At 35.9% G+C, this 72,089-nt stretch overlaps 4 protein-coding genes across 4 annotated transcripts in view; 2 read left to right on the top strand and 2 right to left on the bottom strand.

Annotated features, from left to right (window-relative positions):
- LOC121413845 (epithelial cell-transforming sequence 2 oncogene-like) overlaps positions 1 to 23,965 on the bottom strand; it is a 24,976-nt gene extending 1,011 nt beyond the window's left edge. Inside the window, exons 1-20 of the mRNA XM_041606816.1 lie at positions 23,485 to 23,965; positions 22,086 to 22,121; positions 20,687 to 20,926; positions 20,136 to 20,273; positions 19,144 to 19,246; positions 18,461 to 18,669; positions 17,769 to 17,905; positions 16,898 to 17,030; positions 15,549 to 15,664; positions 14,404 to 14,582; positions 13,998 to 14,090; positions 13,102 to 13,293; positions 10,923 to 11,029; positions 9,712 to 9,843; positions 8,824 to 9,015; positions 7,961 to 8,178; positions 7,097 to 7,244; positions 6,310 to 6,540; positions 5,500 to 5,660; positions 4,625 to 4,797 (exon numbers count right to left, since the gene is read on the bottom strand). Coding sequence (XP_041462750.1) covers positions 4,625 to 4,797; positions 5,500 to 5,660; positions 6,310 to 6,540; positions 7,097 to 7,244; positions 7,961 to 8,178; positions 8,824 to 9,015; positions 9,712 to 9,843; positions 10,923 to 11,029; positions 13,102 to 13,293; positions 13,998 to 14,090; positions 14,404 to 14,582; positions 15,549 to 15,664; positions 16,898 to 17,030; positions 17,769 to 17,905; positions 18,461 to 18,669; positions 19,144 to 19,246; positions 20,136 to 20,273; positions 20,687 to 20,926; positions 22,086 to 22,121; positions 23,485 to 23,772 — 3,226 coding nt within the window. The 5' untranslated portion in view covers positions 23,773 to 23,965. The remainder of the gene's footprint in view (positions 1 to 4,624; positions 4,798 to 5,499; positions 5,661 to 6,309; positions 6,541 to 7,096; positions 7,245 to 7,960; positions 8,179 to 8,823; positions 9,016 to 9,711; positions 9,844 to 10,922; positions 11,030 to 13,101; positions 13,294 to 13,997; positions 14,091 to 14,403; positions 14,583 to 15,548; positions 15,665 to 16,897; positions 17,031 to 17,768; positions 17,906 to 18,460; positions 18,670 to 19,143; positions 19,247 to 20,135; positions 20,274 to 20,686; positions 20,927 to 22,085; positions 22,122 to 23,484) is intronic.
- Positions 23,966 to 27,401: 3,436 nt separating this feature from the next.
- LOC121413844 (solute carrier family 35 member F2-like) lies at positions 27,402 to 44,520 on the bottom strand. The gene is made up of 6 exons (XM_041606814.1): positions 44,350 to 44,520; positions 35,332 to 35,638; positions 34,867 to 35,020; positions 33,228 to 33,393; positions 30,593 to 30,800; positions 27,402 to 30,123 (listed from the first exon to the last, which is right to left on the bottom strand). Exons 1-6 carry the CDS (start codon positions 44,466 to 44,468, stop codon positions 29,830 to 29,832), a joined length of 1,248 nt encoding a protein of 415 aa, XP_041462748.1. The 5' UTR covers positions 44,469 to 44,520; the 3' UTR covers positions 27,402 to 29,829.
- Positions 44,521 to 47,160: 2,640 nt separating this feature from the next.
- On the top strand, positions 47,161 to 49,785 carry LOC121413843 (ras-related protein Rab-39B-like). Its single transcript, XM_041606813.1, has 2 exons — positions 47,161 to 47,542; positions 48,021 to 49,785. Exons 1-2 carry the CDS (start codon positions 47,286 to 47,288, stop codon positions 48,451 to 48,453), a joined length of 690 nt encoding a protein of 229 aa, XP_041462747.1. The 5' UTR covers positions 47,161 to 47,285; the 3' UTR covers positions 48,454 to 49,785.
- A 10,367-nt stretch (positions 49,786 to 60,152) lies between these two features.
- On the top strand, positions 60,153 to 71,033 carry LOC121413842 (bifunctional peptidase and arginyl-hydroxylase JMJD5-like). The gene is made up of 7 exons (XM_041606812.1): positions 60,153 to 60,251; positions 62,085 to 62,215; positions 63,081 to 63,212; positions 65,624 to 65,702; positions 67,779 to 68,001; positions 68,911 to 69,022; positions 69,969 to 71,033. The coding sequence occupies exons 1-7, from the start codon at positions 60,173 to 60,175 to the stop codon at positions 70,245 to 70,247; spliced, it is 1,035 nt and encodes a 344-aa protein (XP_041462746.1). The 5' UTR covers positions 60,153 to 60,172; the 3' UTR covers positions 70,248 to 71,033.
- The last annotated feature ends 1,056 nt before the right edge of the window (positions 71,034 to 72,089 follow it).

Raw genomic sequence — 72,089 nt, 5'->3', positions numbered from 1 at the left:
TTCATCCTAGTATCCTGACTAGACATGAAAGACAGGCTTTGTTATACATCGCTCTTCCATGTTTCATCTGTGAGGTTTAAAGGAGACACCCGAAGAATCCAAAGTATTTTATAATGCCTTTTTGTGGTCATCATTGTAAAGGGGAAGTATTACTAATCAGATATATAACTTCACTTTTCAAAATAGTCATTAGAGTTTGCAGAAATCAGCTCTCAAAAATGATTTATTTTCATGCCATATTTCTGCCTTCCATCGGTCCTCTTGCGAGCTCCAGCTGAGTGACGTCACACAATGAGCGTGAGCAGCTGAGCTGACAGCAGCCCATTGAAGACGATCTTTCCAATCAGCGTTTTTTGCTCTTAGAATTGTTTATTCCTCACAAGATTGGTCTTGTTATATAGATAAAAGTTTGAATTTACTGAACAGTGAAATAAAGTGCACATTTAACGTATTTTGGTAACCGATATTTAGCTTAGAAAAAATGATTTTTTTTTCAAGAAATATATTTGAATAAACAAAGCATATTTTCACTTAGAAATCACACTTGCGACAAATTGATATTATAATCAATATAAAGCATAGACATTCTTCGTCACGACTGAAAAAAAATTATGAAATTTCATTACGTAACAAAGTCAGGAACCACAAAATAACATGGCAATATCCATCGCGAAATGATTGAAATTGCAGTTGAATTGCCGAAACATGATTAGCCCACAGCGGCGAGCGGACTTTGTTTCATATATCTTAAAAGCACACCATAATGTAGCGAATGGTCTGTGGCCAAACGTGTTGGCCATCGTTTTGTCGTGTGCAAGGACCCTGGTTCAAAACTCGGATTACCTTGGTTTTTTTTTATTCCTTCTCGTCCCTACCCAGCTTTTTTTTCTTGTGAAATCCCATTCAGACCTGTATTTATCAAATCTTATTTAATTGCTGCTTTTGATTTTCAAGTTTTTGATTAATTAGATTCTACTCTTATTTGGGATGGGAGGGGTACAGGATGAGTTAAAAGTCAAGTCCACATCAACTAAAAATTATTTGAATAGAGTAATTTCCCTTGCTTTTTTTACTCAAAACAGTCACAAAACAATATGCAAATTAGTGTTGTCACTCACATCACATTCGTTTCTAATTTTTTTGTGGCATTTTGTTTTTTAATTCTTTGCAGATTTGAGTATAGGAATTTCTTCATCCGAACACAATAGGTTACATTTACGGAACTGTAACTCTAAATGTTATTTGGAGGAATTAAAATCCCTCTGAAAATTTTTCAGAAAATAAATAGAAAATTAAATATCAAATCTACATGTCATGTAAATATATCAAACAACAAAATACAAAAGAACTTAGTGCGTGTGACATAACGGTTAGTGTAATTTGCACATCGACACAGATGAGCATATCATCGTTTTATAAATTAGGCAAAATTTCTCAATTTTAGAGTAGTAATTATATAAATTTGAATCAAAGTTTTTATGAAATTTCCTGCAATATCTTATTTTTCTTTAAATTCAAATGAATTTTTGATTGTGTGGACTTCTCCTTTACTCTTAATGTAGGGAATGCATAGCAATATTTATCCAGAAACAAAATTGTCTTAAAATATGCAAATCTGTAATTGGGCACATGTTCACTTTTCTTTCATCCAGGCCACTTCCTCACACCCACCAGGCTTACAGTCTTAGAACAAAAAAAAAATGATGAACCATCACACAACAGCACACAACATACAGTGCTTCACAATAAATATTTCACTTCTGTTCATACATGTACATGCAATAAATATTGTGGAAAACAAATAAAAGGCGTACCCATATTCAAATACCGTTTAAAAGGACAAATATATTATACCTTTCGAGAAAAATCAGCACGTTAGATATCTTAACACAAATATGGGGCACTGCAAGAAACTTATGTTCCATTGCAAATCAAGCGTAAGTCTTAAATTCAAATTCAAGCGTAATAAGGTCGAGTTGCAATAGCAGTTCAACTACATGTACATGTTTGTCTTTAATCAAAGGACTTACCCTTGATTTGGGATGTGTGATTGATTAGAAAATTTCTTGCAAAATGCCCTAATAACATTAAAATTGTTTTTTTCGTTTTAAGTTGTGTGTTCTTATTTTCGACAAGCTGTATTCCTGTCCAAGTCAATTTTTTTAGTTCTCTCCAAAACTGTGCTCAAAATCGTTTCCAAGATCGATAAAGATAAATTTTCTGTTGCATCATTATCAGTCCAAAACTTGCATCGTAGCTCCTGGAAAGAGTGAAGAAAAAAATGGCTATATCCAAATCAGTAAGAGGACACGATGGAATCTCCCAGATTGAAGTAGCGAGCAGAGACCAGAAGTCACCAGAGTCAGCAAGTGTGCAGATCTGTGTGTAGAAGAGAGAAAAAATAAAGAAATAATTTAAATAATCAAATCAAAGTATGAATTTCATTATCTTGATGATTGACGACGTGCGGTGGCATGTAATTCCCGGTCAACAACAAATAATAGTAGGTTTAGACACCTGAAAAATTCCACTCAGAACACTGGTGCTCTACCTCAACGCTCAAGTGATGTTTGTGTAGGCCCCACTCTACTTACCGCTTAGCGGTAGTGAATCACTTGAGGTACGGTACTCTGTGTCATTACAAAGAGTGCATTTATCTTCATTGTTTTATGTTGAAGGCACTACGCATTCATATGTAGAAGCACTCTAATCAGAAAGAAACACCAGACTCTAGTTTTGGCCAGGAATCAGCATGATCAGGGTAACCACTGCTGAAAATTTGTCTTGCTTCATGACATCGGCATTATGGTGATATAATTCTGTGTATCTGGATGTATACGATACAGGGCCCTCCTGAGCATAAACGCATTGGGTACTAGACCTGTGTATAATAAAAACTTAAACATTTGGCCTTATCGTGAAAACATTCGGCCTTATCGTGAAATTTGGTGTTTGTGCGCTCGTTGTGTACAAAGTCAATGGGAGTCGATCACCGCCGTTGACGAAATAAACGGCAGTGAATGGACTGGTGACAAAAACTACGATAATGCCAAACATTCCTCTGAAACAGCATATTTTCAGCCATGGTCCATGCCAGTGCTCCTAAATAATTTAATCGCCTGAGTCCTGACCAGTTTATTTAGAAATCTGACTGAAGTCTTTGTGAAGAAAAATCTGCTGGAATTGTGCAAAAACATTATTTCTAAAATAAAGACTTTTTAATTTTAATAGTAGTCATGCCAAAATGCATGATTCTAAAATTATATCAGATCTGTATCTGTCATCTGACCTGAATGCATCGTCAGAACAAGTACAGACTACAGTTTCCAAACATGCTTACCTTGACTTTTGACTGGATCAAACAGCGTAACCTGCATCGGCAGCAAGTGAATGGGACCGTACAGCTTGGAATCAGAGCAACACAACGAAGACTGTCGAGTGGACAAAATCGGTCTTTCCAGTTCATAATTCAATAAAAATGGACAAAGTAACACAGTTCTGGTTCTCTTATAGTCTGAAGATGTCGAAATCGGATATCACAACACATGAAGAAAACGGTAAATTCGAAGAAAAATGACCAGGAAGGTGTATCAGTGTATTATGCACAGAGAGATAGTGTGTAGTCGATCATGTGACGTCATTATTCTCGACTGTTTTCGATCGCGTGAATGTCTGCCTGGGGGCGGCTGGGGGGCTGAGAAGGGTCTCTATTAATTTCATTTCTTGCATTTCCACAACATCTGTAAGACTTTTTAGTGACATATTTGTGTATAAAAAGACAAGACCTTTCCATTCATATATAATTTGTCTATAATCATCACTTTCGTGAATTTTCTTTGTGTGTATCCTTTAAAGGGGAAGTTCACCCTGAAAAAAACTTTGTTGTAAAAATAGCAGAAAATTAGTAAAAAATATTGGTGAAGGTTTGAGGAAAATCCGTTAAAAAGTAAGAAAGTTATTAGAGTTCAAATTTTTGGATCTGTGACGTCATAAACGAGCAGCTGCCCCATGTGTTATTTAATATAAAATGCATGAATTTCAAATTTTTTATGGTTCCTGATTTCTTAATTTTGTTTTCTTTTCATGATCGGGTGTGAAATGATTTGTCTATAGATATACAAAAGGTACAGTGAAAAACATTTCCTATATTCTGAGAAAATGACATTTCTTTGATTTTTTACCATTCGCTATGTAGGAATGCTGCTCGCATATGACGTCACAACTCAAATAATTGTAATTCTAATTACTTTTTAATTATTTGATGAATTTTTCTCAAACCTTCGGCAATATTTTTTATTAATTTTTCTGCTATTTTTACAATAAACTTTTTGTCAGGGTGAACTTCCCCTTTAAGGTCAGTTCCAGATGAAGATAATCCAATCTAATTGATACATATCTGTAAAACCACTCAAACCCGGCACCCAAAATATGAACATGCACAAACTATATAAACATGTATCCAATTCTAAAATAATGTAAGAGCTAAGAGAGGAATGTGAGGGTTCTAATCATACTCACATTTAGGATCATGTCCACCTTCATAGATATAATAATCGCTTTATTCAATGCTGAAATCATGTAAGAAATTCAAAAGAGGAATAAGAGGCTGCTACAATATACTCACATTTAGAATCTGGTACGTCCTGAACCTGCAATCTAGTCAGACTCAGAGCCACAATGAACTTGTAGAAAGTCTCTGAACGGCGGGTGTAAGGCACGTGACGGGAGCCCTCGTGGGTGACGACAAGAGCATCGTTGAATAGAAACAAGCAAAGGTCATTCACATGCTTCATGGGCCTGCAAAGGAATTGAATGAACATCAAGACATCATGGCCCGAATTCACAAAGGTGGGTTTTTAAAACCATCGGTTGAACCCATGGTTTATGCAGATATCCTGTATAAATTACGCTTATTTACTACATATATTAAAAAGTGTCCAATGCTGATGCATGCTTTTGTCAGTGTGCCAAACTGACGCATGTTACCATGGTTATCCATGCTATTTCATTCATGAGTCCACTGTTTTGAATTAATAAGCCCACTGGTCAAACAGTGGACTTAAAGAATAAAATAGTGCATTTAAACATTGGTGTAATTTGGCGTAACTGTGACAAAAGCGCGCATCAGCATTGTAATTTTTTAATATGCTATAAATAAGCGTAATTTATACAAGAAATCTGGATAAACCATGGGTTCAACCGTTTATTTTTTTAAAAACGACTTATGTGAATTCGGGCCAATGAAACTCATTTCTGGAGATGTACTTCAATTCTATATTGGGTGGGTGACACCAGTCACTCTCTGTATATATTTGCCAATCTTCCCCCAGGCAAAGTACATGGGTACCAGGTTGAAAATAATTCCTTGAATGCTCTAGCACATCAGGGCGGCCATGCTAAAGATAGCGTAATAGCATGCTGTGCTTCGAAACATTGTATTAAGCAGTATATCGATGTTGCATATTATAATTACGGGTATTAAAATCATTTCCAACTCACCCTTTCATATTGTTGGTCTTGCTTGAGTTGGTGACTGACTCCATCAGAGCGACCGTCTCTTGACGGACGAGGAACCTGTTAGCCTCTAGGAGACTGGGACAACCTACGATGCGCTTCTGAAGACCTTTCAAGACACGCTCTCTTTCACCTCGCTGCTTGTTCTACACAACAGGTTTAGGATAAAAATGTAAAAATACAGAAGACAGAATCATATTAATATGATATGAAAATTGAAATCACTGTTAAGCAATGTTTAACCTGTGGGAGGTTACCACTGGTGCTTGTGTATAATTATTTCTTTTGTAAAAAGGGGCTTAAAGGCGGGGTCCTTGAAATTTGCTCCAGCGACAATTGGACATTCTGCACGTTCAGACAAACCTAAAACCTAACCTCCAAAACTAAATAAACCCCAATCCTCATCTTTACATTATTTTGAACCACAAACTCTATTACAATCCTAGCTCTAACCCTATGCCCTTTGAGAGGTTCCTGAGAAATTGTCGCAAGAGTGAATATGTCACCAAAAGGGGAGGTGGTTTATTCACTCACATCTGAAATAAATTCTAAAATGATGGATTAAAAAAATTCAGAGCAGTAGCATTTCGATATTTAAGATTCATCTTTAGTTCATGTTAATCATCAAAGAACTGCAAACCCATCCACTATGGTTTCTGCAATGCATACCTATCTGCCAGACCCATCTAAGAGTGGCTATTTCATATTTCAAATGCTGTATACATTCTTTGTGTGTCACTAATTTGACATACAGCGCGAGTGGATACAGGACAATTTAAAGCAACTAATCATTACCTGGTCAATGAGATCTTGGAGCTGCCTAAATGTCTGAATGGCCGTCATCAGGTCCTCTTTGTCCGGGTGATCGTCGGGTGTGGCATGATGAAAGGCCAAGAGGAGGCGATTGTAGTGGTGGATGTGGTGGGCCACGCCTAGCATCAGCTCATCCAAGGTCATCATCTCAGACGAAGCGGAGCTGTCGTGCTGCTTGAGGAAGGCGCGGAATGATGGCTCTTGCTCTCGACACTGGAGATGAGAAAGAAAGTCATTGGGTATATCAAACTGTTAGAATAAGGCACAGAATGCAAGCTCTTGCTTTTGAAATTAGAGACAAGAAAGAAAGTCATCAGGTGAATTCAAGTACAGTTTTGGTGTTGAGATTACAAAATAGGCTGCTGAAGCGAGATTCAATATCAAGCTGGATTAAAAAAAAAGAAAAAAAAAACCAATTGTGCCAACAATGGCTAAGATCAGGTGAAGTAATATCTCTAATTGATAGCTATATCGCTGGTTACAAGCTAGTACAAAAATGAGAATTTACAATTCTGCTGGATCCCCCTTAGGCAAAGCTATTTGTATCTATTATGTGCATTTTGCTGTTTTCGTTGGTGCTAAGTTGTTATAAAGACATTGCAATGTGTATGCATTTTTGTCTTCCATAACATTTATACTGTGTTATGGCATCATTCACATTAAGAATGCAAAAAAGGGTTCTAAATGTGGCAATATCTTTCACAGAACAATAGTGAAAATAATTATCAATTTCAGATTATTGCTGTAATGTTAATGGCATCATAATTACCTTATCAATTGTTGAGAGGATGATTGCGTAGTTGTTATGGAAGTTGGTATAGGCCTTGAGCTTTGATTGGAACTTAACAAAGCAGTCTCCCAAGCATTGCTGGGCACTCCAACTCTCTAATCGACCTTTCAATTCTTCATACAGACCCCTAAACAAAAGAAATGCAATCACAATTATTCAAATGCATGAAAGTGGGAAAATTTCTTACTATAATAACATAATAATATACAAAATTTATAAAGCACTTTATACAGATGTTTAAAAATGCCATAACATTTCTAATACTTCATCAGAATAATATTTAAGAGGAAGAAATAGCAGAAATTATGAGACTGAAATTTTTAATAATGATGGCCCCTATTAAAAGATATGAAACATTATCTATCATCAGAGTTAATAATGGTAATCATTTTTAATTTTCAAGAAAGCATATTCATAACGCTGTAAAAACATAGATTTTTTGGTCCATTCTTTTTCAAGAATTTCCTGCTCGGAGACAAAAGCATGAAAATTAAAAATAAAAATAGCAGTTTCTAAGCTCGAGTTGCAAAATTTGGGTAGATATGTTCAAACAACAGCAGCAGCATGAAACGGGCTACGGTCTGATTTCCAAGAAATATACACTAAATAAATGACTATACAAACTCTGTTTATCGTTTCCGGATAATCATAGCTCAAAGTGTGATTCCTTTATCCATTCATGAAAACTAGTTAAAAACACAGCAATGAATGGAAATAGCTCATAAATTCAACGATACTGAAGTGGAATGCAATTATCCAATGTCACTGTGTAATGTTTGGACAGAGGTTGCTCACCTAAACACAGAAGGAAGAGGGCGACCTAAAGCACAAGAAATAACATACCTAGTGACGTTGAGAATATTATTAGTATCCGTGAAGATGAGACTGATGTTTGTCTGCCCAATGATGGCATGATTCGATCGCAACGCTGCCGCCAGCCTCTCAAAGTAAACATTGTGAATGATGTTGAGTCTTCGGAGATACACCTTCTCCGCATCAAGAATCTCATTGGCTACGGCTCTCCTCCGCTCAGAGTGGGTCTTGCCAGGGGGTGTGGTCAACTGAAAATCAAGATAAAGTCATTCATGAATAATACTTAGGCAAATTTCAGCATAATCAATACAGCAATCGAATTCATCAATACAGAAACATTAATCACATTAATATTAACTAAAATCAAAACAATATTGGCATCAATTTTAATTTGTATGAGCATGAGATGCATAATGGTACTATTCTTATAGTTGCACAGAATACTCTAACATTTACACTTAGATGTGTGTACTTACTAGAGTTCAATGCTTCTTATCACCTTGACATCTTATCAAATGCATTTTGTGAAGTCTGTCTTCATTGCTATTTTGGGCTGAGGCCTAACAAAAAAATGTTGTTTGCTGTAACTGTAGTAAATTTAATGGGTCTGTCGTTTTTTTTTCCTTTGCCATGTCATGGATGATGTTCTACCATGCCATTCCCGGGGGGGGGGGGGGGGGGGGGGGGGGGGTCAAATTTGAATAAACAAGTGGAGCGCCTCTGGCAATCTCGCCTGCATTATGGGCAAAATTTGGCCCAAATCATGAAGTCTGTCTTTATTGCTAATTTTAACAGTTTTGTACCAATAACTACTAATATAACACCACTAATATCCTATTCATACATCATTACTAATTTAACTACATTACAACAATCACTGAAACTCAACTCACCTGCATAGATTGGAATGTCTGTTGCACAGTGCTGGGTTTGGAATGTGTGCGTAAGAATGTCTTTGAGTTGATGGGTTCAGGACGGGACTTGGCCGGTCTGATCAGCTCCTGCTCGCTCTCCTCTTCGTACTCCTCTTCAATCTCCTCCTCGATCTCTTCACCAATCGACATATCATCTTGGCTTTCACTGGCCTGACAGAAAATAATACAGGGGTAGGTCTCATGAAACGGTCACACAAGTAGAACTTCTTTGAAATCCCATAGAAACATGTTTACTATCAACACCCATTTGGATGTTGATTTATGACAGTTTTGTGAATCATGGTCCAGAAAAGGTCAATAATCAATATTCAATTTATATTGCAATAGAAGGATAAACCCATATAGTAAGATGAACTTTCTGACAAATGTAATAAATATCAACACATATATGGAATATATATAACATCAAAAGGAAAAGACCCTTTTCACAAATTTGAAGTGAAAAAAAAGAAGGTATAACTATAATGATGCTAAATATGAAAGAGTTATTTTAATGTATATCTTGACCTGTGACATTTGACCTATGACCTCATGACCCCAAGTCTGAACAGAACATCGACCTTCCACACTACATCAAAGTATGGCATTTTCCATTAACATTTTCAATTCCATAGAAACTGTTTGAAATCGATTTAAAAGACCTTTGACCTTGAATCTCTGACCTCACACAACTCGATCATAGGCTGCCCGTGTTGGACCTGGGGATGAAGTTTCATGACTACAATACATTTCCAGTTCTTCATATATTGCATTTGCAAGATAGTACGAATCGAAAGATAACTTGAAAGTACAATGCTTGTGGCATGCTCACATTGGGGGAGGAGGCATAAACAGGAATTCACTTACAAGTTTCAAGCCAGACATCTTATTAGATTGCCTTGGTGCCCCTGATATGCCATTGTTCATCCCTTGATGATGAGGTGCACCTTGTCCAGAAATCTTCAAAAGAGTCTCCCCAAGGAATGCTGCTGGATTTTCCTAAGAGAGAATAGAAAAATTATCATTACAAATAAATATGTCCAGGGGTCTGTAACACAAAGGTTTGCAATGAATTACAAATAAGAACCGCACTAATTGGTCTCTGGTCAGTATTTTAAATTCATGCGCATGTAGCATTGATATTGATTGGTTACTTTATTTAGCAATCGATTGCTAATCTTTGCATTACGGAGCCAAGGTGGGTGTTTTATAAAGCTCTTCTAGATTACAAGCAACTATATGAACGACTGGTTATCCCTTCTTGGGCGCTTAATCAACATCATTGACAATTTGGTGTATGTCGTTTACCACAAGAAAGGGTCGACAGTCGTTCGTAAAGTCACTTTAACAAACAAATGGCTTTATGAATCATCCCCCTGATATAAGGTTGAGTTTCGTATCGAGTATCTAGATTGTTCAATAAGAGCTTTTTGAAGTCCAGGGGGCCGTTTCATAAGGCTTTCCGTAAAGAACGACTGGTGATCCTTTCTTGCGCGCTAAACCATCACCAATGAGCATTTTTGGTGTATATCATTTACCACAAGAAAGGATCACAACTTATTCTTTAGGTTGTTCTTAACTTACAAATAGCTTTCTGAAACACCCATCTGGACCAGTAATCAGGAAATTATTATATCTAATTTTAGCCATCACATGTGAATTGAAATGACCATTGGCTCTTGACTTGGGCTCTGGTCCCTTAGTGAAAATCTGTGCACCTCACGCAATCAAAAGTACACCTTAAAATTTTTAAATGAAAATTAAAATAATGAAGACGAGACCAAAGTATTATACTTTTCTAAATACAAGCCAAGATAATCTACAACCATTTCATAATAGCTTTGAATTCTTGTGTTGATCAAGATGTACAATGTACTTGGTTAGTGTAACAGGCTGGTTTTCTCTATAAAAGCTGCTCATAGTATTTTGTCACATTTCATGATGCTAGCCAGTATCAAATAAACTATCAGCTGCAACAACTGTATTAGATGAAGTTTTAAACACAGAACTAAAAGCGAAGAAACATCCAAACAAATATTTTCATTGTGACATTTTTAGAAAGCTTTGGGGTGACTTACCTGATCAGGGTGTCTAGCTAGTTCCTCCAAAGCTTCCCTCAATGCTACCATGACCTGATCACAAACACCAAGACCATCTTCTCCTAGCTCCTCTAGAACCACATCACCTACGGATCACAGAGAGATTGAGAAAGAGGGGAACAGATTAAAGATGATATTGTATGATGATTATTCATATTCACATACATGTAGAAATTATCTATTCCAAGATGCACTATTAATTAGCTAGATCTCAATCTGCCATTACCAGTGCTGTGAATTAAGGAATTCATCCTGTCGAATACCCATTCACCTCACCTGGGTCGAGTCCCAGCCCCCCCCCCAGGCCGGGGTCAGAAGGACCGCATGAATGTTCCCAAAATGTCAGGTAAAGGGGTACATTTTCACGGGACAAGTCCGGCCCGTGAATTGTAAAAAAAGGGGGGTCTATCTGCATTTTTACCCGGAGATTTCTTTAAAAAGGGGGTGTTTTTTTTATCTCTCTCTTTGGACTTCTGAGAAATTTTAAAAGGGGGTTATAAAATATCTTGAATAGCATAGAAAAATTGTGATCATTGATTTCTTTTGGGAACATCTTGTACGTAATCGATTCAGTTCTAACCTCATGTGCAAGTGCCATAGACAACTTAGATTTTATCCTGTTATTAATGTTATCCTATTGTGATTCTGTTTACAAGTGATCACAGAAAGTAACAAAAGTTGAAGCTGCTATTGACAGGACTTATCATTAGCAAACATTTATGTCATGAGATTTTAATTTTTTCGTTGTTGTTTCTTATGACTGCATTGAGTTCTTAGATCTTATTTAGAACATCAAAAAAATCTTTCCTAAGGTAAAGATCTAGATGGTTCACATAAGGAGCCATAGTAGAAGACAAACAATAAACCTGTGCATCAGACTATGGAAAGTCATTGTTTTCATGGTTTTGCTATTGTTTGTCCTCCATCATGACATCAGGGAACTCTATTGCACCTGAGATGAAGGGGGGGGGGGTTGTCTGTCCTGAGATAGGGGGTACATTGAGCAGTGTTCCGGATTTAGAGGGGTCTCCAAGGCAGAAAAAGCCCTCGAAAGGGGGGGTTCGGAAATTTTGGCAGACCTTCGATAGGGGGTGCTTTAAATAGGAGGGAACGAGCATAGGCATACCCTAAATTACACCGAGGGGGGATGGGGGCTGGGGGTTGAGTGCAGCACAATACTCAAGTTTATCAATTTCTCTAGATATTCAGAATGAAACAAATCAAATAAAATATTCGAGCAGCTTTTTTATAAGTTACACACAATTTTTGTCTAATCAGATCACAATAAAGATTTCTATCGAACCGTATCTGATGATATAGATATGTGCCCCCATTAAGAGTGGCCTTGCCCTATAAACATCAAAATTTGACCCGTTGGAGACTTGAATGATTTTGCTATGACACAGGTTGTCCATAGATTCCAGGGAGGTCTTTGACAAAGATTTAAGTATGACTTAAGTCACACTTAAATATCGATGCGTACAAGATATGCAAAGCGCAATCTTATTGATCAATATGCAATAGTGCGCATCCTCTTTGCATGATCTAACCAATGCAGTGATGCATTTTATACCGCACGCAAATAGGCATTTAAGTGCAACTCTAAGGGGGTGTTGCAAGAAAATATTTGCGATCAATTGCAAATATTCTGTAGCAATTTTACAACTGATAGATCAATGTTAGCTGTAGCTAGTCAGATTAAGCTTCGTTTCAAGGAGCAGTTTAGCAATCAATCACTAATTTTCAATTAATTGCAAGACATATGATTGATTTAGGGACCAAAAACAGACTTCCGATTGATCGCAGGTTTCTTGCAACACCCCATAAATCATACTTAAATCTTTGTGAAACACCCCAAGGCCGCATATACATGCATGCAGACTCACTCTCCAAATGGTTAAAGCCTGGTATATTTACAGGTATGCATAACTTAAAAGCAGCCTTATGAAACAATACGGTGGCTACTTTTAGTGTCTCATTTCTCATGTTTTCTACATCTTATGTAATCAAGCTATTGATATTGTATATGTGTCTAAGATTTATTGCCAATTTAGTTCAGTTTTTATGTAAAAAAAAAATAAAGAAATTTGTATTGTAACCTTTAATTGTTTATTTGACACATGAGAAATAAATGCTTGAACCGAAATGAAAAAATTACCTGTTACTCTGTGCAGGAGTTGCTCCCTCCTCTGGACAAAGAACCCCCTGAGATCTTCGCTGCATCGTGTGGTTGCCTCGGCCACCCGACCAGCTAGGGCCTGCCACGCCTGCAAGGGTGCTGCTTGGAAGTATAGGGAGTGGGGTGGAGGGTTGGGTCGTGTATGAGCCGTGTCCTGCCATTCACCCGTCACTGTTGGGTAAAAGAAATAATTGTGAATTTCAGTTAGCAATATATTATGATCTAATAGTAGGTTGAAATATACCTCCTGTAATGTGTTTCAAGAAATGTCATAGAAATCACGTTCCTCTTGTAATTTGTCTTATTTTGTCTTACATAATTCCATCTAACAACTGTCTTTACCTTTTTATTTCAGACAGCTTTAGAAACAAGTTGTTCTTTTGGATGTTTCCATTTTAATTTTCATACATGGATCTTTATTTTGGTAACTTTATTTCTTGAATTAAAAGGAATTTGATGGTTTTGTTATACTAGACAGATTCACAACTGCATGCAGTCAAAATATATGCCTCTGTCATTCTAAGATCAAGAATATATTGCAAATATCACTTCTACAGTGTTCGAATAACGTCCTTTGACCTCATGACCCCAAATCTAAACGGATCATTGTCCCTCCAGTATACATACATGAACCAAGTTTGAAGTTGATCCCTAAAGCGATTCAATCATCACAAGAACAAGATATTTTTCAGGTATACAGTGACCTCTATGTCTTTTCACCTTGACATCCCTCAAACCAATCAGATCACTGATTATATATGTATACATGACTCCTATATGGATATTTGGGCCATGTTTGAAGTTGGATTGTCAAACAATTCTTTAGTTTGTGAGAATGAAATGGGACAGACAGAGAGACACATAAGAAAACTTACCATAATCAAACCTTGTGGGTGAGAGGGTGGCAGGGCTGGATAGTCGAAGACCAATCAGAGATGATAGACGTGACATCATCTCATGCCCACCAGCTGAAAGTAATGTTCAAATAGAAATCAAAAGTGAAAATCTGTATGTGTTTCATACATGGGTAGCACAATATTCAAAAGGAACTTCTACTTAACCAGATATAACTAGTTTAAATGAGAGAAGAAAATTTAGAGAAGAAAGTGTATACAAACAGTCCTGTCAACATTTGAATAAAGTCAGATAGGGAATTTTTTTTATAACTTTGTATTTCTTGACTATTATAGCATGAAACCGTAAGTTATCCAGTAAAGAGAAAATTTGAGAATTTATCATAAGACCATCTTGTCATACAGGTGGAGTGGTAAATGATGTTACCTGTTGCCTCGAGTGGAGCAAAGAAATCCAGGGATCCTCCCTCTTTGGCCGACTCGATGCACTGGGAGAAAGACTCCCAGAAGTTCTTGATGTCCGGGTGTTCTATCATCCGAGACGTGATGGCCGTTTCTCTGATGATCCGAACTGAGTCCTCGCCAAGGGTGAATAGACCAATACTCCTACAGGGAATTAAAAAACAAGAAGGAAATTAGTAACGAGGACAGTGATGATTCAAGATTGTTTTATTGGTCCATGAATGCAAAGCATACAAAGAAATTTAGTTTCCAGTGGCTTTAAACACATAATATATACACAAAAATGCAAAATAAAATATATCATAACAATCTAAGTCTACATAAACAATACAACTTAGTGATAACTTTTCTGTTGATAGGGAAGATGGCGGTTCTTATGACAATGATGATGGTGATGATATCTATGATGATAAAGGTGGCATGATGATGACAATGATGATAATGCAAAAAATGATGGTGATAATAATGATGATGAAAAGGATGATGGTGGTGACTACACGATGATTGCACTGGTGTTGATGATGAAGATGGTGATGATGACTATGATGATTGCAGTGGTATTGATAATGATGATGATGTTGATGATAATGATGGTGATGATGATGGTGATGATTACGATGATGGTGATGATAATAATAATAATATGTCCATTTATATAGCGCAGTTACTATGTGCATATCCTCAACTGTGCTTTGATACTTGGTATCATATTATTACCCAGGCTGTAGCTGAGACGCCATATTAATAGGCGCTAAAGCGTTCAAGGAAAAATCCTACCGGGTACCCATTCACCTCACCTGGGTGGAGTGCAGCACAATGTGGATAAATTTCTTGCTGAAGGAAATTACGTCATGGCTGGGATTCGAACCCACGACCCCCTGTATCAAAGTTCGAAGACTAATCCAATAGGCCACAACACTCCATGATGATGATGGTGATGATGATGGTGATTATGATGGTGAAAATGATGATGATGATGATGATGGCGGTGATGATAGTGATGATAATGATGATGGTATGGTGATGATGATGATGATAAAAAATTAAATAATGGAAATGGTGACATTCCTGCATGTGAACAAGGTTTATGAAAAAACCTGAATATCTTACCTGGCTTGATATGATCCTACTGTAGCTTGGAGCAAGGTAAGTAGAGATTCTATGGTGCTACCATTATACTCATATACAATGGGCAATACATCAGGTTTGGCTGCTGATACAAGGAGCTAAGAGAAATTAAATGAAAAATAGAATAGAAAAGGGGACTATAATCAAAAGAATGTTAGCTCAGAAAATAGAAGGGGAGGGGGAACAAGTGATGTTTACAAAACAATAACATGAAATTAAAGACATTTTGCGATTAGTTTTACACCAGCAAACTGTAATAAAACTTGGTTGTTTACATTGCTCACCATGTTTTTTTAAAGGGGTGGTCCAGGCTGAAAATATTTATGGCTTAATACACAGAGTAGAACTCACTGAGCAAAATGCTGAAAATTTCATCAAAATCGGATTACAAATATTAAAGTTATTAAAGTTTAGCAATATTTTGTGAAAACAGTTGTCATGAATATTCATTAGGCGAGCTGATGATGTCACATCTCCACTTTCCGTTTTCTTATGTTATTACATAAAATCATATTTTTTTCATTATTTCATACTTGTGTGAATAAAATGTCTCCCTTATAATGAAATAAGTTGCAGCGATAAATATCTAATGCACTAAATCAGTTGTCAATCCAATTTTTCTAGTTCTTGGAGGAAAAAATTTGAATAAACCTAATTTCATATAATAAAATACAAAAGAAAAAGTGGAGACATGACATCATCAGCCCACCTAATGAATATTCATGACAACTGTTTTTACAAAATATTACTAAACTTTAAAATTCTATAACTTTGCTATTTGTTGTCCGATTTTGACGAAATTTTCAGCATTTTGCTCAGTGAATTCTATTCTATTTATTAACCTATAAATACTTTCAGCCTGGACCACCCCTTTAAATTTTATAAGTTGAATGGCCAACTTAAATCTATCTATTCGAGCAAACTGTTCATTGCTTTCTAACAACAATGATAATGTGCTATAAAATTGAATTCATGTTTTCAAAATGTTGGTCTACATACTAATGTTTTAACCCACACAAATAAAAGGTTTAATTGAACCGAAATTAATCAAGCTTTAAACCTCAAATTGGCAAAAGAAATATCATCTCATTCTTCCCATAGTTCATGTCTAATTTTAACAAAGAGACATGAATATCAAATGGTTTCCTAGGGTAAATGGATAATCCTATTCATAGCATCGACCTCTTTGTGCACCTCTTGAAACATGGATGGTGGAATGAGAGTCACCCCACATAACCTTTTCCTTCTATATTACCTATAATATTGTTTTACTTTGTTCTTCTCAGTGAAGACTACATACAGTAGACCTTTTCCACCTTTTAAACACTTACTTGATAAGCTGGTACTTCACTAGATATAAGCAGAATCCTAAAAGGGGACTCCCCTCTGATGACCTTTGACCCTACATCATGTTTAGATGTTTTCTTGAAAGCCGAGTAGTCTCCCCCTCTTGAAAGATCTGGTCTGTGAAATAAAGGGTCACGGTGGCATCAAATAGCAAGAAGCACTCAATTCTTTTCTGAATTATATAAAAGCATCATTATCTATTTCATCAAGATGTAATGCAAGTAACTGCCAAACTTAACTGAACTTCCAACAAAACACTAAGGCCCGTATTCTGAAGTCAGGTTTAACTTTAACTCAGGTTTAAAGTTGTGGTTTAAGAATGGATAGTCATTTGTTACATAAATCACTAACAGTTAAAGATATCATATTTCAGCTCATTTGGCTCTCAAATCATTCATAACTGTCTAGGAAGTAAATAGATGATTGTCTTCATCATCGATAAATCAGGAAAGAGCACAGTAAACATAAGAGACATTCAACTTAATTAAAAATTTTGACACTTTTGGCTTCCCATAATTTTAGCATAGAATTGGTTTGAGTTAAACCTGACTTCAGAATGCGGGCCTAAGACTTGGTTAGGAGGTTCCATGGAAAAATAAAGCTGTTCCTGTTTGCTACTTTGTTTGCCACTTAATATGTTAATAATTAATATTTTAATAATAATAGTCAATAAATTTTTCTTCTAGCATTTTAGTATTCTTTCCAATCACCAATGGAATTAAATATTTTGTTTACTCTGAATTAAAATGGAAGGAACATTGATGCAGAGCATGGGCCAAACACAAGAAATAATGAAGAGCTGAGATCTTTACTTTTTATGCAACTCTGAATGTATGTATGTCATTATCATAGTACCTTCTAGAAACAGGCTGAACTTGGGGTTTAGCCCAGGACCTGTTGATCTTATCTGGATTCTCACTGAGCTCAACAGCAATACAGGCAGATAGAGAGGTGGCTAGACTCCTGTCATTGCCTATTGTCTCCTCGACGTCCTACAGTGAAGATGAAGAAACAAATAAGAAAACAAATCTAATTTTTCAATCTTGAATAATGCTACAAGTTTTGAGATCAAATTTGTGTGTGTGTGAAAGCAAGAACAAGTATCAATATTACAATTTTTAAAAAGGACATTATACAGGTATGTGATATTTCAGTCAAGCAAAGTTATATGATCGTGAAAGAAAAGAAAATAATCAAACAAGGGTATAGCAACTTGGTTCAGGTAAAGGATTTAAGATTAATTCAAATCTAAACCAAGCAGATGACTGAAATTTACTTTGATTCAGGCTAGTTGATAACAAATAACATTCCAAATGAGTTTCATCAAAGAGTAGAAATATATAAAATAAATAAATATATACATAAATGACCGACCAACCGACCAACCAACCAACCAACCAACCAACCAACCAACCAATCAATCAGAGAATATACAAATACATACATGTAGATAAACGAATAGATGAATAAACAGAAATTGATAAATAGCAATACAAACAGATGAAAAAAAAAACTTTTAATCTCATGGAAAACACCAAGCAGTCTACCTGATTCACTCTGTGCTGTTGTTTTCTATTGCCAGACTCCAGACCATATTCAAAGTTACGGGCGGGTTCCGTCCACGATCTCTGGTGTACCTTGGGAAGGGGCTGGCCAAAGGTCGGGTTGGCAGTGTCGGCCATACTCTTGAAAGCCTTCTCTGTGTCCTGGGGGCGAGGATCAGGGTCAAGCCATGGCCCCCTCTCAGCATAGGGATCTAGGAGAGAAATCATCAATTTAAAAGGCTGGGACATATTGAATGAATTTACAAAACCAATCAAGCACTTATGTTTAAGAAGTGTAATGACATCTTAAACAAATTGCAAAAGAGATTTATAAGTGGCCAATTCAAAGAACACTTCTTGAATGATTGTTAACCAAATGAAGGTTAACAAATCAAATTCCAATAAAAGTCTGATCTAAAACTACCTATTTTCTTATTTTCAACTTGATACTTAAGATTCAGTATGCCCATGCCAAGAGTTAAGGCAAGGTAAAAAATTCTTTATGCAATATAGTCAACTCTCCAGAACAGCCCTTCCTTTTCTATTCATTTCTTTTTCTGTACTGTCAATACGTCTTCAGTTGTTCTAACGTTTCTTTCTATGTTGAAACCTGTCAGTCTGAGTGTCACACACAGTTCTAATCATCAACAGATGATCAGGTGATTAAGGAAAGCGGAATAACTCACGTGGATTTAGAGGTGGTTCCTTGATCCGGCCTGCCTTCAGTTTCCTGAGATATTCTTTCTCTGCTAGTGTTGATCCATCCCCTAGCTTGCCATACCTATCAGACTGGAGGGAAATAGTATAAAAATAAATAAGATATCATTGGGTGCATTAGTAAAAATAAGCACAAGGTACCTTTGAAACAGTTCTAAAGCACCCGCTCCACTATGCCAATGTTGCTACGATTTAACAAACCTTTGGATCTGGTAAGATCAGGGAAAAATGAACCACTTTACTGGAAGTGAAAAATAATTTGCAGTTATACAAACTATCTACAGGAACAAGGGATTAATTACAACCATGTGTCACTTTTAGTATGTCAGGAAAGACCCGATTATGCTCATCCCAAGACTGCACGCTATGTCGTCTACGCTTTTCCTGCTTCCCCCACAATTCAAAATCGACGTTTTCTGATCGGAGATCGACATGAAATTTTGAAACATGTTCACAATTTCTAGCCGGTCACGACAATCTGAATATTAGGCCCACTGTTACCCTGTCTTCACGTTGTTATTATGCTGCCCACTATATCAACCGATTCCTATCCTGCTCTCCGCCGATCTAATGGTCGGGATGGATCGGGGTTTCAGATCGTGATAGTGGAATGGCCCCATAGCACATCTGGAAACGAGTGTGGTTTATCACTCCATTGCCTGAGCAACATCATGTGCATTATGTTTTATAAGATATTGATGTGGATCCTTGATATTTTACAAACTTTCGCCATCTCACTGGTTACTATAATGTACTCATAACGGCTCTCCACCAGTCAATGGTACATCGTAAGTCTATACTTTAGGAGAAATAAAGGACCAGTCGCATGTGCTTTCAACCATTTCCACAAGACTGAACAACTATTACGTGCCATTCAATCTTGGTAGAAAATGAATCACATTCACTAAGCAAATTATTTTTTTCCAATATTGTATCTCAGTAGCTAAAGCGATTCCTTTACCTTCTCATTTGGTTGAGTAACATCAAGCGACTTAAAACATTTGATGTAGTGTTTCTTCCAAGCTCCAAATTCATTCTCTCTTGGCACATAAGGCAACAGCCAGCCATGTCGGAGGCACTTGTGAACCCACAGCTCATCCTGCAATCAACGTAGGAAGGAACAAAATGGAAGCTTTATGAAAAAAAATTTGCATTCACATCATAAATGCAATAATTAAGTTGTCAAAATAAGAAAAACAAAAGGGGAAATACCTTTATGAAAAATCGTGACAAAAAATTAAGCAGCACGAAGAACTATTTCAGTAACTTTCAGGTACATAATTCTGTTTCTAGGATTTTGTCTTGTGGTATTGATATGCTCGTGATCAAAAAGTTTGTATCTCTCGAAAACTTGCATTCAAAATGGTTTTAATCTTCACTCCCAGTCCATTAAAAGGGACTTGCAATTATCATCCCACTGGTTGCATCCTAAAAAAATTAATTACTTCTTATAAATAAAGTAAGATTACAATAATCCATTCTCTTTTCTAACCACCCGCAACAGTAACCTACCTGTTCTGTGACAAACTTCCAGTGCCAGCAGACCATGGAGGCACGGCTAAGGCTGCGGGGATCCAGGAACGAGAAGATATAGAGGCAGAGGAAGCGAGGTAGGATCTTGGTGAAGTCCACATGGGTGAGGGGAATCTTACTGTCAAAGAACTGCTGCAGGAAGACAAGCTGGCTACGCTTGCAGTGCACCAGAAGGAACTGCAGGAATCGCTTCCGCTGGGAGTCCGTCCACAGGTCAAACTGAAAAAATATGTTTGAGTCTCTATCAGTTCACAATATATGCAGATCAATGGATTGGGTGATATAGAAAATATAGTGATGAACTGGAGTTAGTCTTGGTGGTGGAGGTAAATATATAAAAAATGATGATGACCATACTTTTGATGATGGTGAAAATATAGATGGAGATGATGGATGATGCAAATTTAAAGCAAATGTAAATAAGTTCTGAATAAGAAAAAGAACAAACAAACAAACAACCCCCTTCACGCTCATAAAATTATGATGAAAATAACCAATGAATACTACCAAAAAAAGAATGCAATATGAATAATTCCCATAATCCATTGCCATCTTGCACAATTGCAAATAACTAGTATTCAATGGTTATTTTACTTCCAGGGTAAGGATTTTGAGTTTATTTTTTTACATGCAGATGCAGCAGAAGGCCTAGATGTAAATTTTAAGATTCCATTAAATCTTCAATCTCAATTCAATCCATAGACTTAAAGCCTGTGTATAGCTTTGGTAAAGGGTCAATAATGTGATTGATAATCGAATATCATCTAATATGACAGTCTTACTGAAGCGTAGAGACCGTTAGATATTTTTCCAACTGCAATTCTCTGAGAAAATTTCAAATATTCAAATCTTGGATATATAGCGCCCTCTCTCGGCGGTGCTTGTTTTAAATTAAAAAAAATGGGCATTCAAGCACTTATCTTATAAATTGAGTGATTAGATATCCAAAAGTTACAGACAAAGAACATATCTTGAAAGTTTCAGCCCATTCCATGATTTGGAATAGGATTTAATTGAAAGACAAAAACACACAGATATTTTAATTTGATCGGGTGACCCGATCAAGTTAAATTTCCATGTAAAATTGCAAAATTTATCCTGTAAAACACATTTTCATTTCATATCCTCCACATCATAACTGTTATAGGGCATATCCATTCATATTAGCTAGCAATGAATTGGAATAGTGATAGGTGCTATTTGGTGGATTTACCAAAACTATACACAAGCTTTAAGAGGGAAAGTCACATTCATTTCCTCTGAATTCCAATTTTTAATTAATTAGAAACAGAGAACAAATAAAGAATGTGACCCAGAATCTGCTACTACTTCACTGTTCACATTGTTCAATAATTTGTCTTACAATTTCAAAACTTACCCAGTGTGCGGTTAAATCTCTCCTTTCTAAATATAGCTGAAATCCAAACAAACATGAAATAAAATTATCATTCAAATATGTAAAATTCAACCTGAATTAGTCTTTTCACGCATAATGCACGAGACTTGGTAGCTCTGCCAATTAAGACTAGAATTCATCAGTAAAAAAAGGGAGAACATACTGGTGTGGTGTACCGGGTAGTTCTTGATCCTTACTGAGTTTAACTTCAATTGCAATCTAACACTTTTATAATTTAAATTCAATTTAAGAGAATAACAAGATTAAGAATTAGACTATGTTAGAGATATGACTATGACAGTATGACGACTATGAGAGACTGCTTCAACTCTGTGAACTGATCAATGAAGTTTGAGCCTGAGAGAGATGATCTAGACTAAGTAAAGGTTAGACTGAAAAAAACTTCTGCAAAATGTCTAACATTGTCTAGCAATTAACTGGTTATATTCTTATTGGTCCAAAGCTATGGAATTGTTTAGATTCTGATATAAAAAATTGCCCTACACTGTCTAGATTTAAAAACGCATCACTCATGTGATCGAGTCGTATACCCCCTGTCCCTGACTCTATTGTAATTTATGAACAACTTTTTTTTGTGTTTGTTTATGATTAGACCGCAAGCTTCGGTCTCTGTTATGTTGGTTGTTCAGCTGAACTCTGTTTGCTTCACTCACCAAATACAGAGACCGAAGTTCTAGCGCAATCTGTACAGGGGACTCGATGGCCATATGTTTATGCACTAATTTTGGATAAAACAGGGAGGTGAAGTTGTGCGACAGCCGAGGTAAGTCATTGTTTTTTGTTCCTTTAAAATTGATTTCTTCCCCGTTTTTTAGCAATTAATGCCAAGAGTTTGCGTTAATTTTCAAAAGTTTGATTCATTAAAGACAAAAATTGAAGAGCCCTGACGGGGGGATTTTGCATTGTAAGTCCCCTAATCGTGGCTGCACGATATGTATACCAGGAAAAATATAAAAAAAACTCCTCGAAACACTACGGCTGCCAGCTGTCTAGTTTATGATCAGTTAGTGTTAAATGATAACTTCATATGTTGGGGACAAGCCATTGTAAAGCCTCAGGCCTTTGTTTGTCCAATTTTTGTAGGCATTATTCTATTCATCGTTTCAATTATTGACTGATGATTGTGCAATTTTGGTGTGATTTTTAATGTGGAAAATAAATAATTGAAATGAAATAAGATTAGGCCTTAAAAGATCTATCCTCGTCATCATCATCGACGTTGTACGGAAGAAGTAGATGATCCTGTAACAAAAGTTAGTGCTTCCGATCATTCCTTTGAAGTTCGAGTTGACATTCATGACATCACTTAACAGTTAACTGGACTAAATAGTTTAAAAACAACTGACTAATAATACGGTACCTGTTCATTTGATGGTTTGTGCAATATTGGTGTCCATGTACTGTGTTTTGTCTGCAATTTGTTGGTCTTGAAAGTTGTTCCAGTGCGCATTGAGGGTGTACTCATTTGAAGAGGAGAGACCTGCGCCGTTTTCCTCAATGAACGATCACCTGCATGTTCCGCCCTGTAATGAAGCACCCTATCAACAGGTGCTGTCCCCGAAGCTCCGGCGGTCGAAGCCGGCAGCGACCTGCTTAACGGGTTGTTTGTCCTCGGACGCGGAATTGATTTTGTTGGAGAGTTCGACATTTTCACAAAGTTTCAGTAGATTAAATATTTCCGTGAAAATACTCTTTAAGTCATGCGTAAAGTGGTAATTGATATTTCAGGTCTAAATCAGAGCAAACAAAACTTGAAAATCCTGTTGTCACCATGGCCACACGACGCTACTTAATTCCAGTGTTGATTAACGGTTAACAAATATTGTATATCCGAAGTATATTCCGATCCGATGTATGACAGTAAATTTGCGGGTATCCGAAAAAGACTCGAATGCATTGCGCAAAATTTTATTCTCCCTTTGATTTTTTTAGGGGGGGGGTCCTTCCCCTTTATCACGGAAAACATGAAGGGTGATTTCCTTTTCTCCCTCTGTTTTTTTTAAATAATTTTATTTCTGTCTATGTTTTCAATTCTCACTATTCTCTTTCTATTTTCAACCCTTCACTAAATGACACTAGTTATCAAATTCCTGTCTGTATTTTCTTCCCTCACATTCATTTTACACTTTGTTTCCTCTCTTATTCTTTCTCTTTCATACAGTGTTTGATCCTCATAAGTTTTCTCTACTCCAATCTCTCCTCTCTCTCTCCGTCCCAATGTCCATCCCCACCTCCAATATAAACTCAATCTTTGCCCCTCTCTCCTCCTTCCTTCTATCTTTCTCCCCTTGTATCTCGAACAGACGCATTGATAATGCAATTAAACTGCAAAACAGAACATTACATGTTTAGGTGCAAATTAACAAAGTTTAAGTAACCAAACCCTGGAACATAAGAAAACTTGAAAATTTGACTTGCTTGAGGAAATTGACTTGAAAACTTGATTTAATGATGAAATAGTACAAACCATAACAATGATTGCTTTGATATCACTTAAATTGAATCTGAAAGCACACCTGGATAAGAACATGGTGGGTAAAAATGAAAGTAACGAAGGTATTTCATTTATTTCCTTAGCATACAATGTGCATACGAATGACCATGTACAATAATGACAAATATTATGATCAAATTAACTGAATAATGCGAGGCAAACATGCAAAGCATTTTACGACCAACTACTTCTCGCTGCTGTTATTGCGAATGTTAGAAGTTTGAGGATGGCAACCTTGTAAAAAAAGCAATTTTTTGAGGGATGGACTTTTCTGCAAATTGATTCTTTAACCCTAACTCTATGCAATAGTTTTTTTAAGCTTATTTACAAAAACCTTTGGTTTGATTGTCATGGTGGATAAAACAGTGTTTTCGGAGGTTAATTCATATTTTCGCACGTTTTTTAATACATGTAATCCCAATCATGGCTTGCACAGAGTAAAGACAGCATACATGATCAGAAGCCCATTGTAGAAAGAAAGCTTCTGATTTGTTGAAAATCAAGTTTTGTTTAATTTTTTAAGACTGGTAATTGATTGCAACTCCTTTTTGCACTGGGTGCCTGGAGCGTACTGAAAACAATCTTTAAGTCTGTTGGATTTTGACCCGACATCTACTGCCTCCTGAAAGGAGACTCTATACCAAATTAACTGTACATAAATATTGAATAATTCCTGTATTTCAGGTTAGAGTACATTCAATATTCCGTCTTTTGTGTCGCCCATTTATTATGATGCGCCATGTGAAATGCATTTTAAACAAATTACCTGCAAACATATTTTATTTATCCGTTAAAGAAAACAAAATCTTTGTATATAAAATGATGTGATATATCACGAAATTGCATACAAATTGGTTTAAATGCTAGCTAACAAATTTTATTTGGTCATCATACATTTCAGAAATATCCCGCATAAAGCGCATCAAAAAAGATGGGCGACACGAAAGACGGTCCATGGAAAGACCCTTTCGTGCAATCGGCCCCATGGTTCTCCATGAACAATATGTGTAGTAAAATAGCCTCTTGTTAGACAAGAAAAGGGCACATTCTCTTTCATAAATCAGGCAGTGCTTGCAGACATTACAATGACTTATTATATGTTCAGTACTTTAAATGTATCAAAAAATGCAGAGTAATACTTCACAGAAGCAATGGGGACTGTATAATTTTTTTCCAAAATTTCATAAATGCAGGTGTGTTTTTTTAAATAGGGGGATCTTGGAATTTGATGATAAATGCAACAAGTTTAATAAGGATCCTACCATTTGAATATTATAAAGAAAATAGTACGGTAATCTTTTCTCATAAATAATGTACATTTTTTGTGGACATGCAAATGATAAATGAAGAGGACTTTACAACATTTATTTCAATTGCTAGCACTGTTATCATACTTTACTAAAGTATGTTCAATTGTATAGTGGACAAGGTTGGTACAAAAACAAACTGTTTAAGGATTTACCATATTTTAAAGGTCAAGTCTACCTCAGAGAAAAATCAGACAAGCACAATGCTGAAAATTTCATCAAAATCGGATGTAAAATAAGAAAGTTATGACATTTTAAAGTTTTGCTTGTTTTTAACAAATAGTTATATGAACGAGCCAGTTACATCCAAATGAGAGAGTCAATGATGTCACTCACTCACTACTTCTTTTGTTTTTTATTGTTTGAATTATACAATATTTCAATTTTTACGAATTTCCTGAAGCACAAAATGTTAGAATAATGGAATTCCATGTGTTCAGGGAGGAATGAAACTTCAATTCTCATGACAATGACAAGAAAATAAAAATATTTCATATCTCATATGATAGAATACAAAAGAAATAGTGAGTGATGTCATCAGTTCCTCATTTGCATACCGACCGAGATGTGCATATAACTGTTTTGTGAAATGAAGCGAAACTTTAAAATGCCACAACTTTCTTATTTTACATCCGATTTTGATGAAATTTTCAGTTTTATGCTTGTTGAATTTTTCTCTTTTTATTCAAATCAAGTTTTTGTTGGGGTGGACTTGTCCTTTAAGTTTGGTGGGATTTTCTTGTTTTCTTGCAAAATTTCTATCAAACAGCTTGGGAGCAATTGACAGATCCACCAGAATATTTAGCAAATTCCAGAATTTTCAACTTAAATGTTGCCCTTTGGGTCAGTGAACAGGGCCCGTGATGATTATCCACTTTGTGCAAACCTTTTCTTTCATTCTCTCATGAAACTTTGAACCTGAATAACACTGAAAAGAAGCAAGATAAAAGAATAAGTTAATGTACTATGAAGCATGAGACAAACAGACTCTTAGTGGTTTGATGATAAATTATTACTAATAATGCCACCTTTAACATGTATGTAGTATGCACATGTTCATTATGTAATTTCAGGGCCCAATCTTACAGAGTTGTGATTGATACGATAAATCACATCTATGGACGGCCAGCAAGGTCAACATCTATTAAGCATGTTTGTTCAAAACATTTTCTAATAATGATGTGTATACATGCATTGTTTTCTTGAAGATTCATTAAGCTATTCTTCAAATTTTCTGAAGAAAAAATCATGACACTGATGGATTTCCATAGAGTTATCGTAATTTTTTGTAAGACGGGGCCCTGTTGTATCAGTGATTGGCTGAACATGAATATTACTCAAATAAAAACTAAGACCTAAAACAATTGGTAATATGAGGGTGGCAACATAAAATACTTGTACTTCTCTTGTACATTCACAGAACATTTCAGTGCCTTGAATTATGAGAATGTGCCAATTTTATTTTGGTATGTGTGAAATCTTCTGGCATGATGTTTTATAATAAAGCATTAACTGATCAAACTTGAATTTGAATACAGAAATTGAGAAAAAAAAGAGAATACACGTTTCAAGTTTTTGCACTTTGAAATATTTTGCAAAATCACATTGCATTAATGACCAACAGCTAATACATGAATCATGTAATACTTGAACTATTTCTGTACAATCAGAGCAACATTCCAGTGTAAAAAATAAGTATACCAATTTTAACAAAACTCATGTACTAGTTTTAATGATTGCCTACAGGTATCTGTGCGAGATGGCTGCATGATTTGTTTAAGTTAGAATCTTTGATTCTTTTTATAATTCTCTGTAAATTGAACTTGAATTAGAATACTGCATATAATTTAAAAAAAAAGCAAGAAAAGATAATAAGAAAGAGATAAGAAAAAGATAGCTGTAAACGAGAAGATAAGTGAAATATGCAAACTACCATGAATAAATGATACATTGCTAATAATATTTGCGCTGTGAATAATACTTGTACTGTTCCAGTATAATTATATACAATCATATATCAAATCAAATGATTAAGAACAATCATGTACAATGAAATTATGTACAATAAATGACAGCTTAATGTCAAAGTAGAAAAAGGCATCTCTGTACAGGCAACCATATCTATTCACCTTTTTAACACAGTGGACGTAAAGCACAAGATTTATGTTTAACATACAAGTATATCAGATGACTATAAAAAGCTTCTGTTTGTACATCAGTGGTACTTTTAGGTTTGCCAAGACTACATCTGGATCCACTCTGTGCCTCCAAGTAGCTAAGGAAAAAAATGCTTAAAAATCCAGAAAATAAAACACATATTCCTATCTATAGTAACCAGGAGGGTGTTTCACAAAGATTTAAGTACGACTTAGAGTCCGCCTCGTTGTGTGCAGTATATAAAGCAAGACCGCATTGGTCAGAACATGCCAAAAGGACACGCACTAATGCGTATTGATCAATAAGATATTGCATGTAGCATATCATGTACGCGTCGGCATTAAGTGCGACTCTTAAGTCATACTTAAATCTTTGTGTAACACCCCCAGGTTACTAAAACATGATTGCGAATTTACGAGAAATCCATATCTATTTTGAGCAATTACTTTGAAAGCATGGGAAGTGTATCAATCAGCTCACTGCTTTGCCCCCCTCCCCCTGACTTTTATGTCATAGAATGTACTTGACCACATATTGTTCCCATTGAGAACAAATGACGCAAGAACTCTTCTTCGTATCTGCTGCAGGAAGTCAAGATACCATTCTCAATTAATTATTCAAACTGTGCAATTAACATAGGAGGTATATCAATATGGTTACAGCATGATATCAATGTGTAAAGTAATTTCTCCCAAAACGAAGTAAGATTTTTCTCAACATGATTTACCTCTTTAAAACAGTGTCGTACATTTTCATGTACATGTACATTTAAATCTCAATGGAAATTTCATAAAATTATGAACCATTTTACTTTCATTTTACTTCTAATAACTCCATTAACTCTTCAAGGCACGATAGTTTGAGAGCATTACATCCTTTTATATGTATATGAACTAGAAAACAGAGACAATCCATTATGAGAAGGTCAACTGACAACTGACGAGGGGGGGGGGAGGTCGAATGTATATACTTTATAGAATTGCCCTCAATGTCGTTTTCAAGGTCAATTTCAATGAGGAGCTCTCCCAGCAGTTAGTAGAAAATAGAACTTCCTACATTGCTTTATAGTGCACTGGGTTTGTACAGTCATCGTAAGTGATATCAATACGCTTTGATTATTGATTATGACTTTTCAAATGAATCCTTTCGGCAGAAAAGATGTGAAAGAAGTTGTATGGAGCAAATACATGTATCATTCAAGCAAATAGATAAGGTAACATGATTAGTGTTGTGAAGTAATCTATAACTACAGTTGTACCACAGTGAATAAAATTGAACTCAAGTGGTAAAAGGGACCCATATGCTTTTAATATAGCATTGCTGCCTTTTGGCCCAACAGTCCGGCATTTCCAATCACTGAAGCAAGCAAATGAAATATTATTTTGCTGTCTTTAAGTCTTTGTCCCACCAATGGAAATTTTGTATCAGGTAGATGATCACATGTAGATACATAGAGAGAATGTTTCTCCTGCAAAGAACTGATTTCTTATTACATCGGCACTTCCACAGATTTCCCTTCAGTGGATGATGTATACACAGCTTATGGATTCATTGCAGATCTTGCTTTGACAGCCGAGTTCATTCCAATTAAATTTCCATGAAACCTTGCACCTTTCCATAGTCCAAATCCAGCCGCGCCGGCCAAAGCAGAGACGGAATAATTTTCTTACAAATTCAATAATAACTTACAAAAAGAATACAATAAAAAAAAAGGGCAACCTCTAAGCGAGTGAGGTTACCTTCTCCTTCAGTTCGAATCACCATTGAGACTCTTGCTAAATTCTTTATGTAATTGCTCGGTATCGTCATCCCTCGGCGCTGCACCTTCAATGTCAACACCATCCGTCAAGGTCGTCGTCGTCCCTTCGGCGGTATCGTCATCATCGCGGATGCTGATGCGGGTGATGTTTTCCGATGACTGATTGTTGTGGAACAGACTGTATGACCTTGGTCCCGAAGGAGCATCCTTTGTTGGTTTGAGAGAGTAGATGATCACTCCAGTGAAGATGAGGCCAAAGCCAAAGAGATACAGCCCAGAAAACTGGAAGAGGAAAATATAAGATAAGAGAGACTTTAAGACTACATGTTGAGGAAGGTAAACATAGCTCTAATCAAGAGGAAAGATTTTCTGTTTTGTGAACCCACATCCGCATGCCACAATAAGCAATCTATTTCTTTTTTATATGTATATACATGAAATGTATGTTTTCATTTCTTTGGGTAACTGAATAAAATAATGATAATAATGCTTTTTCTTAATTCTCAAATGCATATTTTTTAAAGATGTTGAATTGAAGCTTTCAAGAAACCATGTATTCAAGAAGTGCTTATATGAAACACATTTTGGGAAGGATTTTCAGTTCATCTATATCCGTATTGTAGAAAAATAGATAAAAGGATGCAACTACGTTTTTAATACATGATTAAAAATGCCTAATATGCTTTGGCAAATTGAGCATAATCACATCTAAGGTCGGGTCTCCACTTGGCGACTACCCAAAATATCTTACCACAAAATGGAACACGAAGAGCCCGATGAACAAGGTGTACATATCAGCTGTCAAGATGGACAGGTTGACCACTGTGGCACTACTCCACTTGATGACCACAGGGAAGAGAGAATAGAGACAGAACATACACGCTGCAAAGGCTAGGAGCAACAGGATCGCCTCAATGTTCCAGGAGAAGGTGGCGAGTTCTTGACGCTCCAGGGCCACCCTGAAATGACAGAGAAAAATGAACAAGAATAGAAAGGAATTCGCTTTAAAGTTTATGGCTGGATGTTCGTAAACATGTATTGTGGATACAAGTGTTTGCGTCTGGATCTTTATTTAAGCAGATGCTCAAGCACTTCTACATTGATTTCGACCTGATTTGCGATCTCTCCTGGACAAGAAAGTCTTACAAAGACTTGTAATTGATCCCATTAATCTTGGCCAGCAATAGCATCATTAGAATTCTCAAACATTCTCTATATTATTATGTGAAACATTCTTGTGCACACACCATTTTTTTGCAAGAACATCTACATGTAGCTCTCTCTTTAATTCAAAAGGGGAAAGTGAACACATTTTCAACTAAAAATGAATGATAACATGTACAGTACTTTGAGCATTGTTCTATTGAATCGTTAAAAAAGTATATCTCTTCATCCTGAAATGAACTTTGATTGGACAGCTCATATTGTTTACTTTAATTCTTCATATATGTTTATGTTAATATGTTATCATAACTTTGTAACTACTTATTTCAAGCGCTTACAGATTAAAGCACTGTAAGCTTAAGGCATTATTGTTATTTACACTCTGCTCTTAAAAAAAATAATAATTTCTAGGCAAAGCCAAATACCCTCTATTGTTTACTGGCATTGACACTACAGTATACAGGGAATGAGAATGAAAAAAAAAGAAAACAAGTGGGAGGGCATTACCATGAAGGGTCATGCATAAAAGGATGTTAATGATACCATCACTGAGCATAAACTGCAGAACAATTCTCTTTGGTTTATTGATCCCCTCACAATGACACGCATTGCTTGGGAATCTCCTATCTTCAAGAATGCAAGTTTTCTCACTACACTCCAATTAAGCCACTAATATTATTCCATTCAAAATGATAACAATGAGAATTGAGACTGCCATACAGGGTGATATTCAGCACCAATTAGTGGGGAGTCTGAGTCACCTAAAAGAATTGAATTTCTGTCAAGGTTCTCCATTAGAAGTCACTCAAGCATACAATGAAACCCAAATTGCCTCCTATACAAACAACACAAAAGACTCTAGTCATCAATGCAAACTCTTATAAAGTCTTATTTCCTTGTTTTTCTCATTGTCACCTATCCCTCCCTCCTACTTATTCAGTGTATACATGCACATTGTAACATCATTAACATATACAATAGCATACATGTACATGTTAGCAGGAGCAGATGAGATGTTGCAGTAACTAAGTTCAATCGCAAACCAAGCGCAAGTTCAATAATCAAGTATGATGGGCTGTTGCAAGAAAATTGAGTTCAAATGCATCAATGAATCTGCCTTGTAAAAATGCCTTGAACTGATATTAATGAAGTACTACTGATTAGATTATTTGTTGGAACTAATCATACAGTGTAAAGTTCCCTGCAATGTCCCATTCATTTATCAAACTCTATTATGCCCATGTTAAGAGTGTTATGTGGAATAGGATGGAGGAGGCAGGTTGGTGTGCAAAGGACATTATAACGTGGTTCCATAACTATCATCTTCATATAGTCCTACATGTAGCATAACCTAAAATTTTAGTATGCTTTACAACATATATTTACTGGACATGAGTCTTGTGTGTGAGTGATATAAGGGGAATTTCATTGGGATAGGATTGAATTTCTCAATTTCTGTCATACATGTATTTCTATAAATCCATGTACTATTGAAGACAAGATTTTTATAGAGACAGACTATTCAATCTGCAACAATGAAACCATAACAGAAATTTACATTCAAAACCTGATCTATGTTACGAATTCTAACGCTCCCCTAATCTAACCTTTACCTTTAAAATAAAGGTTATAAAACATGTAATAGAATCGAGTACAATGAACCTTCTCTAACTCAAACATTTTATAGCTGACTAAATGATAAGATACAGCAATAAAGATTATAAAAAGGATTTTATGATTTGGGTAAATGGTAGTTCACAAATGACAAAGTCACAAAGTACACATTTTAGGAAAATTGTGTAAAATCACAAGCTGTGGAATTTCAGTAAAGAACATTACACTTCAAAATAAACTGAATTAATCCTTCAACTTAAAATGCCAATCCCAACTTTACCTTCTATATTGCCATACAGAATAGTGAAACATAAACAGAAGTTATGGAAAGTGAGAAGACTTTGTCAACAGATGGTCTCAAACTCATGAGGAAAGAGAGAAAAAGAGCAAAAGGAAAGTGGTCACAGATCAGTGAAAAAGGAGGGGACGAGAGAGGCAGGGAAAGGAAGGGGAGGAAATATCATCTACGTTTATTCAAATATAAAAACAGAGTGATCAATAACAATGAAAATAACACAAAACACCATCAAAAATGTTCGACTGCCCAAATAAAAAAAATTGAACAGCCAAAAATGATTTTGAAATCATGAACAATTCATCCTACTCACAGTTGTATTCCAGATACAAATGTCCCAAAGAGTCCGACCATGCCCAAGAATTCTGTCCGTGTGTACTGACGGACCACATACTCCTGTGCTACATTGGAGACACCATAAAGACTTGCTCCAAGCAAACAAAAAATGTCACCCAATAGCTTGTTCTGGGCTGTGCCATCTGCAAATTAAAAAAAAATCAAGTAAAAAGAGATGGATTTAATAAAATTGAAACCTACGATTCACCTAAAAAAGATACAATTTAAAAAACATATGCGAAGAAAATGTACTATAATCAACTCATACTAATTTCCCTTGCTATTTCATTTTTCGAGCTTGATTTCTTTCATGGCTAAAGCAAAATCACTTGACTTCATCACTATCTCAAGTGAGTTCACCAGGAAAAATCCTAAAATTCTGTTATTATATATTAGCAAAGTTGAGAGGGATCTGTGACTTATGGGGTCAACACACTTGCAATTTCTAACCCCACCCTCTCTCTCTCTCCCAACCTCCCTATATAAAAAGATAAATTGTGGTTAAATTTATGTCAAAAAATGTATCGTAAATACAGCTTTACACACTTCTAATCACATCCCATGGTTAGGAACTCCTATTCTTTGATGAAAACAACAAATACAAGATCTGTGACCTACATGTAGTTGCAAATGTCAAGATCACTGTTGCAAGCACATCTTTTTTTTTCAACTAGGGCATGACCAGAAACCAATCCACAATGTGTGGGGTAAAAATTTATTGCATATATTTATTTGGGCCCTAAAAACAGGACAGTTGCCTGTGCAGCTGAAGCATTTAAATGGATACCAATGCATATACTGTGTTCCATTTTATTGCTTTGTCCAGGAATTCTACGAATGGCCACCTGTCTGTCCTGTCATCTTTAATATCTCCCTCTGGAAATATTAAAATATTCTTGAACCTGGAATAACTGTAACATGCAGTCAGTTTCATAAATCATTTTGCTTGTACTTTCATTCATGACTTTGCTATCAGCAAATCAGATGCAAGAATTTCAGTAGTTTACAACAGCTGTCAGTGAAAGTCACTTACAAGCTGCTTCATGAAATCCCTCTAGATATTCTCTGCTAAGATACCCTATTTTATTTCTCCCAGATGCCATTCCAGAGATTTATCAGCATAAAGATGAATTCTCATCATAATACATTTTCTACACATAATTTTCTGGAAAATTTGATCAAGTATCAACTCATCTTAGACACTAGCAGAGGTTCATAGCCAAAGAATGTTGAATAACCAAATTGATTTTTAGAATTTATTACCCTGTGTGACCCTTAATTGACTATTAAAGAAAAGCAAAAAATCATTTACTTTAAAATGTAATGAAATCAGTGGACATTGTAAATGAAAAACACAATGACCAAGTCCGGTTTAACTTAGACCGAGGTAAGTCAATGCCAAAATTATGAGAAGCCAAACAGTCATGATTTTGTGAAGATTATATATTTCTTATATTTACTATGGTCTTTATCCAAACACTTATCAAAAAGAAAAGTATATTTACTCATTATTACTCCCAAACAAGTACAGTATTAATGAATTGAGCACCAAATGCGAAGTCAAATTTTTACACGATTGGCTATCCAAGCCGTTGTGTTAATGAAAATTGGCTTACCACCAGCTCTGCCTGACAGTACATCAGCTCCAATGAGAGCCCCAAGGCCAGCAATGCATGTTACCACACCAGCAATGTGAATGATGCGATAGCGAGTACGCAGGATGAGGAACGACAGTAAGATTACCACAGGTATGGTGATACAATCCAACAGCTAAAAGAGGAATATAAACAGAGTAATAAAAATAATTGATATAAATTGTCTGCAAGTAAAGCATCATCCTTCCCTTTATCTTTGCAATGGAGGTGCCAAAGCAGTAACCTGCATCAGGTATAAAATCAGAGCCTGGTTTTAATTTTGCTAATCAATATCAAATGCTGAATTATGGTGAGATGAATGGAGAAAAAGATAAACTTAAAATTATCTAAATAGCTAGACAAATATAGCACACTGCTGCTCTTAATAATCCATATATTTTACTTCTTTTATTTTCATGACATCACAATGAAAAGGTGTATTTCTACCTGTACACTCGTAAGAGTTGTATACTGGTACGCCTTCACCACCAAGTAGTTTGCTTCCACATCTACGAGTGCTATCAGAATGTACTTCCACCATCGCTTGGTGAAGATGTGGTAAAAGTTCTTCTCCCTGGTCTTGCGCAGGCACAAGAGGGTGCAGTACACCAGCGCCAGGAGAAGATAGTTTGCAAAGCTCTGGGTAGTGGGGGCGTTGATTCCATGATTGTCGTTCAGGAGCTGGCTGGTGACCCCTGTGCCACAGATGAGCAAGGACAATGCTTGGCCTCCAAGGAAAACCTTCAGGAAAGATCTGCCATGAACAAACAGAAAGATTTTATAGTAAAATGAGATGTGAGTAACTTGCAATTCACAAACGTAAGTGTTAAAGCGACCTTTCATTGACAAATCATGGGGAAATCAAGGCTTATCTCAGAACAGAGAAGGGATTCCACTCGGCTGCATGCCTGGGGGTGTTATGTAATAGACGCCGGCATGTCTGGGAGGTCTTGAGAGCAATAGACTAACCGACCAGATGTAAACTGCGTGTTTTCACTTTGAATCATGTAACTTCACAGTGGTGATTTATTTTGGTTTTGCAATCAAGAGACCTGCCATGAGTCTATGAATTGGGATTGTTGGAAACTGGAACAGCGATGATCCGAAGTAAATAACCATCACAAGTTCGGTCAAATTCGTGCTGTCCGAACTTTTATCGCATTAGTCCGACGGGCGCTCATGACGGACGGATTATATTATGCAAGTCAATTGGCCTTTTGCAAGTTTCGTATTTCCCCATGATTTGTCAGTTTCTGGGCCCTTTAAGTAACAGGGTAATAAAGATAACTAGTGCTAAATAAAGAAGAATAGAATAAGCAGGTGAAAATAAAATGATAAAAATAAACTTTCTGTGTCTGAGTTAGTTTGTTTTAGCAAACCAGCTAAAATGTGCTACACTACCTATTCACTACCTATGTGAATTCTAGTGGTGGCCTTAAAAATTATGAATCATCATGGCTACTCTCTCTCGTGTTCTTCCTCCACTAAGATCGGAGATCTTGGTGGAGCAAAGAAAGCATAGAGGACTGTACTCAACGGAAGAAGATCCTTGGCACAGTAACTTCAGTGAAGTAAGCAAAGCTGTGCATAATGGACAAAATATGTGTTTCATGGTTTTGAAACAGTTTCATTTAAAGCTACTGGACAAAACTAACTGGTCAAAGTTTGCTGGGTTTTATTTAGCAGTTTTTTGAAAGGACTATTAAAATGTCTCTAAAAAAGGAGAAAAAGATGGGAAATTGCTCACTGTGATGCACTCTGTCCATCGTTCAAAGTTTGCTGGGTTTTATTTAGCAGTTTTTTGAAAGGACTATTAAAATGTCTCTAAAAAGGAGAAAAAGATGGGAAATTGCTCACTGTGATGCACTCTGTCCATCGTTCAATTACCTAGTCTACTACAATATATGTTAGAAGCCACAAGCTTTTTAAACAAGATAGACTTAACTCACAAAGTTAGAGAATAACATGACATGAATTCTTCCTTAATTGGGACTTTTTGGATAGACTACTTTTCCAATTCCAAGCCTGGGAAAGTGAATTAAATTACACTACTAACTAGTTTACTTTAGTTTTTTGGCTTTCTGTTGTCCGAGTTCAAGTTCAAATTTATTTGTCTTTTTCTCTTAACATGCACAATAGAATATACAAAACTTCGAAATTGATAACAATTAAAAAAGCAGAGTAAGTAAGAAAAGAAAACAAATGAAGGCATGTAAATGAACATTATAAGAACAACATAACTTAATTAATGAGAAACATGAGGAGACTATATTCTATAAGAAAGCATAGGTGGTAAAATAAGCCCCCTCAGGCCTCAACAATGAATGACATACAAAAAATAACAGTAAACTATGGGGATGCATAGAACTAACATTAAATATATAGGCCTAATACTTAATAGGTAAAAAAATAAAAAAGAAAGAAAGTGTCCAAAGAGACAAAAGAAAAAAAGGAGGGGGAGTTAGATGTAGTTATTAAACTAATTAGACGTAGACCTACAAGAGGTTTGTACAAAAAGACAAGGATATAGATCCAACTCCTGCATTGGGATGAGAAAAATCTTGTTCTTGATTTGACTCGATAAGCATGATGATAAGACATCGATAAAGAAAAAAGAGATGGGACATAAGTTACAGAGACTGGGGTGGGGTAAATATGTAGCCTGGCTATATTGGCGGGTCTTTATATTGATGGAAATATTAAACAATATGCACAAATATACAAAGGGAATATTTCTTTTGAAACAGTAAAACTGAAAAATACTTTTTTCACAGTCACGTCATACAGGAATGCATTTGTAGCATGTGATGTGCTGCAAGCAGCCGACATCACACACGACATCCAAGTGAATTAACAGCCTGTACAATCAGGGTACTAATGGATAATTCGTTTTTCATACCCGTTCAGCGTACAGCGAAAACGGAAAATCAGTACGTGGTTCGGTCTTTGAAAACAAAAAACGAAATCACAGCGTGAAAACCCGTGCTGTGATTTCGTTTTTGTTGCTCAAAAACAGAATATTGAAATCAGAAATGTTTTCGGCTCTCTCTGATTTCTCATTTTATATTTGTGTTTTTATGTATCAAAAACGAAACCAGAACACGATTTTCGCTCTGTGACTTGTGTTTTCATGCATCAAAAACAAAACCAGAACACGCTCTCCGCTCCGTGATTCCGTTTGTAAAAACGAAAACAGCGAAGACGAGATCAGAGACTCCCTTTTCCAGTCCCTGCAACGTGATTTCGTTTTTCGTACAACCTCCAACCTACAGGCATATTAAAGAGCGCCCTCCAGGAGGTGAGGCAAGTTTCAATGGAGGTTTTAATAAACTGTACCACACATATTATGTTGAAGCCAGTTTAAAAGGAGGTGAGGCAAGTTTCAATGGAGGTTTTTATAACTGTACTCTAAATTATGTTGAAGCCAATTTAAATGGAGGTGAGGCAGGTTTCAATGGAGCTCAGTTTTTTAAAAAGAATAAACTGTACCACACATTATGGTGAAGCCACTTTAAAAGGAGGTGAGGCAAGTTTCAATGGAGATTTTTATAACTGTACTCTAAATTATGGTGAAACCAATTTTAAAGGTGAGGCAAGTTTTAAAGGAAGTTCTTTCTAACCGTACTCCAAATTATGGTGTAGCCAAGTTAAAAGGAGCTAGGTGAAGCAAGTTCCAATGGAGTTTGTTATAACTGTACTACAAATGATGGTGAAGCCAATTTAAAAGGAGGTGAGGCAAGTTTCAATGGAGGTTTTTAAAAAGAATATATTGTACTGCACATGATGGTGAATCCAGTTTAAATGGAGGTGAGGCAGGTTTCAATGGAGGTTTTTTAAAAAGAATAAACTGTACCACACATTATGGTGGTCGAAGCCAGTTTAAAAGGAGGTGAGGCTAGTTTCAATGGAGTTTTTTTTTTTTAAAGAATAAACTGTACCACACATGTTATGTTGAAGCCAGTTTAAAAGGAAGTGAGGCAAGTTTCAATGGAGGTTTTGAAAAAGAATGAATTGTACTACACATGATGGTGAAGCCAGTTTAAATGGAGGTGAGGCAGGTTTCAATGGAGGTTTTTTAAAAAGAACAAATTATGGTGTAGCCAATTTAAAAGGAGGTGAGGCAAGTTTCAATGGAGGTTTTTATAACTGTACTCTAAATTATGTTGAAGCCAATTTAAAAGGAGGTGAGGCAATTTCAATGGAGGTTTTCTTTTAATAGAATTAAATGTATTACACATTATGGTGAAGCCAGTTTAAATGAAGGCGAGGCAAGTTTCAATTAATGGAGGTTTTTTAAAAAGAATAAACTGTACCGGTATTATGGTGAAACCAATTTTAAAGGAGGTGAGGCAAGTTTTAAAGGAAGTTTTTTATAACCTTACTACAAATGATGGTGAAGCCAATTGAAAAGGAGGTGAGGCAAGTTTCAATGTAGGTTTTTGAAAAGAATAATTTATGGTGAAGCCAGTTTGAAAGGAGGTGAGGCAAGTTTCAATGGAGATTTTTAAAAAGAAAAAACTGTACTGGTATTATTTAAAGGAGGTGAGGCAAGTTTTAAAGGAAGTTCTTTATAACCGTACTCCAAATTATGGTGAAGCCAATTTAAAAGGAGGTGAGGCAAGTTTCAATGGACACACTTGAAAAAGCCATCTTGTAGCTTCTTGTCAACTTCTTGATTCACAATCACGCACGTGGTAGTATAAAAAAATGCCTGCACTGTATGTACTGACTCGATGCAAGCGCTGCGTTCACGTGTATAATTATCGTGAAGGGTGCTCTTTAATATTGCCTGTAGCTCATACAAAAAAAACAAATCATGGTGCAGAAAGTGGAACCTCCATTGAAACTTGCCTCACCTCCTTTTAAACTGTCTGCACCATAATGTGTGGTACAGTTTATTCCTTTTAAGAAACGTACATTGAAACTTTCCTCACCTCCTTTTCAATTGGCTTCACACTCATGTGTAGTACAGTTATAAAAAAAACTCCATTGGCACTTGCCTCACCTCCTTTTAAATTGGCTACACCATAATTTGGAGTACGGTTATAAAAAACTTCCTTTAAAACTTGCCTCACCTCCATTCGAATTGGCTTCACCATAATTTAGAGTATGTTATAAAAACCTCCATTGAAACTTGCCTCGCCTCCATTTAAACTGGTGCCGCTTCACCATAATGTGTAGTACAGTTTATTCGAAAAAACCTCCATTGAAACTTGCCTCACCTCCATTCAAACTGGCTTCACCATAATGTGTGGTACAGTTTATTCTTTTTAAAAACCTCCATTGAAACTTTCCTCACCTCTTTTCAAACTGGCTTTACCATAATGTGTGGTACAGTTTATTTTATTCTTTTTAGAAAACCTCCATTGAAACTTGCCTTACCTCCATTCAAATTGGCTTCACCATAGTTTAGAGTACAGTTAACCTCAATTGAAACTTGCCTAGCTCGCCTCCTTTTAAACTGGCTTCACTATAATGTGTAGTACAGTTTATTCTTTTGAAAAAAACTCCATTGAAACTTGCCTCACCTCCTTTTAAAGTGGCTTCACCATAATGTGTGGTACAGCCTATTCTTTTTGAAAAACTGAGCTCCATTGAAACCTGCCTCACCTCCATTTAAATCGGCTTCACCATAATTTAGAGTACAATTATAAAAACCTCCATTGAAACTTGCCTCACCTCCTTTAAAACTGGGTTAAACATAATATGTGTGGTACAGTTTATTCTTTTTAAAAAAACCTCCATTGAAACTTGCCTCACCTCCTTTAAAACTGGCTTCACTATAATGTGTGGTATAGTTTATTCTTTAAAAAAAACCCTCCATTGAAACCTGCCTCACCTTCATTTAAACTGGCTTCAACATAATATGTGTGGTACAGTTTATTCTTTTTAAAAAACCTCCATTGAAACTTGCCTCACCTCCTTTCAAACTGGCTTCACCATAATGTGCAGTTTATTCTATTTAAAAAACCTCGATCCATTGAAACTTGCCTTAGCTGCATTTAAACTGGCTTCACCATAATGTGTACAGTTTATTCTTTTGAAAAAACCTCCATTGAAACTAATTGCCTCAATTCCTTTTATGGCTTCATCATAATGTGTGATACAGTTTATTCTTTAAAAAAAAACTCCATTGAAACTTGCCTCACCTCCTTTTAAACTGGCTTCACCATAATGTGTGGTACAGTTTATTCTTTTTAAAAAACCTCCATTGAAACTTGCCTCACCTCCTTTTAAACTGGCTTCACCATAATGTGTGGTACAGTTTATTCTTTTTAAAAAACCTCCATTGAAACTTGCCTCACCTCCTTTCAAACTGGCTTCACCATAATGTGTGGTACAGTTTATTCTTTTTAAAAAACCTCCATTGAAACTTGCCTCACCTCCTTTCAAACTGGCTTCACCATAATGTGTGGTACATGCAGTTTATTCTTTTTAAAAAACCTCCATTGAAACTTGCCTCACCTCCATTCAAATTGGCTTCACCATAATTTAGAGTATGTTATAAAAACCTCCATTGAAACTTGCCTCGCCTCCATTTAAACTGGTGCCGCTTCACCATAATGTGTAGTACAGTTTATTCGAAAAAACCTCCATTGAAACTTGCCTCACCTCCATTCAAACTGGCTTCACCACAATGTGTGGTACAGTTTATTCTTTTTAAAAACCTCCATTGAAACTTTCCTCACCTCTTTTCAAACTGGCTTTACCATAATGTGTGGTACAGTTTATTTTATTCTTTTTAGAAAACCTCCATTGAAACTTGCCTTACCTCCATTCAAATTGGCTTCACCATAATTTAGAGTACAGTTAACCTCCATTGAAACTTGCCTAGCTCGCCTCCTTTTAAACTGGCTTCACTATAATGTGTAGTACAGTTTATTCTTTTGAAAAAAACTCCATTGAAACTTGCCTCACCTCCTTTTAAAGTGGCTTCACCATAATGTGTGGTACAGCTTATTCTTTTTGAAAAACTGAGCTCCATTGAAACCTGCCTCACCTCCATTTAAATCGGCTTCACCATAATTTAGAGTACAATTATAAAAACCTCCATTGAAACTTGCCTCACCTCCTTTAAAACTGGGTTAAACATAATATGTGTGGTACAGTTTATTCTTTTTAAAAAAACCTCCATTGAAACTTGCCTCACCTCCTTTAAAACTGGCTTCACTATAATGTGTGGTATAGTTTATTCTTTAAAAAAAAACCCTCCATTGAAACCTGCCTCACCTTCATTTAAATTGGCTTCACCATAATTTGTGGTACATGCAGTTTATTCTTTTTAAAAAACCTCCATTGAAACTTGCCTCACCTCCTTTCAAACTGGCTTCACCATAATTTAGAGTACAGTAATAAAAACCTCCATTAAAACTTGCCTCAATTCCTTTTAAACTGGCTTCAACATAATATGTGTGGTACAGTTTATTCTTTTTAAAAAACCTCCATTGAAACTTGCCTCACCTCCTTTCAAACTGGCTTCACCATAATGTGCAGTTTATTCTATTTAAAAAACCTCGATCCATTGAAACTTGCCTTAGCTGCATTTAAACTGGCTTCACAATAATGTGTACAGTTTATTCTTTTGAAAAAACCTCCATTGAAACTAATTGCCTCAATTACTTTTATGGCTTCATCATAATGTGTGATACAGTTTATTCTTTTTAAAAAAACTCCATTGAAACTTGCCTCATCTCCTTTTAAACTGGCTTCACCATAATGTGTGGTACAGTTTATTCTTTTTAAAAAACCTCCATTGAAACTTGCCTCACCTCCTTTTAAACTGGCTTCACCATAATGTGTGGTACAGTTTATTCTTTTTAAAAAAACCTCCATTGAAACTTGCCTCACCTCCTTTCAAACTGGCTTCACCATAATGTGTGGTACAGTTTATTCTTTTTAAAAAACCTCCATTGAAACTTGCCTCACCTCCTTTCAAACTGGCTTCACCATAATGTGTGGTACATGCAGTTTATTCTTTTTAAAAAACCTCCATTGAAACTTGCCTCACCTCCTTTCAAACTGGCTTCACCATAATTTGTGGTACATGCAGTTTATTCTTTTTAAAAAACCTCCATTGAAACTTGCCTCACCTCCTTTTAAACTGGCTTCACCATAATGTGTGGTACAGTTTATTCTTTTTAAAAAACCTCCATTGAAACTTGCCTCACCTCCTTTCAAACTGGCTTCACCATAATGTGTGGTACAGTTTATTCTTTTTAAAAAACCTCCATTGAAACTTGCCTCACCTCCTTTCAAACTGGCTTCACCATAATGTGTGGTACATGCAGTTTATTCTTTTTAAAAAACCTCCATTGAAACTTGCCTCACCTCCATTCAAATTGGCTTCACCATAATTTAGAGTATGTTATAAAAACCTCCATTGAAACTTGCCTCGCCTCCATTTAAACTGGTGCCGCTTCACCATAATGTGTAGTACAGTTTATTCGAAAAAACCTCCATTGAAACCTGCCTCACCTCCATTTAAATTGGCTTTACCATAATTTAGAGTACAGTTATAAAAACCTCCATTGAAACTTGCCTAGCTCACCATCTTTTAAACTAGCTGGCTTCACTATAATGTGTAGTAGGCCTACATAGTTTATTTTGAAAAAAACCTCCATTGAAACTTGCCTCACCTCCTTTTAAACTGGCTTCACCATAATGTGTGGTACAGTTGATTCTTTTTAAATAACTGAGCTTCATTGAAACCTGCATGCCTCACCTCCATTTAAATTGGCTTCAACATAATTTAGAGTACAGTTATAAAAACCTCCATTGAAACTTGCCTCACCTCCTTTTAAACTGGCTTCAACATAATATGTGTGGTACAGTTTATTAAAATCTCCATTGAAACTTGCCTCACCTCCTGGAGGGCGCTCTTTAATATGCCTGTAGGTTGTACGAAAAACGAAATCACGTTGCAGGGACTGGAAAAGGGAGTCTACGTCTCTGATCTCGTCTTCGCTGCTTTCGTTTTTACAAACGGAATCACGGAGCGGAGAGCGTGTTCTGGTTTTGTTTTTGATACATAAAAACACAAATATAAAATGAGAAATCAGAGAGAGCCCAAAACATTTCTGATTTCCTATTCTGTTTTTGATCAACAAAAACGAAATCACAGCACGGGTTTTCACGCTGTGATTTCGTTTTTTGTTTTCAAAGACCGAACCACGTACTGATTTTCCGTTTTCGCTGTACGCTGAACGGGTATGAAAAACGAATTATCCATTAGTACCCTGATTCTGTACCCCGAATTACACACATTCTCTTCAGCACGTACGCAAGGCCCCTAAAGCCACGGCCAGGCAACTATGGACAGCAGTAGCACAACACTCACAGGCACAGCGCATGCCCTTGCTGCCCTGAAGAGTGAGGATGCGAACTCGTGCACCGCGGCTTGCGCTTGATGATGGTTCAATGATAGTCCGGTAAATCTGAAATTAAAATTTTCATGGTTTTACTTACATCGTAAATAAAGGTGAAAATATTTTTCTTGTTTTAGTCCAACAGCTGGAATGAATTTCTTCAGTAGTACTAACGTACGGAACATCGTTTCCGAGAGCCATGGCTGGTGTCGCAACCATAGAGAACAACACTGCTGTGAAATTACCACATGCACATTTAATTTGTGCACAGTTAATTTAATAAACTACATACACCGTACCTAGGTCATATTTACGCGACAAGAGTGACTGGCGATGAGTCTATACACTTTATTGTGAAGTCGACGGGGGGGGGGGGGCACTGATAAGGGAGAGATCAGGGGGGGGGGTACGGGGACAAGAGCCTTGAGGAAAAAATTAAGTCAACTTTGGCATATCCTCCCATTCTTTTCCTGCACCCCTGGGAAATTACCCCATTAAATTATTGCATGTTCGCTTGTTTAATGGATTATTTGTCATGAAAAAAAACCCCAACCAATTATGCAGGCGCGAATCAGCAATGTAAAATGCAAATGAGGGGGGGGGGGGGGGAGGGCGGAGGGCGGATGTCCTGTAATTATATTTCTTAATCTTTCTTTCGGTGAAATAGAAGTATGCTAATAAATGGACGAGTTGAAGTGATATAGGCCTATATGAATACTTTATGATTTAATTTGTACCGGAATTTGCACTTGCAGGAAGGAAGCAGACCCGGGGATCAGCAGAGCTGCCTAAAGAAAGAAACCGGGCGCTGATGATCGGCATGAAAAAGAGTGTTTTTTTTTCGGACATCTTATCTGATATGAAGAATTACAGGCACATATGGGAAGGCAGAGGGTCATTCGTTAACACATAAAACAAGGCCTTCTCAGGTGAACAGAACACGTTCGTGTGAGTGGGCACTTTTCTTAGGTAAAAAGGGGCACTGATACGAGAAAGGGCACCTCATGGCAAAAAGGCACTTGCTAATGTTATAAGACGGATCATTCTCAGGTGAAAGGGGCACATGGAAGGCCCAGGGGAACTGAGTCGAGACAGGGCGCCAAAGGAGCACTTGCTCAGAAATAAAATGGGTCCTTCTCAGGTGAAAGGGGCATAGAACATGTTCGTGAGGGACACTTTTCTTGGGTAAAAAGGGCACTGATAGAAAGGGCACCACCTATAAGATGGCAAAATAGGGCACTTGCTAACGGAATTTTTACATTATAAATTTCAATTGTGCCTCAGGGGGGGGGGGCACGGGCTGGCTTTGCCCCCCGCCCTTCCCTGGATCCGCTACTGCCTGAAAGTTTCGCTTTTTGGTTGTTCCCCTTCCTTAGTTTCTTCACCTGAAATTCCTTATTTTCTTCACTTTTTTCCTTTTTGTTTGCTTAAAGGACAAGTCCACCCCAACAAAAACTTGATTTGAATAAAAAGAGAAAAATTCAAGAACTATAACATTGAAAATTTCATCAAAATCGGATGTAAACTAAGAAAGTTATGACATTTTAAATTTTCGCTTATTTTTAACAAAACAGTTATATGAACGAGCCAGTTACAGCCAAATGAGAGAGTCGATGATGTCACTCACTATTTCTTTTGTTTTTTATTATTTGAAATATGAAATATTTTTATTTTCTCTTCATTGTCATGTGAAATGAAGTTTCATTCCTCCCTGAACACGTGGAATTCCACTTATTTTAACATTTTGTGCTTCAGGCAAGGAGGTCCTAATCATCAAATTCGTAAAAATTGAAATAATGTACAATTCAAACAATAAAAAACAAAAGAAATAGTGAGTGAGTGACATCATCGACTCTCTCATTTGGATGTAACTGGCTCGTTCATGTAACTATTTTGTTCAAAATAAGCGAAACTTTGAAATGTCATAACTTTCTTATTTTACATCCGATTTTGATGAAATCTTCAGCATTGTGCTTGTCTGATTTTTCTCTATTGATTCAAATCAACATTTTTCTGAGGTGGACTTGACCTTTAAATATCCTTTTGAATTTTTATCACTGTTTCATCTCTTTCTCCTTCCCTCCTTTTATTTCTAAGTCTTATCTTATTGCATCTCCTTTCTCCCTTTACTTATTTTCTTTACTGCCAATATTTTTTTTTCATTTTTTTTTTTTGGGGGGGAGGACCGTTGATTCCCACAATTTTGTTGCTTTTTAGCAGACTCATATTTTTGTCCCATTTTTTCTTCATTTTACATTCTCCTGTCCTCTAGCTCTATTGCTATCCGATTGCTACTCCCCGAGAAGGGTGTGACATACTCTAGAGCTGACGGTGCAGAGATCGGCCCGCAGCCCCACGGGAGCCCAACATGGGGGGGGGAATCCCAGGGGGACGTGTCCCCCCTACTCAAAACAGTCGGGGGGGTGACACAATATCAAATGTCCCCCTACTATGTAAGAAATACATCATTCAAAATCGAAATAAAACATGTATTTTAGGAGAGATGACCTTACTTTTGGGATGATAACCTTTTTTCTTTTTTTTTGCCTGTCAAATTTATTTCCGTCGAATTGACCTTAAATTTGGGGGTGATACCTTTTTTTAGGGGGGGGGGCCTTGTCAAATATTCTAGCCCCTTGTCCCCCCTACTGCGCTATGATTTACCTGTCTTCATTGCTATTTTTTTTCGTTTTGTTTATCCTTTTCTATTCCTTATTCTTCTGTACCCTCTCGGTGTGCCCTCTTTTCATTTTTTCATCTTCCTGATCCTCCAACTTTAATCCCTCCCCTTTTGTTTTCTTTTACCCCCACCCCTCCCACGTTTTGCTGAAAGTTAGACTTTAACGAAGCGTTTCGAGTGTAGTATTTCCATTGAAGAAAACAAAAAGTGACCCGGAAGAACATTGTCGTCATTTTTAAAGGGCGATTTGTTAAACGCGAAAGCCGGCCGTGTGGTGAGGTAGAAAACGCTGTTATTTCAGTTTTTGACATAATTCGCTGCTGTTTTCACGTTGAAATTGTAACAGCAATGCAGCTATGACAGCCTCGTCAGAAGATATAGCAGGATTACCTCCAGAAGTAATTTGGGAATATCAATTTCGGTTGATTTTAGTCGGGGATTCCACTGTGGGAAAGAGTTCGTTACTGCGCCGTTTCTGCGATGGGAAGTTTGTTGAGGTCTCCGACCCCACGGTGGGAGTGGACTTCTACGCGAGGCTGATTGAGGTGAATGTAAACCCGAAGACCAGAGTCAAGCTGCAGCTGTGGGATACAGCTGGACAAGAAAGATTCAGGTAACAAAAGTAGATGGTTGAGACTTGAGAGTGCTTTTTGATTTGAAAAAGGAATGTCAACTTCTAATTAAACATGCATGAATTAGGCCTAAGGCTTAGCTAATTATAAATTAAGAATAATGTGAAATTATGAAGAAAAAAATGAATTTGTGAGCATGCTGATTAAGCCTTTTAAGCGGACTGAAAAGAAAGAAAAACAAAACACAAAGAAGTTGAATATAGGTCTAGATCTAAATCTAATCACAATTAAGTAAATTAAGGCAAGACCAGTTAGTAGTTACAAATTAGTAAGATGTTTTGTAATTTGAAAGTATCTTTTTTGTTAGTAAACTCTAATTAAGGCAAGCCATGCCTTATTAATGCCAATGTTGCCAGATATTTAATGAATTCTTGAAAAAAAGTGAAATCTGAAATGTCTGGTCTCAATTCAAATATTTTAATTTCTTTAAATAATTTGTTCTGTGTTTCCATTTTGCAGATCAATAACTACATCCTATTACAGGAACTCGGTAGGCGTGATGCTTGTCTATGACATTTCAAACAGACAAAGTTTTGAGAATCTGCAGGAGTGGCTGCTGGAAGCTCAGGAGAACGTTATCTACCCCCACAATACAACATACATGGTGGTGGGTCACAAAACGGACTTGGGAGAGGATATGAGAGAAGTACACAGAGAAGAAGGCGAACGCTTTGCCTTCGCCAACGGGATGAAATTTATAGAAACCTCGGCCAAGGCTTGCACTAACGTCGAAGCAGCTTTCTCGGTCATGGCAAAAGAGATCTATTCCAAATTGGAAGCAGGTGACCTGTGCATCAGGGAGGGATGGGACGGCATCAAGGGTGGATTCGCAATGCCGCGGGAAACGTTGCGGCTAGAAGAACCTACAGAAAAACCCAGGATATGCTGCTAAGAATATGTTTATGTTTTATGTCATTTACGAGAAAATCAATAATTTGTTTTAAAATTATACTTGTGTGCATTTTAATTGTAGTACCAACATGAGCAAGCAGTGTTAACCATTTGTAGCAAAATCCTCAAATTGCATTCTTTATTGTAATGCTAGAATAGTTGAATATTTAATGAATAATGGAGTGAATTGATAAGGCTCTATATGATTTATATGCTGGCATTAACTAATATACATGTACATGTACAGGTGTACCCCCTCATACATACCCCCAAATAAAGCAAATAAAATCAAACAAAATATATATTTTTTTCTTAATTGGAAAATTTGTAGTAATTTTGTCAAGGATGTTCTATGAATACTTCCATATAATGAAATGATAGTTAATAGAAACTTAGAGTCAGTGTGTGTGATGAAGATGCAAAATCCTTTATATGCATATCTCCTATGACATGTAGGCCTGTATGTATTTCTACTGGAAGACATGTTTTTTATATGATTCGGAAGAGAAAAATCTAGAAATTTGGCAGTTCATGAATTCAAGTTATACAAATGGTTAACACTGCATACTATTAAAGTATAATTTTGCTATGTTTTGTACATACTGTACCTGTATTAGGTTTTTTTTTCTACACATTTATTTTGGTGTGTACATGTAGGTCTACTATCAATGTAGTGGCTTAAAGGAACTGTAAGTCCTTCTATCTACCTAGTCATAGCTTCGTCTAGATAAATAATTGCTAATGAAAATAACAACCACATGAGAAATGGTACACTGCTCATTGCTGTATAGGTAATGTGAGTACTTACATACTGTAATATATTTGATGTTTGTATGCAAAAAAAAAAAAAAGAAAATAATTATAAAAGAAGATTTTTGTTTAAGCACAGGAAATGAATACCGGTACCAGGGGTTATACATATAGACTTGCAATTGTGTTTGGCCCCCAAAATTCAATAGATATATGGACAACTAAAACATTCCATAGATGTTCTAATAATTTTGTATTCAAAACTGTTCCAAATAATCTAAAGTTCTTTTTTTTTAAAGTAAAAAGAAAAAAAATAAAGGCCTACTGGTACATATTTTGGTTTCTAAATCCATCTAGAACCAAATCCCAGATGTACACACCTGACACCATGAAATGAATACTCTGGTTTAAAGGTGCTTTCTAATTCAGTTACTCCTATCGTAATTTTCTTCAGCAAATTTTGCCATCGAGCTGACACGTTTCTTCAAAAGAAAAGTATGTAATATGTGTGTGTAGATTTTTGGATATTTCAGACTTTCTAGCTTACTGTACTTGTCATTCAAAAGCGTAGTCCAATTTGTGATGTATTTAGAAAAAAAAGAAAACCAGCGATTCATCCATTTAAGTCTGTACAGCGGTCTGAAGGAAAGTAGTGCTTCATGGTGATTAACAGATGGAAGAAAACATACATGTAATACAGTTTGAATGTACATGACAAAAGTGCTATCAATTTGCATTCTGAAACCATACGGCCTGAATGCACAAAGGTGGTTTTGAAAACCCAAGGATGAGTCCATGGTTTATCAGATTTCCTGTATAAATTACGCTTAATTAAGCACGTATCGGGCGCGTGTATAAAACATGTCCAATGCTGATGCGCGCATTTGTCACAGTGCGCAAAATTGACGCCTGTTACCATGGTTAGATACGCTTTTTTATTCATGAGTCCACTGTTTGAAGAGTGGACTCATGAATAAAAACAGTGGACTTCATGAATAAAGTAGCGTATCTAACCATGATGGTAACAGGCGTCAATTTTGCGCACTGTGACAAATGCGCGCATCAGCATTGGACATGTTTTATACACACGCCTGATACGCACTAAATTAAGTGTAAACCATAGACTCAACCTTGGGTTTTCAAAACCACCTTTGTGAATTCGGGCCTACTTGTTCTGTCTAGTAAATTTGACTTATTTATACCCAGGCACATTTCAGATGTATTGTATAGTGTGTACATGTACATTCATCCAGTGCATGCAATAACTTGCAGAATTATTCTAATGTACATGTACCCTTTCATTTCGTCGCACGCACCACAAACCATCCTCTCTGCGCGCTTCGATGCGAAAGTTAGTTTTGCAGAGAACTCATTTAAAAAAAGGTTTTTTAAAACCAGCAATAAATGCACCTACAAGGAGAGCAAATTATTTACCCATGTCTTTTTTCGATAGTTCAGGTTCCAAAGTTTCATCCCGTATCTTAACATTTTATTGAAGTGAATTATTTACGCCACGTGGGCATCGTAACAGAGAGGACGGTTCGTGGTGAAATCGCGAGGCGCGATAGCGCACTGAATCTGCGCAGAGAGGACTGTTCGTGGTGCATGTGACGATTTTACAGTTTGAAATGCATCACGCTTGTTCTCCTGGTGTACATGTACATTCTTATTATTTCCATTTTTATCAACTTCAATAGAAAGGCATTCTCCAGTTATATTTAACATTTGGTGTGCGTCATTCATACACTGTGTGCATATTTGGTATGCATCGTGAGTTAGCCTGACCAGATGCCACATACCTGTGACTGAGCTTCTTCCATGTATATTCTTATCCTTTTTTAATTGAAGCCAGGAGTACATGTATGTGTATCATGTCACTTTGCCTGGCATATTCTTGGTACATGTCTTTTAAAAGGTCTGATGATTATTTTTTAAAAGCCTTGTAAAAAGATGAAAAGATTAATTTAATTTTTGATGCATAGGTTTTTGCAATGTATGTGTACTTATTAATGATTATTACAATGCATATTGTGTGTTAGTATTTTGTGTCATAATCTTGTATTGCACATACATGTGCAAGTAGTGTCAATTCTAATGTCAGTTATTAAAGTGGTGTAATGCTTATAATTAAAGATGAAAGTGTTCAGTTTGGATTTAACCATGGGAATGTTTGCTGTTATATGATTGAAATAAATGATATTGGTATTATACAATGATTTATGAAAATTGTGCAATACATACAATTGGAGCAAAGAGTAATGTACAAATGGTATATTCCCTGTTAATGATCACTTGCCAAGAACTTTGAACTCTTGACAGTAATATTTTGAAGAATTCAAACAAATGTGCAACCGTTACCGGTGTTATTTGGGGAGTTAGGTTTAAATTCAAAACTGAATGCTTTACTCATATGGAAAAGTTCATATTCAGTGTTTATGGTGAGAAATGATGAGCAAAAATATAATAATTTTGAATGTTTTACCTTTTAATGTTTTAGCATTTAAAGTTTTTTTTAATGAGGCACATTTTTCACCTGAATAAACATGTATCAGTGGTCCTATTGGCAAGATATCCATGATTGTTTGATCATTATTCATGTTGCCCTGGTGGCATAAATAATTTCTAAAAATATAACATATTTTCCTATTTAATGTGAGCATTTTCATGGAATATTCCAGGTCTTTACTTTTGGCTCCAACTGAACATGAACCATCCATAGGATAGTTGGTCTGTATTTGTGCTAAAAAAGTATGTATTTATACCTTAGTCGTCGATATCTACCTTCTTTGCATGTACCTTATTGCCTTTTAGGTTAACATACGTGGGCATAACTGTATAAAATGTAGGTAGGTTCTTATTTTAAAATTTATAAATTCAAAATTTGTCATGTACATGTACAGAGCAGGAAAGACGTAACTGCCACTTGATATTTTTGATGAATCAAACTTGTGTGAGTGCACGTAGCTGAGCAATGCAAGGTTGCCTGTGTTAACCCATTCCTGACTGGAACCAGATGGTCTCTGTACAAAAGGTATGGGAATTTTCACATTGATTTAAAAAAAAGCAACAACAACAGTATACTCATGAATGTTAATTGCACTTGAAGTAATGTACCAAAATGCAGAATGATAAAACTCAGTATTGTAGCAATTCTGTTTTCAACTGGTAATGAAATTGGGCTGTTTGGAAATTGTTTTGAATTTCCTAAACCTTTCATAAATTTGATGTATATTTCATTGGAATGCCTAACTGTATAACTAAATGTGAAACCATCTTAACCCCATGTGTATTACAGTTGTAAATGTGAATAAAGTACAGAGTAGTTTTAAATGTTGCTATGATAAGGAATATTAAAGGGGAATGAAACCTTTGGAACAAATAGGCTTGTGTAGAAACTGAAAAATCAAAGGATAAGAACAAAGAAAGTTTGAAAAAAATCAGACAAATAGTGAGAAAGTTGAGAGCATTTGAATATTGCAATCACCAATGCTATGGAGATCCTCACATCGGCAATGCGACAAGGATGTGTGATGTCACTGATGAACAACTTTCCCTTTGGTGGACTATAAAATACCCTCAAAATGTCTCTTTGCTTTTTCTTATGATACAAACTCTCTATCCATGATGTATTCTTAAAAAATATGTATTACATGCCCTCATGTAGAAAGAACACATGATCTATGAATAGATGTGATAAAAGAGGCAATTAAGTGAAATATATACTTAAGTAATGGGGAGAGTTGTTCACAAGTGACATCACACATCTTTGTCACATTGCCAATTTGCTATCTCCATAGCATTAGTGATCGCAATATTCAAATGCTCATAACTTTCTCATTATTTGTCTGATTTTTCTCAAACTTTTGTTGATCTGTTTCTTTGATTTTTCTGTTCTCACACAAGCTATCTTGTTCCAATGGTTTCATTCTCCTTTATTGATAATTTCTAATTTGATTATGTAGTTCTTGATATAAGTAGAATTTTTCGATTTCATTTTAAAAATCACATCAGTATGTTAGAGAGATATAGCTCTTGTAGGAAGACAATCATGTGAGGTAAAATATCATGTACAGTTCATGTACGATTACACTCTTTTGCAAAGATGTAGTAATAAAAAAACATAGTGATCACGTCTTGGCATTTTGCCTGAAATTAAAATGAGGATGGATTACTCATTTTTTGTGTAATATTTCTAGTAAAGGTTGTTTTAGAGCAATTTTGTATAAATATTAATTGCTTAATACTTAATTCAAATTAATACCAACAATGATTTAGAATCTACATGGTAAATTCAAGGAGTTGTGTATTGACATACATGTAGATGGTATTGACATATGCCATCAAATGGGGGGGGGGGGGATACACTTCCTAACTAAGGCAAAGATTTATTAGTACACGTTGCTCATTGACTTTATACCACTTAAATGAGTTTTTCCCTTGCCCCCCCCCCCTACACTCATAGTCACACAGGCTACAATGCTCAGAAAGAAAGAAAAGTCTATGGCTGTAATTTCCATTAAAAAAGAAGTCAGTATTTTTATACTGTACTGCACATTGTCAATTGAAACTGAACTGAACATAAAATGTTTGCATTAAAGTTTGTCTTGTGCCCGTTTTCAGGAGTCACAGGCACTGTATGCAGTTCATAAACAGCTTCTCATCCTGCTGTCAGTTTTATTTTCAGCTTAAATGTACAAAGTAGTGATACAAATTCTTTGCATTTGTTTTATTTTGAAACTATTATTTTCTCTACCTCACCTGCTGCTTGTTACCTGTTAAAAAAAGTGCATGCATCAAACTCTGAATGTAATATTTATAGATGTGATCCATTTCACTTTATTCTTTTTATTGTCTTTCTTGACAAATTATTTATTTTTCCTGCTGCAGTATTTTATTTGTTAAAAGGTATTTAGGACTTGCATTGAAGTAGGACAAGAATGCATTTTCATTTTTTTTGGTTTTACATGTAGATTACTATAATGATGCTCTTATAAAAGTTGTGAACGAAGGTCAAAGTTATGCTCCCGTTTCATTAAACTGAGGCTGAAATATAATGTGGAGAATGTTTAATTTTAAATTCAATAGTTTATTGAAATTTGAATTGCATTTGATGATCATACTGATTTTATTACTGGCACTGTGGCACATGATATGCGTAAATTCTATTTTTGTTAAGGAACAGAAGTTACCAGATATAAATAAAAACTAAAAGAAAAGGAGTATAATTCTTGCCTATCCTGTTTTAGAGCTACATGTTCATGTACCAACATAGTATGTGTTTACTTCTGAGTTCAAATACTACATTGTCTAGAATACTACATTGATGATGTTGACAAACCAGATGTACATGTACCTCTATGAAGCATATTGTTTCTTAGATTTTGAAAGATGTTACTATTATTCATTTAAAACTATCATTTTTTTTGTAAGAGCATTTCAATCCCATTGATAGGATTTTATTGCCTCCATCTGTCCATTGCAAGCCAACAACTCAAGAACACAGAGAAGTTGAGGGGTTGAATAAATTTTTAAGTTGACCACCCCCCCTCAAAACAAAAAACAAAGATGACAGTGATTAATAGTTGATGTCAGAAATTATTGCAAAAATCTTACTGCAAAATGACATAAACTTTTCATACTTTTATTTATTATGCATTATATTTGCCAATCTGAAACAAAAATAAATTTGCAAACTATGATTGCATAGTTTTATTTGTTTTCCTCTCCTCTGAAATAACAAGAAATTATATAATGCATGAATTTATGCTTAAACTGGTTAAATATTGATTGGCATTTTGAATCGGCAACTATGCATTTGCAACTGTAAGTATGTGATTCCCCATCCATTTTTTTAATTAAAGATTTGTCCAATACTCTTCACAATTCCATTTAAAGGTAGGAAATATGATTTGCTGCTTGTTGCTTATAATTTCTTGATTTCATTTACTTGGAACTTCACTCTTGTAAGGGATCTCAAACATCATTTTCTGTGTATGGGGAATGATTGCATTTGGGAGATCTAATGTTAATGGGACATGTGTCAATTTATAGTCTTTTAATGTTTGATCCCTTTGATATATTTTTTTGTCACTTCCCTGGATGTAAATAAGATATTTTTTAAAAACAGATGACACATTTTAATCTAATTGTATCATATTTCAGAAAAAAATATGATAGAGTGGTATTTTTATTTGATACCAATTTCTCATAGGTGGTTTTAAGTGCAGTTCAATATTACTAATATGTAAAAGTTAAAAAGTTTTGTGTGATATTTTGAAGGTAATGGTGCATTGTTGTGAGGACTTGTGTGGTAATCCAATTCTTCCTATTATTTCCCCCATTTTCCTCTTGCCCCATGATAGAAATCACTGCTCTTGAGCTGAATATAGATATTTTTAATCAGAATACTGAGTTTTCACAATGTGAATATTGCTAATATGTAACCATGGACTAGGCCTATATGTTAATCATTGTGAAGATGAAGGTTCAATTCCCCCATAGAAGGAAAACATTGCCACTCTATCTCATTTATCCTCTGTCAATTGGAGCATGAATTCCAGATTTTACTTTTATACTTATTGATGGCAATCATCTGAAATGGTTATATGTCAACCTTATATCATGTGCAGAAATAATAAGTTGTAGTGTATGGATCAGGGGCCTGTGACACAAGACTTCATTGACTGATTTTTACAACTCTGTGTAATGACCTAAAATCATATTAATCAAATATGGACAGTTGCTAAGAATTGTGTTATGTGACCCAGGGCCGTATACCAGTATTAAAAATACAGTTTAAGAATATCAGTGACAAATGATCTGTTAGGAATTTTTCCTTGGGCAATCAGAGGGAATCATTTCAGTAGTTTATCACACCATTTGATATGTTGCTTTGTGTAACAGCCCCTATAAAGCCCCCCCCCCCCCTGCATGAGAAATTCCATGTTTATAATGACCCTCATTTCTTTAATCCCTGTTCCACACACTTTGTTGAGGAGAAAGATTAGAGCTGATCACATTAAAAGGAAATGTTGCTGCTCTCCTTACATTAATTACTGGTGTTGCTTTATCTGTAAAATGTATACAGGAAAATACTATTAAAGATTACAATTGCAAATAAAAATCAAGTGTGAAAACTTGACGAAGACTCTTTATACATCTCTAGCCAGAAACATGGTTTGTTTCAAAAGCAGTAACAATTAAGGTGTGTATTGGATAAATTTGGAAGGCTCTTCACTTGCATAAATATTTGTATAATACTCGAAAATGTGGACATATTCGCCGAATGGATATTTCATGGGCGAATTTATTTGCTTAAATTTGTGATTGTTTAAAAAAAACATTTTGATTTCAAGAAATGCAATTTTCTTCGATCACATTTTGTAATTTATTAACTATCTCATAATGGTCTGCATGTGAACACGAATGACATGTTTTTGTTTTTAATTGCTACTTTTTGTTGGTGTTATGGGCGTATTATTTATGCATTGTTCCCTTACAATTAGGTTTTTTGCCCTGACACTGCAACTTAAATGATTATGTACAGTTATATTTACATCTTGATGTGCAGTATATATATGATAATGTCAAAGTAAATTGTGAGCTAAACCAAATGGTTGTAAACTGATCCTGTCTTTTTTTTCTGTTAAACATTGAATGCCAGTGGAATTAGAGCGTGTGTGAGAGAGAGAGAGAGGGGGAGAGAAGGGGGCGCGGGGAGATGGGGGGAGGGGAGAGAAAGAATGAAAGAAAAAGTAAGAGATAAAGAAAGAGGGAGGGAAGGGGCAGGGAAAGAAATGAAAAAGAAGATGGGGACAGGGGGTGTATTTTTTGAAAGTGAATCATCCTATATGGAAAGTTGTTTGAGAAAAGAAGGCTCCCTTCCTCCTCAACTGATTTCTGAAGTATAGAGAGAGGACGATATTGAAATTATTTTCAGTATGACAGACACAATATGTTGGCCTATTTATATTCATCAATATGCAAAATATACACGTGAGAAGGTTCATGAAACAATGGTTGTAGGCCTGTATTTCTTATCACAACAAGTTAAAGTCCATATTTGATTTGAAATCATTATCCTTACATGATTAGTCATTGATACAACGTACGAAATGCTAGCAGTCGTGGGCATGACAAATTTATTCTATCCCGGCCCTGAACCCTCGATGAACTTGAATTAATGAACAAATATGTTAATGGATAAGAAAATAAAAAAAGGTAGTGAATAAAGGAAGAAATGCACATTATACAGGTGAAGTAAAATGCTAAAATAAATGAATGGACAAGTTAGGCATAGATTAATATTAATCTAGAATGATTGGCGGGTTGGTTGATTTCATCATTATTACTGAGGGAAAATTATCATTTTGAATGGATAAATGAATCAATGGAGCAAAATGAATACAGGAATGAAATAAGCTAATAAAAGGGTTAACAGAACAATAATATATTTATAAGAGAACTGCATGGGAGTGATAAGACAAAATACATATTGAACGAATTTGATAAAAATATTCTATATTTATATATATATATATATATATATATATATATATATATATATATATATATATATATATTATAGAGGTCTATTAATCATATTTTTAAAAATCGCATTTCAGTCATGCAATGTAAAAGTATAAGCCTTGCGAATGGGTAAAAACCAAAAGCCCCCCAAAAAAGAATTAAAAAAAAATGAATAACCCCCAGCCAACAAACAAATTAGTTTGAGCATGGACTTGGTTTGCGTCATGACCCCCAAATCAAGGAGGTTACCCATTCCCGAGGCCTATTTCGATACACAATAGCGGGCACAATATACTGTAACAAGAATATGAGATATAAGAGAATTTGAAAAAGGGAATTGGGAGCCTGTCTGAAAATGAAACTCAATTTCTTTGTAGTCCGTAATTTGCTGCTTTCCTGGAGATTCAAACAGCAGTCAATTTCTCTATGCCTCAGAGCAGTTTGCTGAGTGAACACGAGTGTTTTTGCAAACTTGTGTATGCTGCGGAAAATGGCAATAAAAAATATTGATTTAATTATTATGACCATGCAAGAGCACTCGACGTATACGTGGGCGTATACACAGCTATCATGGCATATGTTGTAAAGACATCTTAATTTGTTTGGGTTTGAAGAAGAAGAGAGAGGGAGAGAGAAGGACGAGGAGAGGCCGAGAGAGGCAGAGACAGAAGAGGCAGGGGCAGTGGGGGCTCGATTTTGCTCCTTCTACTCCAATATGGTTCCATTCCACACAAAAAAAAAATGTAGCAACCACGCGTAACAGTTAAAGAGAATGATCACTCTGAAGAAAAGTTTGTTGTAAGAAGTAAGAAAAATATATTGGTGAAGTGTTGAGAGATTTCCATTATTACAATTTAAGTTTTGGATTTATGTACGCTAAACCATCATGTTTTGTAGGCCCCTAATACAATATGCATGAATTTTAATTGTTCGATGGGTTCGTGATGACTTATTTTTTTTAGGAACGGGTGTGAAATATTTTTGTTTATTGATATACTGAAGGTGCAAGACCATTTTAAATTTTCTGAAAAAGACATTTCATTGATTTTTGTTTTGCTATACGATACGTAGGATAGCTGCTCGCATAGACATCAGCCTGATAATCAATATTAAGATTATGATAAATTTTTAAAAATTATTTGATAGATTTTTTTTCAAACCTTCGGCAACTTTAATAATAGTATTTTTCCTGCTATTTTTACAATAAACGTTTTGTCAGGGGTGAACTTCCCCTTGCAGTTGCAAGCTCCGTACGTATTTACATTTTAAATAGGCAGTATGGAAATCCCAATATACTAATAGTTCCCTTTCCCTTATTTTCTTTTTGTAGGCCCCTAATACAATATGCATGAATTTTAATTGTTCGATGGGTTCGTGATGACTTAATTTTTTTAGGAACGGGTGTGAAATATTTTTGTTTATTGATATACTGAAGGTGCAAGACCATTTTAAATTTTCTGAAAAAGACATTTCATTGATTTTTGTTTTGCTATACGATACGTAGGATAGCTGCTCGCATAGACATCAGCCTGATAATCAATATTAAGATTATGATAAATTTTTAAAAATTATTTGATAGATTTTTTTTCAAACCTTCGGCAACTTTAATAATAGTATTTTTCCTGCTATTTTTACAATAAACGTTTTGTCAGGGGTGAACTTCCCCTTGCAGTTGCAAGCTCCGTACGTATTTACATTTTAAATAGGCAGTATGGAAATCCCAATATACTAATAGTTCCCTTTCCCTTATTTTCTCACTCCTTTTATTGATCTTGTTTCTTTTTTCTCCTTTCTTTGTACTTTTTATTATTTTCTCTTATTTTTGCTCGATAGGCCCCTATTTATTTTATTCATTAATCATTTGATTATGTTTAATAAATACAAATTAGTTTATAAATCTATGATCGTTCATTCATTTTTCTTCATCTTTTTTGTAACTAGGCCTATATTTTTTCCTCCTATTTTGAGGGGGGGGGGGGAGGAATATGCGTTTAATTGGCTAATTTAATGTTCAATTTATTCATTACACTGTAACTCGATCACTCAATGATATCTTAATTTTTTTCTTTTGATTATGATTATTGTTATTACTGTTATCATTATTATTATTATTATTATTATCATTATTATTATTATTATTTTTTTTTGGGGGGTTGACATAGATATTTTGGTAAAGGGCTGGGCTGGGGTATATAGGGTACCATTCTATGAGATGGGGTCACAAAATTGGGGCCATGCAACAAAACTGGTTATCTCGATTACGATTTGGTCAAGATCAAAATTATCATCGACGGATCTATCTTCAGGAGCAGATAGATACCTAGGCCTAGCCCAACTTGCCAAGGCTAGGCTAGGTCAGTAACGGGGTCAGTAAGGTCAAGTTCAACACCAAAAACACAGGTTAACAAAAGTAGATAGCCTAGGAACGCAACGGCTGAATCATGAATGCAGAAACTTTTGATATTCCACGAATATCAGCTCCATCTGACCAGGACTTTAGAACAAACTACCTGCGAAAAGGTTCGTTATTTTCGATGTATCTTAAATTCTAAATGAGTCAGTATACTACTACTTTCATTCTTCGATACAGTCCGTGTGATATATTCGTGTTGAGTCAGTGTGCATATTTTTGTACAGACCCACTTATACGTAATCTTGTTGGGTCTAACGTCTTGAACTTTGATACTACTAGTCTGTGCTGAACTGAGGCACTCCTAGTACCAATGAACTGAGGACACCTTTCTTATTAATTATATTACTTTATTACCTTTAGTATAGTTTACTTTCAGGTTTATTATTGCAATCTACATCTCACAACTGATCTCTATTTGATTTCTTCCCAATCCAACAGTTGCTTGCACTTTTTTTTGTATACATCATGTAGGCCTACATGTAGACAGCTGGCAGCCGTCTGGTTCGAGGAATTTTTTAACATTTTTTTTTTTAATTCTCCTCGTACACAGACGGCTCGCTATCGTGCAGCCACCATTAGGGGACTTGCAATGCAAAATCCCCCGTCGGGGCTCTTCAATTTTTGTCTTTAATGAATAAAAAAATTGACAATTATTGCGACCAAAATGCAAATTAATATTCCCTCTTGGCATTAATTGCCAAAAAACTGAGAAAAATCAAGTTAAAAGGAACAAAAACAGTGACTTACCTCGGCTGTCACGCAAATTCACTTCCCCGTTTTGTCCGATCTTAAGTACATAAACATATGGCCATTGAGTCCCCTGTACAGATCGCGCTAGAACTTCGGTCTCTGTATTTGGTGACTGAAGCCAACGGAGTTCAGCTGAACAACCAACATAACAGAGACCGAAGCTTTTGGTCTAGCCTACATGTAGTTTTGTCTTTTGATTTCTTCATGTCATGAAATGAATTTCCAGGCAAAGTTTCTTTGGCTTTGCTATTTAACCTAAACTTTAAATTCAGTTAGTTTCTCAGCATATATACCCATAACATGGAATCTGGAATTTTTGGGCAATTTAAGCTATTTTGTGAATATACCAATTTCATTGAAAATGTACAAAATTTTTCCCCATAAAAATGATTAGTCAACTCACAACTGAGCAACTAAAACTAGAGTTATTCTACTTCATTTCATGTCTCTAAAACAAATCGTTTTATGAGAGAGTGAGGTGAGAGTGTGTATGCATCTTTCACCTTTGCTCTGTCAGTTTGTGATCAAAATTATTGCTTGCCAATGAAAATGCTGGTATTTTCAGAAACACAAAATTAGAAATTCTTCTCCCACTACCACCAGCACTAGGATGTCGACCCAGTGCTTGGAGCCATGGATGTTCACTTTGCCCACATTCTCTGTCTTATTTTCAAACAATTCACATTCCAATGTTGTCAAATCAATTTCTGTCCAAAAGAATTAAGTGTAGTACTTTCAAAGAGTAAAGAATTTTACAGAACAAGTATACCCAGTTGTTGTGTGTCCGGACAGGTTGTGTGTCCGGACGATCAATTTTAGAAAGTCATTTTGAAAAAAATACCAGCAAAGTTTCATCAATTTTTGGTACAATATGTTAGAAAATATTATAGAGAACAAAATAGATGATGATTGCAACTACTGAATTCATATTTTTAGTGTGATCCAAAGACAAAAAAAGAAGGCTTCAAAAATATAAAGTGTGCGGACACCCGACCCCCCATCCTAATACAAGATTTAGCATTACAGTTTAAAGAAATATGTCACTTTTCTTTACAACATTAACACACAAACAAAAAGTAAGAAACAATAACAATTATAGTCAAATGAGACAGACATACCTGGTTGCAAAAGAACCTGCAAGGAATTGGATAAGCACCACTAAAGCACTATACCCTTGTATCCAATGTTAGGTGTTCCAGTTGTTATAACAGATGTAGCAGACAAATGGCCTGCATCACAATGGACTCTAGATGAGCTTTCAAGAAAGGCGGGACATAATAAGGCATTTATTAGGCAACAAACTGACAAGGAATCATATAAGGTATGCGTTGAGGGACAGATTGGCAAACTTATTTGTCAACAATTGAAATTCTACTTTGCATGCCCAAAGCAATGCTATTTGGGCAACAGACTGATGTATGCAGGCCTAATTGAAATAAAGTTTGCGATCCTATCAAGCCAATAGCATCGCTCATTCTGATCACTACTCTATGAAAATTGAAATAAGATATATGATGGCTTGCTGGCCTGCCCAGAGGGTCGTATATCTGGGTGGTAAATTAACTAGGATTCATTTTTGTACTTTTTGTGCTAACTACGGGTTGATTTATTTCAGTTTATTCATTTCATTCCTATTCATTTTCAACATATAGAATTAAATAAATTATGATTATTTATATTTATATATTATTACCTGCCATAGGTCTATTGCTAGTGATTTGTAAAATTCTAAATACTTTTTTTGCTTTGGAAGTGTAACCTGTCTAGGCACATTTTTGGAAGATATCTCAGATATTGTGATTGATGCTTGAAGATGTCCCCATTGTCAGATCCTCCAAATCTAAAAGGGGTCCACCTTACAAAACAATGCCTCAGGCATACCAAAGAAACCGACTCCAATTTGATCAATGACTTGCCATTGGAAAACAATATTACAGCTCAGGGGTCTGTTTCATAAAACTTGTTTTAACAACAACAGTTAAAAACTATTGAAATTATTTAATCTGGTTGGCTGATAGTAAATTTGTTATAGAAATTGTTTTTTTGTTATTATAACAAGTCTTTATGTAAGAGACACTAGTCAATCTGGAGTTGGTTTAAGTTAATTCAATGCAGATAACAGAAATTGCAGTTATTTATAGTAGTACTCACTACTTCTCTTTTCTTACATATTTTTTCTATCACAGGTTGGTAAATCATACAGCATAAGGGAAAGTCCCTTGAGGGACTATATCGATGACATCAGAGCTGAAAACAGCAGAGCAAGGAGTTCTTACCTGGCGGTGCAGAATATTCGCAGCACATTTCCTGAGTTAGAGGTATACTATGAATATATTCTGATATAGTAGTTTCTTTGCCTTTTGGTGTTTTTGCTAATGTAAAGGTGGTATCGTTGGAGGATACTTGATTCATTCGCTATTTACTCCATTTCAAAGTTTATAGGGAAATTAATCACATTGAAAATGACATTCCTTGTGATTTGGGCAGGGATTACATTCAAGAATATTTTCATGTTCATTAGTAATAAAGGTATTAAAGGGTTGGACAAAATATTTCCAGAGCAAATTGAGGGACTACAAGGAAAGGTTGTGTAATTAGTTACCAATGTTGATTAAGATCCTTATTAATATATCAGACTAAATTGAAATTCCATTAATAAAATTCTTAGTAAATACATGTAGCAACCTGCTTTGATTGTTGGAAATCCTAGCTTTTTTTTTTACCTCAACAAAGGTGACAGGATACAGCTTAACTTGATATGTTGGCTCATGAAAGACTAGGTAAAACAAGATAGTAACAACTAGGGCTGGGACTAAAACCCGGGTACCCGGGTCCCGCCCGTAAGCGTCGGGTACCCGGGTAGAAAAATCAATACCCGATACCCGAAAATTGCTCACCAGTATAACGTACATTTGATTTGTATTGCGTAGTGTAAGACATTATTGTAAACTCATCACAAAAGTACACAAGTCTCATTTTGAATCTCACCAATTACCCTCGAAATATCCATAAATATACTAGTTTTTCAAGTGATGATGATGTGACTGAGATCGTTCAATCGTCGCCATGTTTCTTTTGCAGCGCAGTGACGTCATCCAGCCACTGCGACGCAAGCCAATTATGAATGAAAATATAGTAAGCATGCGCATTGCAAGCCTTAGCCCCACGCAGTATTCTGTCAAAACAAGTCTGCAATACTCTGTCACCTCGTACCAAAATCGACCTAGAATTCCACTTTCCTTTATTTCATATGAATTATGAAAGGTATTCTCAGAGGATCTGTTTTCTCACCGATACCACGCAAGGTAAAATTTTATTACTTCTTGCTTTTCCGTCAAAATCTTACGAAGTAGCGTCGATGTTGCATCGTGTTTGTGAGTTTGTAAAATCTATCGCTACGTGAACAAAGTCAATTGATTTCCGGGTTTCGGAGCATACGAGGCGCCAGCCAATCACGTTCTTGATACCATTTTCAGTTCATCATAAACCGAAAATGGTAACACGATCGTGATTGGCTGGCGCATTTGACGCTCCGAAACCCGGAAATCAATTGGCTTTGTTAACGTAGCGATAGATTCTACATCTTCACGAACACGACTAATATCGACGCTATACTTCGTAAGATTTTGACGGAAAAGCAAAAAGTAATAAAAATTTGCTTACCTGTGCGGTATCGGTGAGAAAACAGATCCTCTGAGAATACCTTTTATAATTCATATAAAATATAGAAAAGTGGAATTCTAGGTCGATTTTGGTACGAGGTGACAGAGTATTGCAGACTTGTTTCGATAGAATACTGCGTGGCGCACGGGAGGCTTGCAATGCGCATGCTTACTATATTTTCATTCATAAATTGGCTTGCATCGCATTGGCTTGATGACGTCACCTATGGGGTTTTTCCACCAGTCATATTTCGAGCGACATGATTTTCGGGTACCCGGGTACCCGCCCGAAAATTACCACGGGTACCCGAAAAGAAAAAAACCCGAAAGTCCCAGGCCTAGTAACAACAAGAGCAAACCTTTAATAGGAATGATAATTTACACCATTTTTATGAACAGTTACTACACTGGAAATGAGCTCTGGGGAGCATTTCATGAAAGGACTTGTTAGACATTTAATCCGACAAGTCTTGTTTTTTTCTGACAGTTGCCATAGGAACTCAGCTTCTCACCCAATAAAAACAAGGAGAGTTGTCAGATCTGGGCCTCGTCTGTCGAAGAGTTATGCTTGATCCGATCAATCGTAACTATGGACGGCCATCAATGTCAACACCTATTATGCATTTTTATTAAAAATATTTTCTAGCTATGATGTGTATTCATGCATTCATTGCTTTCTTGAAAATTCACTGCACTTCTCTTTGCATACAGAGGACATTTTGCAAGTTTTTTATAGAAAAAAATTATGGCACTGATGGATTTCCACAGTTACGATTGATCGGATCAATCGTACCTCTTTATAAGACGGAGCCCAGACAATTTGTCAGATTAACTTTTTTTTTTATGAAACACCCCCTGGTCTTCTTGAAAATTCAAATCTAAGTTGATTTAAACAAACTGACTTGGAGCCTAGTATAAGCAAATAGAATCATACTGTATTAATGGTTTCATACTAATAAGTTTTGTTTTCTCTATTAATGATTTCATTGCTTATTCTGTGATTTAAATTCTTTTACTCCTTTGTTGTTGTATACTTGTATGAATTGAATTGAATGATATCTCCACAGGCTGATATCGACATACCCGGATACGTTGAAAAGTTACATGGTGGTCCATATCTCTGGATTGCCATGAAAGGACATTATGGTAATTATAGAAATGATGCACCACGCCGTACACCGGGGTACCGTAGTACACCGGGGTACGACGTGCAGCGCCACCTCGTGTTGTAATAGTGTACGGTTACATTGTTGTCATGGTGATCACGGTTGTACGATCGGTGCGACAATCATGACAATGAATGGGGACAATGATCACAACGCCTATTTCCTTTCTTTGATACAATCTAATGCCAATAATAGTAAACAAATTATGTTATACTTAAGAATTTAAGTATACTTTTCGACAGCTAACTTACATAAGATCAATAATGACAACTACAGGTATCATTATTGAACAGTGAAGATTAGAACAGAACATGAAAATTAGAATAAAGTTATAAAATTAGAATAAAGTTATCATTTGCATGCATTAATTGTTACATAAGATCACTAAAAAGAAAGAAAAAATCTGTACAAGACATTAAAATATACTTGTACACATTTTTTGGTAACCCAGGGTACAGCGCAAAAAATAAAATAAATAAGTCAACAAATTGGCGGATTATTATTTGGTACCCCAGGGTACCAAATACTGCATCAAATGTACAACATCTCCATACCTGTTTATCATTCTTATGATATACATTTATATCTCCACTCTAATTTTGCATTCCATTTGAAACAATGTGACTAATTGAATGTTGAAGGCTTGCTTGGGAAGATTGAATGATTTTAAGACACCTGTGGCTATCACCCAGTGAATTTGATCAAATGCTTGATCTGAAAAATTCTGCACCAGGCTCCTGCAGAGCTGCCAACCAGTACTAATTTTCAGTATTTAGTACTTCAAGGTCAAGTCCACCTCAGAAAAATGTTGATTTGAATCGATAGAGAAAAATCAGACAAGCACAATGCTGAAGATTTCATCAAAATCGGATGTAAAATAAGAAAGTTATGACATTTCAAAGTTTCGCTTATTTTTAACAAAATAGTTATATGAACGAGCCAGTTAGATCCAAATGAGAGAGTTGATGATGTCACTCACTCACTATTTCTTTTGTTTTTTATTGTTTGAATTATACAATATTTCAATTTTTACGAATTTGACGATTGGGACCTCCTTGCCTGAAGCACAAAATGTTAAAATAATTGAATTCCACGTGTTCAGGTAGGAATGAAACTTCATTTCACATGACAAAGACGAGAAAATCAAAATATTTCATATTTCAAACAATAAAAAACAAAAGAAATAGTGAGTGAATGACATCATCAACTCTCGCATTTGGATGTAGCTGGCTCGTTCATATAACTGTTTTTGTGAAATGAAGCGAAATTTTGAAATGTCATAACTTTCTTATTTTACATCCGATTTTGATGAAATTTTTAGTGTTAAGCTTGTTGATTTTTTCTCTTTTTATTCAAATCAAGTTTTTGTTGGGGTGGACTTGTCCTTTCAAAATGAGAAGAATACTGATGGTTTCGTGCAAAAAATGCTGATTTCTGAAGTTTCAGTCTTACGTGTTGTGCAATGGTATTTGTTTGAAAATACTGATTTCCTCACCAAAATACTGATTTTCAGCATTTAAAATACTGAAATGTTTGTGTTCAGGTTGGCAACTCTGCTCCTGCACATAGAAATGTATGTATGAAAAAACACACAAATGTTTCAGACATTTTAAGTGGATGTTTGTCATGTTCGAATGTTTTTACAGTGGAAGAGCACTCATTTACATTGGATCCTTATTACTAAAATCTTTGTCCAAAATGAAAATAAAAAGAACTTCAGAACTAATCAGTATTTTCGCCATTCCCACAACAGTAAATTCTCTTTAACTTTCTTCACATTCCATAGAATATGCTGCTCCATCAGCTGGTACCCATTACTCTGCTGTGCAAACCTTCACTCCATTTACAATGACTTGGGGATTTCAGGCCCAAATTAAAACAGAAATTTTTTGATGTGCTAGTCTTTAGTCAAGACACACTTGATGATAAAAGTTACAGAGTCTCTGCCTGCAAACTAGGTGTCAGTCTGCAGCTTTGGTACATTACAGGCAAATGCACTCTTGTTAATTTACTGAAATTTCATTACTGTTTGATTTTGCCTTTTTATTCATTACAGAATTTTGTCACTTTGATCCAGATGATGGTCTTCTTGTCATCTTGAATGGTTCTAAGAGGGTCAAGCTATATGGGTGTGACATTCAACCTTTGTACCCTAACCCGCTGGGGTCAAGAGGTCGTACTATTCAGGCACAGGTCAACTGCGATACACCGGACCTAAAAGCTTTTCCCAAGTTTAAAGGGGTGCAGTGTCACCAGTGTACTCTGAATGCTGGAGAAATGTAAGTAGTCTCCTCATTTCCAATAATTGTTTAATATGTGTGATTTCAAATATTTTGTACATTTCAAATTTTACCATATCAGGTGGGGTTTTATGAAGCTGTTTGTAAGTTATGCACGACTTCAATTGCCATGATAAGTAAATTTTTGAAGTATGAGCAGCACCATTATGAATCATCACCAATGTGTGTATTTTAGTTTTGTCAGACGTGTATCAATCAGATATGATTATTTACGTCTGGGACCGACCTTTCACGTCACCATCCGAAAGACGTCACCAGGGTTCGAACCTCGAACCTCTGCATCAATTTGTAACTTTCCCACAGCTTGGATTACAGGCGCACGCCACAACGCCCAGTTGAATATTTTACATGAATATATTCATGTAAAATAATAATAATATTCCGCATTTATATAGCGCTTAATACATCGGAACGACGTCTCTAAGCACTTTACAGACATGGTACGATATGACAAATAGCATATTATATGGAAGCAGACATTTACAAACCATTGACAATGGCTTTGTGAGAATAGATGTTTTGGCATGATGGTACAAAAATAAAAGCAGTTGCAAGAATCACTGATTTCATGAGAAAATCTGTAAAACCAAGGTTAATTGTGATTATATCTTCATAGATAAGATCTGCTACATTTCTGTTGACTGAACTTTGTGAAATAATGAAATCTAAAGCTTTATAATGATCATATATTTTTGCAATTGCACATTTTTATCTATATATGAAATGATAGGTCTTGCTGCAATCAACATTCATTATATTCCAATTACATTTCCAAAGTTATCAAGCTGTCAAAGGTCAGAAAATCGCCTATGAAAAAAAATATTGGGAAAATTATGTATTTTTGTACATATTTTGTCAAGTAATGCAAACTATTTTCCTTTTTCTCAGGTTATTTATTCCTGCTTTCTGGTGGCATCAAGTGACTTCTCTAGAAATGACTATCTCTATCAATTTCTTCTATGGTGATGCTGGAGATAATATCTACCTAACAAAGATTATGGTGAGATAATACAATTTCATTTTTTCCCTATCCATGGGAATGTGAAAGCTAGGACTGCAAGATATGAAAATTAAATTGTTATTGTTAATGTTTAACTCTAGTGAATAAACAGTATTGGGTCGATGGTATATCGCCTATCATGATATTTTTAGCGATTGAGCTATAATAATAATAATAATACATAAGATTTATATAGCGAACTTTCCATCTTGATTAGATGCTCAAGGCGCTTCAGAGCAGAACAAAATCTATTTACGTATACATGTAAATAGTCTGAACAATAAGTCAATGTCTATCAAAAAACACTTTTGTAAAGGTATGTTTTCAGGTTGCCCTTGAAGGTGGTCACTGAAGTCTGGGTTTTCAAACTGTGTGGGAGAGAATTCCACAGGCTAGGTCCTGCATGAGCAAAGGCCCGCTCCCAGCATGATTTCTTAGCAACTGGAATTTGAATCAGTGTGTATCAGGCAAACATTATTTCCTTGAGATGCAATGAGAGAAAAACACTGCCATTGCATAATTGTACTTCCCTCAAAATAACCTAGGTCACACAGGAAAAGGGTCATTAAGGATGTCATTCCTAACCCTTATTTTTTTCTTGCATCTCCATTTTGTCAGCTCTTTGTATTGATATCACAAAATATATCAAGCATTTCAGAGTATCACATAGCCGTTTATGCGTGACCTATGACCCGTTAGTGCTCTTGTGCTTATGAGATTCCCCAGCTTTTCCCAATCTTTTCAACAAAATTGTGATGAATTTCCTAAGAACCTAATCACATTTTTGACAACCAATAAGCTTTTCATGATGGTGCTTATTAACAAGAATTTAAATCTATGATAAAGATCACATCTCAACTTCAGCTGATGGAATAAAAATGGGAAGAAACAGATTGAAATGTGTTGAATGTTTCTGTGACTTTTTCCTCTTATTTTCTGATTTCAGGAGCCCATGAGATGGCAGGCCTTCTCCCACTGGTTCCTCAACATCGTGGAGCAGAACAGACCGTTTGAGTCCTTCCAGCGAGTCTTGGAGAACCTCCCTGATAGCCTTAGGAGCTTCTTTCTCAAGACATGGCATGAGAAACCATCACAGGACCAGCAAGATAGACTAGTGAAACTGGTCCTGGAACACCTTAATTTGGACTCTATCCCTGTAGGTTCAGTAAGGACTAGTAAGCACCCGCCGGTGATGAAAATCAGGGGTCTACTCTGGCGGAAATGAAAGATTATTGACGAATTAAGAGAGGCAATATTAGTACTGTCTGGTCCTAGAACTCTCTCTATGGACTCTACCCCCTGAAGGCTCACCTAGGACTAGTAAACACCTGCCAGTGATGAAAGTCAGGGGTCCACTTTGGCGGAAATCAGGGCCCGCCTTACGAGTTACGATTGATCCAATTAATCGTAATTCTATGGAAATCCACCATGTCATAATTTTTTCTACAGGAAATTTTCACAATGTCTTTTGTAACCAAAGAGAAACACAGTGAATTTTCAAGGAAACGATGAATACATCATAGCTAGAAAATATTTTGAACAAACATGCAAAATAGATGTTGACGTTGTTGGCCGCCCATAGTTGCGATTGATCAGATCAATTGCAACTCTTTGTAAGACAGGGCCTTGATGAATTCAGATGAGATGCAATATATGTACAGATGTCATCTGCTGGTGGTTATTAACTAGTCTGTCAACTTGGACACTGAGTACCATGATTGCCAAGTACACAGCCCCAACCTTGAAGATTGCAGAATTGTCATTGGCTGATGGTGAAGCACTCTTGAGCTGTGGCAAATTGTTATCTTGATACTCAATGCATTAGCCAATGAAAGAGACATAATTTGTATTTTCAAGAACTCACAGTTTTGAAGAATATTGTCAAAAAAACTGCAGAACAACTCATCTTTAGCAGAAATGTCAGTTCTGGTAGCGGTCAGTCTCAAGTGGAGTGTGAACAAAATCCAAAAATTCAAAATCTGTAAAATGGTCATTTAAGCGTTTGTATGCAAACAAGAGTGGAATGCCTCTGGCCGTCTCACCTGACTTTGAAAACTACTATAACTCGCACAAGATGTTCAGTGATACTTGGTTATTCTTATTTCCATGTTTTATGAATTAGACCAATACACTTACAGAGATAGGATGGTAATTCAACAAATACCCCCAATGCAGCCAAAGTTCATTGATCTCACATGACCTTTGACCTTGATCATGTGACCTGAAACTTGCACAAGATATTCAGTGATACTTGATTACTCTTAGGTCCAAGTTTCAAAAGTCAGATCAATAAACTTGCAAAGTTATGATAGTAGTTCAACAGATACCCCAATTATGGCCAAAGTTCATTGACCTTTGACCCTGGTCATGTGACCTAAAATGCGCACAGGATGTTCAGTGATACTTGATTACTCTTATGTCCAAGTTTTATGAACTAGACCAACACACTTTCAAAGTTATGATGGTAATTCAACAAATACCCCAATTCGGCCAAAGTTCATTGACCCTAAATGACCTTTGACCTTGATCATGTGACCTGAAACTTGCACAGGATGTTCAGTGATACTTGATTAACCTTATGGCCAAGTTTCATGAACTAGGTCCATATACTTTCTAAGTTATGATGACATTTCAAAAACTTAACCTCAGGTTAAGATTTTGATGTTGATTCCCCCAACATGGCCTAAGTTCATTGACCCTAAATGACCTTTGACCTTGGTCATGTGACATGAAACTCTAATAGGATGTTCAGTAATACTTGATTAACCTTATGGCCAAGTTTCATGAACTAGGTCCATATACTTTCTAAGTTATGATGTCATTTAAAAAACTTAACCTCAGGTTAAGATTTGATGTTGGCGCCTATAGTCTCACTCTGCTATGCAGGTGAGACGATAAAAACTAATCAGCAATCTTTAGATCAGTAGGTCTGGGCCTCATTTTATTTAAAGCTGCTATGATAGCAACCCCTCTTGGAATATCACCTTTCATTGGAAGAGCCAATCATAAAGCATAATTTTCACTGTTATGAAGTTGGCATTCCAGCCAGACTTGCTATCAGAGCAAT

Source organism: Lytechinus variegatus, chromosome 4 (genome assembly GCF_018143015.1).
Source record: "Lytechinus variegatus isolate NC3 chromosome 4, Lvar_3.0, whole genome shotgun sequence".
In the NCBI taxonomy this organism is placed as follows: domain Eukaryota; kingdom Metazoa; phylum Echinodermata; class Echinoidea; order Temnopleuroida; family Toxopneustidae; genus Lytechinus; species Lytechinus variegatus.
This window is presented reverse-complemented; position numbering and strand designations above follow the sequence as displayed.

What these genes read in the sequence shown, in the direction of transcription:
- LOC121413843 (XM_041606813.1), top strand. Translation starts at nt 47,286, where the DNA reads ATGACAGCCTCGTCAGAAGATATAGCAGGATTACCTCCAGAAGTAATT. An exon ending in GCTGGACAAGAAAGATTCAG is followed by an intron (nt 47,543 to 48,020) that starts GTAACAAAAGTA and finishes TCCATTTTGCAG; the next exon opens with ATCAATAACTACATCCTATT.
- LOC121413842 (XM_041606812.1), top strand. Translation starts at nt 60,173, where the DNA reads ATGAATGCAGAAACTTTTGATATTCCACGAATATCAGCTCCATCTGAC. An exon ending in CTGACAAGGAATCATATAAG is followed by an intron (nt 62,216 to 63,080) that starts GTATGCGTTGAG and finishes TTTCTATCACAG; the next exon opens with GTTGGTAAATCATACAGCAT. An exon ending in TGCCATGAAAGGACATTATG is followed by an intron (nt 65,703 to 67,778) that starts GTAATTATAGAA and finishes TATTCATTACAG; the next exon opens with AATTTTGTCACTTTGATCCA.
- LOC121413844 (XM_041606814.1), bottom strand. Translation starts at nt 44,468, where the DNA reads ATGGTTGCGACACCAGCCATGGCTCTCGGAAACGATGTTCCGTACGTT. An exon ending in ACTGTCAGGCAGAGCTGGTG is followed by an intron (nt 33,394 to 34,866) that starts GTAAGCCAATTT and finishes TTTAATTTGCAG; the next exon opens with ATGGCACAGCCCAGAACAAG. An exon ending in TCTTCGTGTTCCATTTTGTG is followed by an intron (nt 30,124 to 30,592) that starts GTAAGATATTTT and finishes TTCCTCTTCCAG; the next exon opens with TTTTCTGGGCTGTATCTCTT.